At 45.2% G+C, this 72,089-nt stretch overlaps 2 protein-coding genes across 7 annotated transcripts in view; one reads left to right on the forward strand and one right to left on the reverse strand.

The window, feature by feature from the left end:
• The window catches only part of LOC118706440 (melanoma-associated antigen D2), an 8,521-nt gene extending 3,044 nt beyond the window's left edge, over positions 1-5,477 (reverse strand). The window contains exons 1-8 of one of the 6 annotated variants that reach the window (XM_045573500.1): positions 5,333-5,477; positions 3,781-3,855; positions 3,303-3,407; positions 2,619-3,158; positions 1,705-2,019; positions 1,521-1,584; positions 1,187-1,266; positions 559-653 (exon numbers count right to left, since the gene is read on the reverse strand). In XM_045573500.1, the coding sequence (XP_045429456.1) occupies positions 559-653; positions 1,187-1,266; positions 1,521-1,584; positions 1,705-2,019; positions 2,619-3,158; positions 3,303-3,407; positions 3,781-3,825 (1,244 nt within the window). In that variant the 5' untranslated portion in view covers positions 3,826-3,855; positions 5,333-5,477. Of the gene's footprint in view, positions 1-558; positions 654-1,186; positions 1,267-1,520; positions 1,585-1,704; positions 2,020-2,618; positions 3,159-3,284; positions 3,408-3,780; positions 3,931-4,708; positions 4,822-5,332 lie in introns of those variants that run through there. The other 5 variants (XM_045573501.1, XM_036415760.2, XM_036415757.2 and 2 more) reach the window with 5 other exon arrangements.
• A 10,138-nt stretch (positions 5,478-15,615) lies between these two features.
• ITIH6 (inter-alpha-trypsin inhibitor heavy chain family member 6) lies at positions 15,616-44,141 on the forward strand. Its single transcript, XM_036415816.1, has 13 exons — positions 15,616-15,717; positions 17,134-17,288; positions 22,689-22,799; positions 23,548-23,795; positions 25,882-26,051; positions 30,983-31,099; positions 35,221-35,392; positions 36,322-38,388; positions 40,319-40,411; positions 41,425-41,460; positions 41,642-41,755; positions 42,663-43,040; positions 43,884-44,141. Exons 1-13 carry the CDS (start codon positions 15,616-15,618, stop codon positions 44,093-44,095), a joined length of 3,975 nt encoding a protein of 1,324 aa, XP_036271709.1. The 3' UTR covers positions 44,096-44,141.
• Positions 44,142-72,089: the final 27,948 nt, after the last annotated feature.

Raw genomic sequence — 72,089 nt, forward strand, 5'->3', positions numbered from 1 at the left:
TGCTTCTGGGTCCACATGACCCCCAGGCAAGACACTTAGACCCCTGAGCCTCAGTCTCCTGTTCAGTGAAACGAGAAATCACATCCTCCCCTCCCCGGACTGCTGAGAGGACAGAAGAAATCCTCCCAACAGAGTTAGGCCCAGGCGCTCAGTCAATGGGAGACCCTTGTTGCTCTCACAGGACCCTCAGCCACCAGAGAATTCACAGCCACCGATGCATCTGCCCTTTGAGCATCGTGATCCACCCACACCAGGAAGGCCTCCCTGGAGAACCACTCCACAAGACCAGTAGGAAGAGACAAGCAATGATAGGGCTGCTTTCCTGGACAGACAGACAACCTGACAGTAGGCATGCCTCCCCCCCAGGCTTCGACACCCTTCAGTCCATCATAACCAGGCACAACTTCTGTGGGCAGGGACCCAGCTACATGTGGGAGCTGGAACGGGCTTCAGGCCTGTCTTTCCTGACTAAGCGCGTGCGGGACAGAAGACAGGGATGGGGTAGTACCATGGACAAAAGTAGAAGCGACCCTCCCATCCAGCCCTTTCCCAGCTTACGTTCCCAGTATGCCAGCATCAGTGGGTTCCAAGGTGCTGAGAAGAATGTACAAGTGGTCATTCTTATCAATTTCCTTCAGCTGGATCCCAAACACCTGTGGATAGGGAGGAAAACTTGTGAGATCATCAAATTCAGCTTCTTGGTCATCCCTCAACTCCCCATGTACCTAGGGTGCGTGGGTGTGTGCGCGCGCGCGTGAGTGTGTGTGTGTGTGTGTGTGTGTGTGTGTGTGTGTAAAACCGGTGAGTTAATGCATGTAAGCACTTAGCTCTGAGGCAATAAATGTGCTACTGTCATCTACATCATCCTTGTGATTCTTAGGGATCTGGGGAGACTGTGAATGTGAATGAAAAGGAAGAGGTGAGCATCTGGAATACATTCCAGGACATGCCCAGTAGCAGATAGAAGTCAGGACTAAGTTGATTGGCTTGAGTCCTAGCTGTGCTTTTACCGCTGACTTGGTGTGTGACCTCTGGCAAGTCTACAGCACCTTCCTAGGCCACTGTCTGCCCAGCGATGGGACTGGGCTTTGGTGAATCTCTGTGGTCCCTCCCCGAAGGGACGTGTACACCTTTGTTCAATTCAAGGCTTCCCCGCTGTGTCCATCCCCCAGGGCTGCCCCTTCACCTTCTCCAGGGAATAGCCTGCTCGTTCAATGATCTCAGGGTACACATCAGTGTATTCTTTGATGATGTCCTTCAGCATGTCTGCAAGGGGAGAGTGTTCGAGCACCTGAGCTGACGTGAAGCCAGGCAGCCCCCAGACCCACACTAGAGACCCTTTGCCTACTCTGCTGCCGGTGACATAAGCAGGTTTTGAGCTAATGCACAGAGATGCTAGCGCTGCCAAATTAGAACGCTGGGAGGACAGAAGTAGGAACGGAAGAGCAAGGGATGCCCCCAGCACAGCGGGAGTGGAGGGTAGAACTAGGGGGGTGGGGAGGGAGTTCGTAGGGCCCTACCTGCGCGCTTGATAGGAATCTTCGTCTGGTCTTTAGCCAACAGGTACTTCACCAAGTCGTTTGCCTAGGAGAGGAGAAGAAGGTGAAAAGGTCTAAGTACATTTGCAGAAGGCTTGAAAGGCTAGCAGAGAAGCAGGCAGGGGAGGCAGTGGCTAAGGCTGAGCGCAAAGGACAGAGCTCTTACCCTCCCCTGCAAAAGGGCCACATCCCGAGCTGGTGGCGCTTCGGGCTCTTCGGCTGCTGCTGCCAGGAGCTTGGCAGCTCTGCGGCGGGCCTTGCCCCTGCGGGCCTTGGGTGACCTCAGGGAGAGCAATGCTCTTCGGGCCCACGCAGCCAGGCGAGTCCTTGATGCCCGGCGGGCCCAAAAGGCTATGGGGCCCCTGGAAGCCCTGCGGGCCATGGAGGTCATGAGGGCCTTGGAGACCCTTCGGCCGCCTGTGGGTCCGGAGGCCTGACTCTGATCGCTGCTGACCTCCTCCTCCCCGTTCAGATGCTTCACCTGCAGCAACAGAGGGAAAGCACAACAGCGCCAGATGAAGCGGATGGTCCTTCCCCGCATCCTCTCTCCCAGAAACCCGTTCAATCCAAGCCCCGTAGGAACAGCCCACCTCACTAGAGACTGGCCATGTTGAGCCTCAGGTTTGTCTCTCACTGGCTTGCAAGCAAGAGTTTCATCACTGAATCAGACGAGGAACCACCCAAGGGTGGAATCTGAGGCTTCTCGTCTTGCTCCCTCTACCACTGGCTCTGCTTATACCAACCTGGGCAACTTCGTTCTGTCCGTCCGGGACTCCGCTTCCTTCTCTATAAAACTGGATTACTTTTGGGATTGAAGAGATAAGCTGTGTAAATGTGCCGGCGCAAAGCCTAACACGTGGGAGCGACTATGTCAATATAAACCGCGTTACTTTCAGATTACAGTTGTGTGTTCCTGTCTCGTCCTCCCCCAAATCTGGGAGCTCTCTAAAGACAGGCATTGCATCTATTCCCCCGCAGCCTCGGGGAGCACGGGAAACTTTCTACATGTCTGCAGAACAAATGGACCAACTCAGAGAAGAGCAACTGAAAGGCAAGGATCGTTTCTTGCAGAAGTCTTACCTTTCGGGTTTTCTTGGCCTTGACCTTGGGCCGAGTATCCTGATTCTCCTGAGCCTGGGCCGCTGTACCCTCAGGCTCAGGTTCAGGTTCATCTGCCTCTGGAGACTTAGAGGCAGCAGCCTCAATCTCCTGGGCTTTTGGATCGACCTTGGTATCGGCCTCACCGCTGACCTCCTTGGTCTCAGTGGCAGGCGCCGCCTCAGCCTGAGGATCAGACTCCTGCACCTTGGTGTCAGCTGCTGGACTCTTCTCTTCGGTTGCCGAACTCTGGGTAGCAGTCGGCTTAGTGGGAGATGACTCCTTAGCGGCAGCTGCCTCCGGAGTTTCTGGGGCCTCTGCTTCCTCTGTGGCCTTTGAGACCTCTGGTGCCTTCGAGACCTCTGGTGCCTTCGAGACCTCTGGTGCCTTCGAGACCTCTGCAGGCTTTGAGACCTCGGCAGGCTTTGAGACCTCGGCAGGTTTTGAGACCTCGGCAGGTTTTGAGACCTCAGCAGGCTTTGAGACCTCGGCAGGCTTTGAGACCTTCTTGGTCTCTGAGACCTTCTTGGTCTCTGAGACCTTCTTGGCCTCTGAGACCTTCTTGGCCTCTGAGACCTTCTTGGTTTCTGAGACCTTCTTGGCCTCTGAGACCTTCCTGGTCTCTGAGACCTTCTTGGCCTCTGAGACCTTCCTGGTCTCTGAGACCTCTGGCGCCTTGGAAGCCTTTGGTGTCTCGGAGACCTCTGAGTTCTGGGTCACTGTCAGTTCGGTCTGCACCTTCAGGTCGCTTTCTTTTTCTGAAGTTTCAGCCTGCAAGAGAGAGCAGGGAAGCTCACGGGCCTTCTCCCCTCCCACAAGCAGGGAAATCGCTGCATTTCTCTGACCTACACGAACCCCTACTTGCAGCATGCTCAGCCCAACAGGGGTCCCCGCGCCCTTCCTCTGAGCAGGAACTGATGGTGGCAAAGGGATGCACCTGCCTTCTCTTCTTCCCTCCTTCCTCCATCCATCCTTGCTTCTTCCTCCCCATCCTTCCAAGTTCCCTCCACTAGGGTCGGGGACACCCAGGCAGGGAAGTGGGTGGAGAAGGACAAGAATAGAAGAGGAGGTACCAAGGGATTTCGGGCAGCAACAGAGGCTGAAGAGGGAAAGCAGACAGGGGGAGGCCAGGACGAGGTCTCACCTGGGGGCGGGTTGCACCCGTACCAGTCTCCCTTGTGTCAGACATGTCTCAAAGTTGGCCTGGCAAGAGCTGAGCCTGAAAGAGAGAAGGCCTGGGTCAAGGGGGAGAATCCACTGAACGTCCTCTCTGCAGTTCTGCTGGGAGGCTAATCCTCACCTTCCCTGGGGCCCCTCGCCCCAACCCCGCCCCCTCCCCCAACGACTCTGTTTCCAGATTCTGCAATCCTGCAGCCGCACCCTCCCCTTTTCCAGGAAGACGTGCCAGCGCGGCAGCTCTGAGGACCCCGCCCCTTTTCCCAGTGCACCCACCCCCCAGCCGCAGGTCCCCAGTGCGCATGCGCGCCCGCTGCGAGCCCCAGCTCGGCCCCGCCCGCTTTCCCAGCACAAGCCCTCTTTGATGTCCAGCGTGCGCATGCGCACTGGGCAGCTGGCCGGGATCGGAGCGGCCCCGCTCCGCACGCCCCTTTCTAACGATCCGTAGCACGCATGCGCAGGAGCTGAGGACTCAGTCCGGTACCCTTTCCCAACACGCCTCCCTCCAGGTCCGCCGGAGCGCCAGGTCCCGCCCCCTCCCCAGCGAGCCTCCTTTTCAAATTGTCACGCCGTCCGGTGGTCCTGGCTCCGCCCCCACGCCCGCCCAGCCCGCGTCCACGGGCCCGCCTGGCCCCGCCCTTTCTCACAACACGCCCCCCTCCGACAGGCATGGCACATCTCGGTTCGGCCCCTTCCCCGGAGCACCCCCTCCTCAAATCAGGACCGAGCCAGCGATTCCGTCCAAGGCGCACACAAACCGGGTCCAATCCCCTCCCTTCTCAGCCGGATGGATCCAGAGCGATCCGGTCCTCGGGGCACGTTTTCTCCAGATTCCCAGAGGGAGGGGCTGACCCCTACCGGTCCGCTCTCCGGAGCAGGTCCCCGCCGCTACTCACCTCGTCCTCCTGCAAGTGCGGAGTGCGTCCACTCCCTCCGAGCCCCTCCGAAACTCGGAGACGGCCCTCCCCCCTCCAGGCCGGAAGTGGTCCCGCCCCTTTCCGCCTCCCTAGGGGGCCTCGGTCTCAACCAGTCTGCCCTTCCCCCATTCCCTGCTCCTCATTCCTTAAACCCCCCTCCGTAGTCCCTCTGCCTCGCTTCCTGCTCCCTGTTCCCCAATGCGCCCCCTATGTACCCTATGGAACTCTTTATTCCCCTTCCTACATCCCCCTCCGAGTTACCCCTGCACCCCTTTCCCCCCCGCAGTCCTTCACCCTTCTCTGCATCCCATATTTTCTTCTCTGGATTTGCACTCCCCCGAAGTATTCCCCTTCACAGTCCCTGTCCGCCATCCAGCGTGCCCCGTTCTCCGTTTTTCTCTCCCTTCTCCGCTAGTCTCTGCTCCCCGGTCCGCACAGCCCGCTCTTCTCTAAGTCCTCCTGGTTGCCTACATGCCCCGCCAGGTCACTCCTCGCACAGCTGCAGGGATGCAGGCATACCTGCCCACCTGCCCGGCTACAGGTTCGAGGGAGCTGGAACCACTGGCCGGCTGGCCAGGAAAGCCCAATCTCAGCGTCCCTCACCTTGTCCTCGAGTGAGTCCGGGATGCGTCTGCCCGCTCTCAGTCCCTCTCGAAGTCTCAGCCTCCTGGACTTACAGCAACAGCCAGCCCAGCCCAGCCCAGCCCCTTTCCACAGCCCCCTGCCACCCCCCTTCTCCTTCCCCGGGGGTGGGGCAATGAGGCCCCGCTCAGGGCTGTCTGACGCCAAAGCTTGTGTTTATGCCACTGTACCAGGCTCGGTCTGAAGCCCTTCCAACAAAAACCACTCCCTCAAAGCAATTCATTCATTGAATGTATTTATTTTTCTATCTTTCTTCTTTCTTCTTACAAAGGTAATGTGTTGTGAACATTCGAATAATGCAGAAATACTTAACATACCAATGAAAGGCTCCCCTTATCTCTCACCCAGAAATAACCACTGCTCACATTCTTATATACATTCTTCCAGATTTTTTTCTGTTCGCACATTAAGCTGGGCTTGCTGTCCACAAAGGGTACACTATACCTACTGTCCTGTGACCTGTTTTTCCACTTATATATTCTAATCGATTTTCCACCCTGCACATTTTTCTTGACAGTGGCATAATTTTATCTTGTATAAATGTCCCATAATTTATTTAACCAGTCCAGGATATGTGGACATTTAGATATTGTTCTTTTTCTTTCTTTCTTTAACTATTATAAGTTATAAGGAGCATCCTTGTATTTGAATTGAACTTTTGTTGTTGTTATTTATGATATTTTTTGGCTGACTCAAATGCTACAAAAAAGTCTTCTATTTTGATACAAAAATTTGTTGACTTCTTCTCAAAAGGTACACGGAATAGCATCCCCACCAAATGGCATCTCTCATATGTTTATGTATCACATATGTTACAGATATTTGTCATGATATTTATGATTGTCTTTGTTACACAGAAGGGTTTAATTATTATATAGGGAAATGTATTAGGTTTTTCTTTATCACAACTGGATTCTCCTTCATGCGTAGCGGTGCTTTCCTGCTGCCTATTCCCCCACTGTTTTATTCCAGGCACTTTTATGGCTTTATTATTTACACTTAAGTGTTTGATCATTCCAGATTTTGTTCTGTATAAGGATTCATAAGGATTCATCTCTTCCTTAAATGCCAAGATAAAGGCTTTGGTCTTGATCCTGAGAACACTGATTATTGAAGAATTCTAGGCTTAGCTAGGACATAGACTTAAGTTTTAGAGAGAACACCCTTGCTGCCTAAATATTAATACTAAGGAGTGTGGGTTAGGTGAGTTCCTGGAAAGAGGGACAGTAGTCATCCAGATAAACAATGATTGTGGTTTGACCTAGAGAGGCAGCAGCAGAGGTGGTGAGAAGTGATTGAATTCAGAAGATCTTAAAGAGATTAAACAACACAACAACAAGACTACCGGTATGAATAATTAGATGTGGAGAAAGGGTTAGGTAAGTGTCAAAGGGAACTCTTGGAGATCTGACTGGAGAGATCAAATGTGTGGATGGTAACCCCTTTCACTGATATAGGGAATATGAGTGCAGGGGGAACTGAGCATTGATTTTGAGGTATCTGTGGGACATCTGAGTGGAAATGTCCCACAAACGGTTGAATATACACGTCTGAAGTTCAGTAGAGTTTTGGCTGCGGCTATAGAACTAAGAGTCATCAATACATGGATGGTTCTTTAATCTATGGCAGTGGTCGGCAAACTCATTAGTCCACAGAGCCAAATCTCAACAGTACAACGATTGAAATTTCTTTTGAGAAATTTCCAATTTTTTTTTAAACTTAAACTTCTTCTAATGCCACATCTTCAAAATAGACTCACCCAGGCAGTGGTATTTTGTGGAAGAGCCACACTCAAGGGGCCAAAGAGCCGCATGTGGTTCAAGAGCTGCAGTTTGCCGACTATGGGGCTATGGGAAAGGGTAAGAGTATCTGGGAAAAATGTGTAGCCTTAGAGGGAGCCCAGAGAAGAGTGTTAGAGACCAGCAGCAGCTACACCATAGGTGGAGGAAAAGGAGCCTGTGAGAGAGAGGATAAGTAGCGACCAAGGAGAAAGGGAGAAAAGCAGGAGAAAGCCCTGTCATAAAACCAAAGAAAGAGAATGTTTCAAAAGGAGGGAGGGGTCAGTAGTGTTGAACGCTACCAAGAGGTCAAGAAAAGCCCTGGAAAAATGTCTAGGGTTTTGATAATCAGGTAGTGGTCCGGTCTCTGGTGACTTCAGCAGGGATTATTTCAGTAGAGATTAGTAGCATAGATTGTTAATTGATTACCCCCAAATCCATTCTACCCCCCCCCCCACCTTAGTAATAGAATATCTAATTTTTAACTGGACACATAGCCTCCTGGAATTAAACGAATGAGGGCAAGCCCAGCCAATGTGGCTCAGTGATTGAGTGTCAACCTATGAACCAGGAGGTCACAGTTTGATTTCCTGTCAGGGCACATGCCCGGGTTGCGGGCTCGATCCTCCAGTGTGGGGCGTGCAGAACTCACCAGATCAATGATTCTCTCTCATCATTAATGTTTCTCTCTCCCTCTCCCATCCTCTCTGAAATCAATAAAAATATGTATTTTTTAAAAATAGAGGAGGACGAGGGTCACACCCTAAGAATAGTGGAGCAGTAAACTAAAAAGGACCTGGATCTCAAACAACTTCTTGGTGCCACCCTACCAGCTTTAGACTACCTACCTCTGGATTTCTTTTAGGTGAGATAAATACATGTATCGATATGTCTTCTTTAAGCCATTGTTATTTGGGAGTTTGCCACTTCAAACAGTTTCCTGATGGATGTGGGTTGAGATGTGAATGGCAGGTGAGGTGTCCATGACAATGACTGTAGACTACTCTTTCAAAGACATGCCTCAGCCCCGAAAAAAAGAAAAAAGAAACAAGAAATGCCTCCGCCTAATGTCAAGGCTTTCCAAAAATCTAGCCCTAACTCGTTTTCCAGTCTTTTTCTTGCTGTTTTCCTGACCACTATCTATATTTTCCAACCAAGCAAAACAACCATTATCAGATTGCCCTGCCTTCTCTTGCTTTCGAACCTTTGCTCATATGATTTCTTCATCATGGAACAACACGCCCTGTGACATCTACCCTCTCTTTCCACCTCCACCATTTTAAATCCCGCACATTGCTGGTAGCCTTTGGGATCATGGAGTAACGTTCAAGGAATGCAGACTCGGAACCTTAGGAGATATTGGATTCAAGGGACTCAGGCAAAAGCTGAGTCCAAGTCCATTAGAGAGGCATTTCCAAAGATTTTCAAAGTCAAGCTTCCCCATTCCCTTCTCAGTACCACCAACTTCGGAGCACAATACTATAACCACCCTTACCTTATGTCCTGGGGATCAGAGAACAGAGAGAAAACTTAAGAGAGAAAAAAAGACAAGTCCAGCCGACTTGACTCAGTGGTTGAGAGTCGACCTATGAACCAGAAGGTCACCGTTCAATTGCTGGTCAGGGCACATGCCCGGGTTGCATGCTCAATCACTGATGTGGAGAGTGCAGAAGGCAGTCAATGATTATCTCTTATCATTGATGTTTCTATCTCTCTCTCCCTTTCCCTTCCTCTCTGAAATCAATAAAATATATTTTTTTAAAGAAAAATGTGCTCACAATCTTCACCATTTGACCAGGCCTTTGACCTCCTTCTCCTTATAAACTCTTGGAATCTTTTGACCTTCAATATCTACCCATGATCTCCGAAGAACCTAGGTAACTGAGTCCCAGACTGGTTTCCAGCAGCCATAGATCAGCAGGCAAATACCCGAGATCATGTAGATTCTTCATATCAACTAAGGGAAAAGAGGAAAAGCTGATTTATCACAGGCAGCTCTGTTCAGAAGATAAGGACAGACATAGAGTATCAGGGGATGAAAGTGCCTAATCCCGGGACATCCAAGATTTCAGAAGCCTGGAGCTTAAATAAGAAACCCAGAATATCCTCACCACCAATCCTCTTCTAACATATTTCCCTTCTCCCAAACTGGACAAAATCAGTAAAGCTGAGAGCTGGTGGTAATAGCTTCCTTCCAAGGTTTCCCACCACTTCTTTGGGCATTTAAGTCATGCAGGACAGTGTAGCAACTTAAAGTTGGGTATAAAACTTTTCTGTGCTTCAGCCAAAACCGGTTTGGCTCAGTGGTAGAGCGTCGGTCTGCGGACTGAAAGGTCCCAGGTTCGTTTCTGGTCAAGGGCATGTACATGGGTTGCGGGCACATCCCCGGTAGGGGGTGTGCAAGAGGCAGCTGGTTGATGTTTCTCTCTCATCGACATTTCTAGCTCTCTATCCTTCTCTGCTCCTCTCTGTAAAAAATCAATAAAATATATATTTTTTTAAATTTTCTGTGCTTCATATTTCCTCAGTCATTCCAATGATTGGGAAGGATCTAATTGCCCCTCTCCAAGGACCCACTCCCCATCACTATTGAGCCCTTTCTTCCCTCCAACATACAGTGGATACAGCCTCCCCCCCCCTCCTTTCCATTTCTAGGCTCCTATGTCCTCTCTTGAGCTTGGTAGAATCTCAGTTTTTCCTCCTTTTATGTGCAGGGCAATTTAATTAATTTTGTATCCTATGAACTCTGAAGGCTATTATTCCACAGCAAAAAATAAAATAAAAAATGACTACATGTTAAACTAAAAGCACATTTCCAATAGATAAAAAAACTGGCTACCCACTTTGGGGACAATACTCCCTCTCCCCTGCTCTTCGCACATTGAGTTCTTCCTCAGCACACGTTTGTGAGGTACATTCAAGCCATACAACAGACATGGAGCACCAACTATGTATTAGGGACCTCCTCAGACGTGGCCCTTGCTCTTGAGGGGCTTCCATGTCTCCTGTGTAAATATTAGCTTCACTTTACAGAACACAGAATTGGAGTTGAGGGAGGTAACTTGTTCATGGCAAAGCAACTGGTGCATGACAAAGAAATGACTTGAATCCCATCAGGATGATGTCAAATACTAGAGCCTTCACCACTACGCTCTACGACCTTTAATGTTTTAGGTCCCAGCATATCCTTTTCAACTCTCTTCATAAACCTATGTGAGGTGCATTACAGTATGAATTTCTTCTGTGGAGGCAAGTCTAACTGGATAGCCACATACACATTTTGATATTGTCATAAAGAGTCTAAGATATATAATCATTTTGTTGTTGTGAGGTAAACATCATTTTTCAAGATTTTATATTTGCCCTAGCTGGTTTGGCTCAGTGGACAGAGCATCAGTCTGCAGACTGAAGGGTCCCAGGTTCCATTCCAGTCAGGGCACATAACTGAGTTGTGGGCTCGATCCCCAGTGTGGGGTGTGCAGGAGGCAGCCGATCAGTGATTCCCTCTCATCATTGATGTTTCTCTCTCTCGCTGCCTTTCCCTTCCTCTCTGAAATCAATAAAGAATAAATAAAAGATTTTATATTTATTAAATGAATGTGTGTACATGACAGCAAATCAAACAGGGCAAAAGAGCCTTCCTTTCCCACCCCACTCCCTCAAAACAAACTTTTAACAGTTCTTGTTTGTATTCCGCTGATTGTTCCCTTCAAACTCGAGATAATATGTATATACTTTGTTTCTTGGCTTATAAAATTTAGACAATAGCCTATTAATTCCCCACTAATGCAATGAGAATTTTGTTGATGTACCCTGCCTTGCTTTTCCACCCACTCCATTGCTGTATTTAACACTGAAATTTCTTTTTTGTTGTTCTTGATTATTTTCATATTGGAAAAAAAAAAAGTGCCCTCAAACCTTCATTCTTTCTTGCACCCATTTTATTTTATTTTTTTTTTAAATCAATCTTTATTGTTCATATTGTTACAAAGGTTCCTCATTTCTTCCCCCCTCCACCAGGTTCCCACCCCACCCTCCGCCCCCTCCCCATCCCCCATTGTCCTCATCCATAGGTGCAGTTTATGTTCAGTCTCTTCCTCCCTCCCTTTCCCCAATAGTAAATCCCTTTTCAGATAGTAAATCAGTTACTTAGCATTTTCTCATATCAATAATACCACCACATGCCCAATAATACATTTCACACAAAAGACATTTCCAAATAGGTCAACCAGCCTCATCCAGGCCCCACCCAAGGCACTCACAGGTCAACACCCCAGCCCTATACTAACTCAACACATCCAGATCTAAGCCTTCATCACTTGATTCAGCAGACCCTCAAGTTCCCACAAAAGTTCCCAGCCATGTCTGAGAGGCAGCCGTGGGGCAGGGGCAGGCGAGGAGCGAGCTGTTCCGGGCCTGGCTGCTCCGGGCCTGGCCTTTGTTGCTCTGGTTCATTCCACAACCAGCTGCTCCAGGTCTGGTCACCGCCGCTCCCGACCTAGTGGCTCTGGACCTGGCTGCTGCTGCTCCGGGCCTGGCCGCACCTGACTCGGCTACTCTGGGCCTGGCCGCTCCCAGCCTGGCAGCTGCTCTTGCACCCATTTTAAACATGTAATGTGGACTACCCACTTTTTAAGACAAAGATATCAAGACCACTGCCCTCCCCGTGCCAATTCAATGAGCCACTTTGTCAGTTTAATCTTTCCTTTACATGGTCCAGGTTATTAACATTTACATCTTGTTCTGCAGCCACGGCCAGGTCTTTCCTGCTTTGCCCTGGGTTGACTCTAAAACACGAAAACCAATAAACAACACCTACATTATCATTACTATGTAAATATTTTTCAAAACCCAGCCAAGATGTTAGCCAGAAATACACTTCCTTCTCTTCAATTCCAACATCACAATTTTTTGATCCTTTCAAAGAAGACTGTTTCAACTATCAAGGTCAAATGAAATCTCAATTATATTCCATCGGCTTCTTATAATTTTGTATTTTATTTTGCTTTATATTTGGACCATTATTTTCTTTTTTAAATATATTTTTATTAATTTCAGAGATGAACAGGGAGGAAGGGAGGGAGGGAGAGAGAGAGAGAGAGAGAGAGAGAGAGAGAGAGAGAGAGAGAGAAACATCAATGATGAGAAAGAATCATTGATCAGCTGCCTGGGGTTCAAGCCCACAACCCAGGTATGTGCTCCGACCACGAATCAAACCAAGTCTTCCTGGTTCATATTTTGATGCTCAACCACTGAGCCATGCTGGTGGGGCTTATTATTTCTTAAACAGTTGCAGAGAGAGACAGGGACAGAGAGAGACAGAGAGAGTATGTGTGTTTCTAAAAGTTGTGTGTATGTTTTTTTTTTCTTTCTTTTCTTGAATCATTGGCCTGCATTTCATTCATTCGTTTAACAAATATTTTTTGAGTGTCTATTATGGGCCAAGGCACTGTTCTAGAAGCTGAGAATATAGCAGTGAGGTATACAGACATCCTTACTCCCATGGAACTAATATTCTAGTGAGGGGAGAGAGAAAAATAATCAGATAAATACATAAGTATATATAACACGTTGCAATGGGATAAATGCTATGGAGTCAAATAAATCAGTGTAAAGGGATGGAGAATGCCAGAAATGGTGGGAGTTACTGCCATTTTAAATAGGTTGGTCAGAGAAAAACTCGGAAAAGGTGAGAGAATCTGGGGAAAGAGCATTCCAAACACAAAGAACTGTCAGTGTGCAGGCCCTGGAATGGGAGTGAGCCTGGCATGTTTGTTTTTTCTTATGCCTGCCATTTTTGAAGAACATAAAGGTCAGGGTGGCTAGAGTAGTGGAGGAGGGCAGGGGAGGCAGGAATAGCAAGTGAGGACAGATAGGTAAAGGGACTTACAGGGTCTGTAAGCCACAGTGGATCCCACAGGAGGGATCTTTTTCAATGACAGTTTACGTTCAGTATGATTTTGTATTAGTTTCAGGTCTACAGCATAGTGTTCAGACGTTCATATACTTGAAAAAGTGTCATCTCCCTCTCCCCTATGATATCTTCAGTACCCACCTGGCACCATACATAGTTTATTATTTCACTTATATGTGGAATCTAAAGAAAAATATAAAAGAACAAACAAAACAGAAACAGACTCATGAGTACAGAGGACAGACTGATGGTTGACAGAGGCAAGGGGTGTTGGGGACCTGGACGAAAAGGGAGAAGTATAGATTGGTAGCTACTACAATACATCGTCATGGCGATGTCAAGTACAGCATAGGAAATAGGAGGGTTTGGAGCAGATGTGGGAGAGGATCTGACTTGAGTTTTAAAAGAATCCCTCTTGTTGTAAAAATATACTGGGGGGGGTGGGGCGCAGGCGGTGCGCAACAAAGAGGGAAGCAAGAGGACCAGTGAGGAAGCTGCTGCTATGGTAATTGCTTGAGTTGGAACCGCTGTTTCCTGAGTTTTGCTGTTCTGGGCACCTGCTCTGGAGATCCTTCTTCGGCTTTGGAAAACTAACTTCCAATGTGCTTTTGACAAATTATCCTTCATTTTTCTCTCTTCCCTCTGTCTAGAGTTCCTATTCTTCAGACGTTAACCTGCTGGATTAATCTCTCTCTCTTAAATTTTCTTTCATCCATTGTGTTGCTTTGGTTTTTGTCCTACATTCTGGGACATTTCCTTGATATTATTTCCCAGACCTTCTGTGAATGTGTTTTTAATTTCAGCAACTTCTTTTCCATTTCGAAGGAGTCTTTCTTTTCTCTGATTGCAGCTGTATTGTGACCTCTAGTTCTTGTTTCACTCGTGTTCTATCTTCTTGGTTTTGTTAAAAAATATCTTTTTTCCCAGAAAGTCTCTTTTATTTCCAAAATTCCAAGATCGCTCTATTTGTTTCTTTAAGTCACGTTGCAGGTCCCCTTAACTTTTCCGAGAAGGTTATCCCTTCCTAGTTAAGGGAAAAGGTAGTCAATATGGGTTTCTCTTCTATTGTATAAGCAAGGCTATTTTCTAGCTAGGGCTCTCCCCCGTGAGAAAATTCTGATAAGAAATTTAGTGTAGACGTGAGGGAGGTGGCAACAGACAGATAATGAGTCGACCAAATAAGAGAATGAGAAGGCTTTGTTCTATTGTATCAAATGCCTTAGAACAAGTCGGATTGTTCTCTACATGGTACAGCTGCATGTACCCTATGTGGGTGGAAAAGGTAGAGAAATAGAGGTTCTGACGGGTGCTGATGTCCTGCGTGCAGAACTTTGAGTAATTTCCACTTTCTCAGCTCTGTTCCCCACCGTCACCCTCCACAGTGCCCAACAGACACAGTCCAGGGTATGTCTTGGTTCCCAAAGACAGACGGGTGAATAGCAACCTGGCATCATCCAACCTCCCTCCTACCTAGGTCTCTGCAAGGACAGGGGGCATCCCATACTTTTTTAACAAATACGATTTTATTGATTTTTTAGATAGAGAGGGAGAGGAATAGATAGAAACAAACATCAATTGGCTGCCTCCTACATGCCCCCTACTGGGGATCGAGCTTGCAACCTGGGCATATACACTCTGACCGGGAATCAAACTGGGACCTCTTGGTCCATGAGACCACGCTCAACCACTGACCCACACCGGTCAGGCACATCATATACTTTTTATATCAATCAGGCCTTATCCCATGCTAGTCCTAGCAGCTGATATTTACTGAATACTTACCATGTACCAAGCATTCCAAAAAATAAACTTTATGAAGTAGGTGCTATTATTATCCTCATCTTATAGGTGAGGAAACTGAGGCTACAGAGCAGTGAATTAACTTCAATATTACAGTCAGGAAGTGGCAGACCTGAGATTCAAATCCAGATGGTCTGAGTCCAGTACTTCTATTTGGAACTGCTCTGTTATATTCCCAGCCTTGCCCTAGCTTGTCTTGGCCACTGACTATTCTGGAGACGGTAAGTCTCATGCCTGTGGGACCCCTAATTTTTATGGGACCCTAAAGAAGTCCCTCGTGTCTCAAGGTTAAAGTCAGAGCCAGCAAGGACCAGGATTGTGACCTAACCCCACCAGCCCCTCTCTTATATCTGCTACCTTTTTAAGGTGATCAGTGTGAAGTGACCTTTCTCTGGCCTCAGTCACTGGGCTCCTGTGGATGTTTATAGGAAAGAAAAACCCCACCCTGAGCCAACATAGCAAACAGACAGACCCAGCACTCTAGCATGTTTAGTTTCCATTCATCTTACAGCTGGATGAGGGGAAAAAGGGAGGCATGGACTGGCCCCTCTCCAGGCAAGATGCCAGCCCCAGCTCTTGGACAATCCTGACTTGTGTGGGCCTCAATGCTACATTCAGAGACTTCTCCACCCTTCAGGATAGTCCCTCCCTCTCAAGAGAAGGGATACCTGGAGGTTTAAAAGAGCAAGAGTTTGGACATTGGGCTCAGACCTTCTGGACGTGAACAACAGACCCAGGCCAGAGGTGGCATCATGTCTGGGTGGAGGTGCCTCATCTGTGTCAGCCTTTTTCTGACTTTTCTCCTTGAACTGACATACCAGGGACCTCCTGACCCCCCCTCATCAAGCACAAAGGTCAGTTTGGGGATAAGGGAACCAAGCTTTGGGATTTGTGAGAAAATTAGCTCCTTGGGGGGTGGGGATAGGAGAAGGTTATTCAATCTGTTTCCTTGAACCCACAATTGATCACCTAGGACCAGAGAAAATAGTATTTGTTGAACATATGTCAGATGTTGCATTAGGAACCTTAGAGTTATGATTTCATTTAGTCCTGACAGCTTCCCAGGGGCATAGGCTTGACTAATCCCATCACATAGACAAGAAAACACGGGCTCAGAGGTTAGGACACAGGAAGTGGCAGAACCAGAATTTGAACCGAGGTCCATGTGATCCCAAATGCCCTCATTTCCCACTGCTGCATACTGATAATAAAGTAGGTGTGCGTTATGTGTGGGCATATGGAGAGACCTTGGCTTCAGGAAAGATGAGGATGAAGATTAGTATCTTACTTGCTGTGTGACCTCAGTCTCTGGGTCCAGTTAACACATCCATAAAATGTGGACAATAATAGTAGCTAGCTCATAGAGCCAATGTGGGGATTAAATAAGACTATGGCTGCCAAATGCTCATTATGCTTCAGTTGTATGATTGCACTTAGTGTGATTCTTTACACCTGAGCTCTTAAAGAGGAAGATTAGATAGATAGATAGATAGATAGATAGATAGATAGATAGATAGATAGATGATAGATAGATAGATAGACAGATAGATAGATAGATAATATGTTGATAAATATATAATCACATTGCTTTGAACAGAGTATGGCTCAATGAATGACAGCTGCTCTGTGTGTATAAATACGTACATATGTATATTAAATCCTCACCTGAGGATGTGTTTTTATTGGTTTTTAGAGCAGCAGGGGGTGGAGGGTGGGGAGTGGGGGGGCGGGGAGAGGTGTCAATCGGTTGCCTCCCATATGCTCCTTGACCAGGGATCAAACTGGCAACCTAGGTATGTGCCCTGGCTGGGAATTGATCCCGCAACCTTTTGGTGTACAGAACGATGTTCCAACAACTGAGCCTCCCAGCCAGGGCTGCTCTGTTATATTATAAAGCTTTGCTACTCAAAGTAAAATCTGTGGACCAGCAACAACATTAGCATCACCCGGAAGCTTATTAGGAAGTTAGAATCCCACACCAAAAAATTGCTGAATGGGAATCTACATATTCCCAAAACCTCCATGAGATTTATGTGTGCATTAAAGTTGAAGACACATTATTCAAAGGCCCCTTGATTTGTGATCTTCTGTGAGTCTTTGGTTCTGAGACTTGGTAAAGCTCACTGATCCACAAAATGGAGGACAAAGGTTGTTTTTCCCCTCTAGAACTCAGTTTCTAGGGCCTATCCAGGAGTCCTGGGTTCCAAAATACTAGTCTATGAGCCCAAGGATAGAATCTATGTAACCCACCTTCCTGCCTTCTCTCCCAGCTGTTGATGACGAGTTATTCCATGCGATCTACTGTGGTTTCCCGCTATGCCCACACTTTGGTCACCTCTGTCCTGTTCAATCCACATGATGAGGCCCATGAAGCCATTTTTGACCTGGATCTGCCTCGCCTGGCCTTTATCTCCAATTTTACTATGTAAGTCTGCTTCCGGCTCACCGCTTCACTCGTTCGTGCGTACATTCATTCATTCTTTGTTTTTTAGCAGAGCACAGTGATGAAGAGCATGCACTCTGAGGTCAGACTTCTTGAGTTTGAATCCTGGCTCTGCCAGCTATGGGACTCAGGACAAGTCACTTCTCAATTTTACACATTGGTAAAATGGAGATAAAATTAGAACCTACCTACAAGGATGAAATGAGTTCATATATGTGAAAATACATGCCAAAAGCAATGCTCGGCACAGGATAAGTCCTTGATAATATCAGCTTACTTTAAAAAAAAATTATATATATATAATTGATTTTTACAGAGAGGAAGGGAGAGAGATAGAGAGCTAGAAATGTCGATGAGAGAGAAACACCGACCAGCTGCCTCTTGCACACCCCCTACCGGGGATGTGCCCGCAACCAATGTACATGCCCCTGACCGGAATCGAACCCGGGACCTTTCAGTCCGCAGACCGACGCTCTACCACTGAGCCAAACCGGTTTCGGCAGCTTACTTATTTTTTAACAAACACTGATATTGACTAATTCACACTGCACTGGGTACTACGGAAAGAGGAAATGAATTGCACGTGGTCCCTGCTCCCAAAGAGTCCATGGTCTAACGGGGGACATGAAAAAGGAAAGAGATCATGTTAATAAAGTTGTGGAAACAAAGAGAAGTGAATATAGGATGGTAGGAATGGTGAGGGCTATCAGGACACAGTGGCCAGTTCCCCATCCCTAGACACTCAGAGAAAGCCTCACAGAGATGACACCTAAACTGCAGCTCTGTAAGAGGCAGGAGCAGCAGTCTCTATTTTATAATTGGAGAAACTGAGGCACAGGTTTCGGGGTGGGGATGAAAGGGATAAAGTTAGAAGCTTGAAATATGAGATGTTCACCAGGCAAGCAGGGTTAGGGTAGTGCTGGGGAAGGTGGACGAAAGGGGAGCAAATAACTGTTCCCTCATTAGGGGGACTGCAGTGACCTCAGTGTCACTGGAGTGTAGGGCACAAGCTGGGGAAGAGAGAGGTCAGAAGTGAGACTGGAGAGGTAAGAAAGACTAGGTGGCGGAGGGCTTCCCATGCCAGACCAAGTATCTACCTACCATCACTCGATTGCCTCAGTCTTGTGTTTGGACACCCATTAGGAAAAACTGGACCATGTACTCCCCAAATATGTACCTAATAATTCACAGATTTCACACATAGACTACTGAGCAAATGTATTAGATACATTACAAAGCATATGTGAAAACGTAAAGGGTGAGAAAGAGAAATCCTATAAGCAGAGTGTTACTCCTTTCCCACACCCTCATCATTCCTCCCAGCACCCCATGGAGCGTGAGCTCCTCACTATAGACATAACCGTGGCCCATAATGAGGAGACCTGGTGAAGTTTTAAGCAAGGAGTGATGGTAATGAAGTGGGGGGTGGACTGGTGGGACCAGCCCGGCAGCAGGGAGCTCAGTTATGGACCTGGGACAGCATGAGGGATGCTGAGGGCTGGAGATGTGCCTCGGCTGTGGAACTGGAGAGACCGTAACAGGGAAGAAGCAGCATGATGTATATGGGTGATAAGTAAACTGGTTTCAGCTTGTCTGGCCCAGTGGATGACAGTGCCCTCCTTGAGATGGTGAGCATGGGAGGAGGAGCAGGTAAGGGGAGACTTGGGATGGGAGGGTCATTAACCCATATAGCACCTTAGTGTGAGTAAGAAAAGGGTGCTTGGCTTTGGGGAGAGGGACTCAGATTTGGCAGATGAGTGAGGCTGGCACAGGCAGAGTTTCAGCCCTTGCTCAGACTCCCTCCCAGCAGCGGGGGAAGGGCGATTGTGCAGTAAATAGCCTGTGAGCCTCAACAGCAGGCCTGGAGTCTTGGCTTTGTCATCAGGAACCTCCTGGTCTTAATGGGCCGATGGCACTACCCTGAAGAGAGGACAGGTTGGTTGGAGGAGGTAAGAGGTATGCTCCTGGCATAGACTTCAGGGGAGAGGTATGGAGTAGTCAAGGAGGGCTTCCTGGAAGCAGGATTTTCCTATGGGTAAGAGAAGGGACCAGAATCAATCACTGCATGTGAAGGACCCGGGGGGGAAGGGGGGTACCAAAGGCAAACAAGCATGAAGTATGGGGGCTAACCAGAAAGCTTGTTGGCCAAATGATGCAAAGGGCCAAGCACTCAGACAGAATTTGGACTTTTGCTTCAATAGAAAAAGAAGGAAAAAAAAACACCAGGAGAAAAAAAAAATTTAAACTAAGCAAAGCAGGCTGGAGGAAATGTTCTTGGGCAGACTTTGTGGAAAGTATGCTGGCTGGAGGCAACAGACACACACAGAGACCCCAGTGTGTTGCTGCCAGACCAGCTCCACCCTACACCCCCACACCCCCCAGGAGACTTTGGGGCAGAGCCAGTTTGACCCACCCCCACACTAGCCCAACCACTAGTCTGTTTCAGCTGCCTAGAAACACTTCCTGCCTGAGTGGTCTCTTCTGCAGTCTGCCTGTCCTCCTCAAGTATCCCCAGAAGCTGCTGCTTTGGTCATATAACTTTATCCCTTTCATCCCCACCCCGAAACCTGTGCCTCAGTTTCTCCAATTATAAAATAGAGACTGCTGCTCCTGCCTCTTACAGAGTTGCAGTCATGTTCTCTAGGACACTGAGCTATCTATCACTCCTCAAAGGCTAGCTCTGACCCAACCCTTCACTTAAAAAAAAAAAAAAAACTTATACTGCATACCCACTATGGCTGGTTTTTTTGTTTGTTTGTTTGTTTTGTTTTGTTTTGTTTTAATATATTTTATTGATATTTTACAGAGAGGAAGAGAGAAAGATAGAGAGTAGAAACATCGATGAGAGAGAATCATCGATCAGCTGCCTCTTGCACACCCCCTTACTGGGGATGTGCCCGCAACCAAGGTACATGCCCTTGACTGGAATCGAACCCGGGGCCTTTCAGTCCGCAGGCCGACCCTCTACCGCTGAGCCAAACGGGTTTCGGCAATATGAGTTTCTTGAGTCTGGTGTTCAAAGCCCTTTATTCTCTAGGCCCACCCAACCACTCCAAACTTCTCTCCGCACCTCCTTTCCTTGCCCCTCTGCTCCAGCCAAATCTGACTAACTACTTGCTATTCCCTGAAACCCCCTCTGTGTTTTCCTGCTGTTTGTCTGGAATTCCCATCCCACAAATAATTGTTGAGTATCTGTTGTGTGCCAGGCCATATTCTAGAGTCTAGACACTGGGATACGGCAGCCAATAAGAAAGATGAAAACCCTGCCCTCAGGAAGCCCACAGCCCAGTGGAGAAAAGACAGAAGGAAAACATAAACAAGGGACCCTAAATCACTTTGTGGATGAGAAGTGCTGTGAAGAAGTAGAAAGTAGATCAAGGGAACTAGAATGTGAGAGGGAAGATGTTACTTTAGAGCAGCCGAAGCTGTCTCTCTGAGAAAATGGCATTTGAGCAAAGAACTGAAAGAAGTGAGGGTATGTATAAGACTTGCAAAGATCTGGAGGAAGAGTGTTGCAAACAAAGGGAACGGCCATTGCAAAGACTCTGAGACACGAGTGTGCTGAACAAATTCAAGAAACAGCCAAGAGGCCAGTGTGGCTGGTGTCCAATGAATGAGGGAAGTGGAGGAGGAGACGGGGTTAAAGAAGTGGCAGTGAGCCAGACTGTATAGGGCACTGGGAGCCCTGGTGAGTAGTTTGGCTTTTACTCTGAGTTGAGATGGGGCCTCAGAGTTCTGGGGGGGGGGGGAATGGTGGTGGGGGGTGTGGAGACACTGACTTGGGATTTAACAAGATATATCTTACTGGTGTGAAAAGAACAGATAATAAGGAGGCAATGCTTTAAAGAGGGGGCCCAGTTAGGAAGCTATCACACTTATCTGAGCAAAAGATGTTGGTAGTTTGGACAAGGGTAGCAATTGTAGGAGTGCTGGGAAGTAGATTGTGAATGTATCTAAAGATAGAGCCCAAATTCCCTGATGGATTAGATGTGGAGTGTGAGAGGAAGAAGGGAGGCGAGCATAACTCTAAGATTTTCGGCTGAACAACTACTTCCTGAGATAAGGAAAACCAGGGCAGGAGCAGACTGGGGAGGTGGAGGAGATACCAGCAACTCAGTTTTGAGTGTTAAGCTTTAGGTGCCTATTGGACATTCTAGTGGAGATACCAAGTAAGCAATTAGATATAGAGGTCTGAAGTTCAGGGGATAGGTACACACTTGAGATGCATAGATTTAGGAGTAACCTCTCTATAAATGATATTTAAAGCCACGGGACTAGGTGAACTCACCTAGAAAGTGACTGTAGAAAGAAGAGTAGAAGGAAAGGGAAGGGGAGAGGAGGGGAGGGGAAGGAGAAGAAGGGAAAAGAGGAAGAGAAGGAGCCAGCAATGGAGACTCAGAAGGCAAGGCCAATGAGGATTATTTATCCAAATCCGCCCCGTCTTTCAGGCCCAACACCAAGGCCACATCCTCAGGACACTTTCTTGAAGACTTGAGCAAAAATGCTCTCTCCCTTCTTTGAAGTCCTTTACACTTTATTACCTTCTCAGAGCGATGGGAAAAACAGGGGTAAACAATTCCATTAGTATCCCATCAGTCTCTGAGCCAGATGCCTTTGCAGGAATTTGCATTCTGCTTTCACAATTTTTACCACGTGTACCACCTATCATATTATGTGCTTAATATATTTTCTTTAGATATAATTTTTATTCTAAGCAACAATATTTATGAACTCATGGGTTCAACATGCTACTTATATGTTCAATACACATTACAGTAAGAACATAGCAACTGTAATGAAAATGTTCGGTTATGTCCCACCTAAAATTATTTTACGTGCCAAAACATGGAACTCATTCAACACTTTGGGAAACATAAAGTCCTAGCATCAGGCCCATCATATGCCAACTGTTTCTATTTCCCCATATGACAAATAGAGATAATGATAACTGCCTAACCTGCTTTTATCTCCCTCTCTTCTCTTTTCTCTTGTTCCTGCTCTCACCCTGGCTTTATGGTACTCTTCTGCCCCTTTTCTCTTGCCCCATCCTCCATCCTTCTCCTTCTCCTTCTCCTTCTCCTTCTCCTTCTCCTTCCCCTTTCCCTCTTCTTCTTCTTCTCCTTCCCCTTTCCCTTATCCTCCTCCTCCTCCTCCTTCCCTTCCTCCTCCTCCTCCTCTTTCTTCTCCTCCTCCTTCTCCTCCTCCTCCTCCTCCTCCTCCTCCTCCTCCTCCTCCTCCTCCTCCTCCTCCTCCTTCTTCTTCTTCTTCTTCTTCTTCTTCTTCTTCTTCTTCTTCTTCTTCTGTCTCTTTCTCTCTCTGTCTCTGACCATTTATTTTTATTTCTCTGTCTCTTTCTGGCCTTCCTCTTTCCTGCTCCATCAGGACCATCAACAATAAAGTCTACATTGCAGAAATCAAAGAAAAGCACCAGGCAAAGAAAATCTATGAGGAAGCCCATCAGCAGGGAAAGACAGCTGCTCATGTAGGCATCAGGTAAGGCTCCATCCAATCTGAAGCATGGCAAGTACATCTTAGCTGCATGACCCGGGGCTTACACATGTTCTCTCTGGGTCTCAGTCTCTACTTTGGTAAAGTGGGGCCAATGATCTCTACGCATGAAGATAGCGTGAGTTCCTTTGGCCTGTAAAAGAGTAGGTGCTCAATAAATGGGAGTTTACTTCTCCATTTCCACTTTCCTCCTGCCAGCAGGATGTGGCTTGTTTAAGAATTGGCACCTTCCGGTAAGGTTGTGTTCAAGTGAGATTTTGTGTTCCTTCAATGTTTCCTCCCAGCTTCCAAAAGAATTTCACCAAGCACGTAAATGTTACGTTTGACCACTGCAAATTGACACAAGCTGAGTCTAAAGCACAGGAGATGGGTGGGTGTGAGGGGCTGTGGGAAGGGGAAGAGGCATCCTGTGTAAATTGAAAACTCTTTTGGCAAAACAAATCATTAGCCCCTTATTGTTCTAGCCTAGATTCAGAATTTCACTGCCAGAGTTTCCTTATAATAGGATTCCTCTGATAGATTTTCTAAGGAAGAATATTGAGTAGGGTGAATGAAGGAGAGAGACAGATTAATGAGTGGATGACTAACTGTGGGCAAGAGACTTAGTAAAACTAGAAGCCTTGTCAGGTCTGCTGGGGCCGGGGCGGGGATGGGCAGAACTAGGTCATCTAATAGCTCCCCTCCCCCTCGTGACATCCCATCCCCTTCCCACCCTCCTCCCTTTCATGCCCAGGGACCGGGAATCAGAAAAGTTCCGAATCTCCACCAGCCTGGCAGCAGGCACAGAGGTGACTTTTTCCCTGGCCTATGAGGAACTGCTGCAGCGGCACCAGGGCCAATACCAGCTGGTGGTGAGCCTGAGGCCTGGCCAATTGGTGACAAAGCTAAGTATAGAGGTCACAGTGTCAGAAAGGACGGGCATTGGCTATGTTCACGTACCACCTCTGAGGACCAGCCGCCTGCGCACCAACACCCACACAAGTATGTGGGCAGAACTACGGGTCAGCCATGAGACTGGCCTTCCCTGAATGGGAATATTCCCCTTCTCCGTGGGCTTCCTTCTAGTGCCTCTTCTGCTCTGCACTCACACTGGAAAAAAAAAAAGTGAAGAAAACATGTCAGTAGTGAAAGATTTGAGGGTTAAAAACTTGGCCTGAACCTTGTGAGCTATGTGAAAGAGCAAGTCCAACCACTTCCCAGAGTTCTGATTTTCCTCATGAAAAAATACAGATTAGGGGAGGGTTAGCTGGGTGGGCTCAATGAAATCATGTGTTAACAATGCTGAGGGTTGTGGAAGCCAAATCTTGCTTTGCTGTGGGATTAGGGCTGAGAAGGGAAGGGCAGTGGGAGGAGAGCACACACTGCAGGCTGTCCTTGAGGATGTGGTCTCAGGCGATGCGGGCCTTAGATGTCCTGGCTGCCAGCCTGGCTGTAAGTTGCAGCTAGGGGTGTGTGAAGGCCAGACTGGCGACATCAGAACCCCCATGTTAGGGGTACAGATTCTGGGACCCCACCTCTGGAGTCTGATTCAGTAGGTTGGGGAGGGGCCCAAGAACCTGTTTCTGCCCAGTTGGCAGGTGAACTTGCAGTCTGCCCAGGTGGGAGAACCACTGGCCTGGCCCACCCACCTCCTCTGAGAGATGAGTGGACAGGCACAGAGAAATCACCGGGGTTGTGGCCACCCTCACCAAGCTCCTCAGCTGGGAGCTCCTACCTACTGTGCCCCTGAGAACCCAGAGCGACAGTGTGGTACACAGGAGGAGAGACAGACACACAGACATGAGCTCCAATCCCAGCTCTGACCTTCCCCTAAGGTGGGGCGCAGGCAAATCCCTCGAGTGCTCTGCTTCCCTTTTCCATCTGCACCATGAAGAGATGCCACCTGTGGCCCAGGACCAGGGGAGAGGTGATAAGCTCCTCCCTGCAAAGCCCTGCAGCCAGGAAGGAAGGCTTGATGAAAATGGCAATCCTTAGAATGATTGAGCAATTACTAAGATGCAAAGATGGCTCCCAATGCTTGACATAAGTCTCTTTTCATCCCCACAAGCACCGTCTATGAAATGGGAGCTACGATCCTGGGGAGACTGAGGCTGAGAGAGTGGGAATGAGTTTCCAGGGCCCAAGGCAGCCTCTGAGCCTTGGAGCCTGCCCTCTTACCCCCCAGGCTAAAAATGGCAGCTCCCTCCCCCTGCTCCACAAAGGTTAAAACAGAGGGTAGAGCCAGTCCTGTGGGGATAAAGGCAGAACAAAGACCTCTGGAAAGAAGGAAGTCGGGAATGTATGTGAGCAGGGGCCTCAGAGAGTATGGGGCCTCAGTTTGCCCCTCAACTTCCGGACAGCTGGAGCAGAAAAGGGGGAGCAGGTGGCAGAATTCCCAAGTTTTCATTTTCTGGAAAGAAGAGGCACAGACACAGTCTAAGAGGACAGTTGTCTTGGGCTGAAATTCCAGAGGAGTTGATCTTATGGCCAGCTCAGCAAACATCCGGGCCGGCCCAGAGAGTCCTCTGTTTCCATGAGGCGCGAACAGCCTATTCACACACACATGTGATTCTGAGAGGCAGAGGGCAGAGGGGGCAGAAAACACATGAAATGCTATCCCAGAGGAGAACCCTGATGGACTGCAGTTTCCCACAGCCGTGAGGGGCACAGGAGAAACCCAGGCCCTGTCTGTGCGTCTGTCTCTCCACAACACACGGCACAGGCCTCTCTGGCAGGAGGGCCAGGCTGCTGGTCTACCTGGGACAGGACACGAGGCCTCAGGATGGATGGCGGTGAGCCAGGGCAAAGGTGTGCATGAGGGCCCGCCTCCCGGAGCCTGGGAGTGAGGGAGGGCTGGGTCAGCCAGCCGGGGCAGGCTTGCTGGCAGAGGAGAGCAGGCAGAGCTGGCTCTGGGATGTGCAGAGGAAGGAGTGTGGCACTGGGGCAGGTGGAATGGCATTGCAGGCAGGAGGGCAGCAGGTGGTGCAGGGCTTCCCTCTCACCCTCCCCAGCTATTGTTCCTTTGGCTGTGCCCTGGCTTGGCTTCCTGCTGGTGAGCCCTCCACGCCATCCCTCCCCACCCATACAGGTGAGGCTGGCCCGCCCCCAGCCACGAGCATTGAGAAGGGAGAGACCTGTGTGCGAGTCACCTTCTGCCCCACCCTGAAGGACCAGGCTGCCTTCTCCAGCTTGGGCATCATGGCCGACTTTGTGGTCCAGTATGATGTGGTCATGGAGGACATCATTGGCGACGTGCAGGTGAGGGCCGGGGGGATGGGGAGAGCGTGAGCTCTGGAGTCACAGCCCCGGAGACAACCCGGTTTCCACAAGTGACTCATGTCCTTCTCCCAGGGGAATAGTGAGGACCAGCAGGCCAGATCAGGAAGGTGTGTGACACGTGACGTCACGTGTGAGGAGGCACACGTGCTCCCCCTGAGCACTGGGGACCTGGAACTCTAAAAATTGAATCAAGCTCCAAATGCATCCCTTCTAATTAAATCAATCCATAGCCCACTCTAACCAGTCCATTTATTTAATTTAATTCATTTATTTTTAAATTATTTATTGTTGGAAGTATTACATATGTCCCCCTCCCCCCCATTACCCCCCTCCAGCCCATCCCTACCCCATAAGCAGTCCTTTTAGAAAGTGAGCTATTGGCCAGTCATAGGTCTCTCACACTCAATGGCTCTCACACCTTCTGCAGCTCTGATATTCCCATGTTCTCTTGGACTTTCTGGCTATCTCCAGGTTTTAAAAACTCCTTTTGCCTCCTCAGAGCCATCTCCGCAAGCAGGGATCTCTTAAATCCTGAGCTCTCACAATCCTCCAAATAACCAGAGGTCCCCGGCACTACTGGACGGGCAGAGCACTGATCCCAGACCTGGCTTTGTGAGAACAATGACACAGCGGCCTCAGATGGCTGGTGCCCCTGCCTTTCCCACCACACAGCTCACTGCCTCCAGTGCTCACCGACCCTCCGCTGCCTCCCCACCACACCACACACCTCTCAATAAGCACCTGGACTGCCTTCATCTGTGTCTGAGCATTTCTCCTCTCTGCTGCCCTGGAGATGTCGTCTCCCTCCTTTCCCGACAGGCCAGTGTCCCCCTTGTCTCTAAAGACCTTTCTGAAACACCACCTCCCTGATGACCACACCCCACTCACAATTCCTCTTCCTCGGGCTAATATGGTCTTTGGTCACACCTCCCCTCATGTGCCCATGTATTCAGTAACTCATAGGTGGGCGCAACTCCACCGAGCAGAGCTACTCTAGCTCAGTGCTGTCCCCACTGACTCTGAGAACTCAGAGAAGCCTTGGACACACACGCTACTCTCCCTCCGGAAGGTCCTAGTCTTCAAAGGGACAGATAAATGGAGCCTTCACATTCATAACACGTCCTAGTGTGGGCGATGTGTGCACGCCACTGAGAAGGGTTTGAAGAAAGCCTTCCCAAAGGGGTTGGCCCTCAATTAGCAAGGCAAAAAGGAACAGAGCCCGCCTCCACATGGGCAGGTAGGCTGATGGGAAGTGCATGCAGAGACAGGAGAGAGTGTGTGTACAGGGGCTCAGGGGTGTGGCACAGCCAGCCTGCTGCGTAGGGGGAATGACAGTCAATTGCCCTCTTAGAATTGGAGCAGAGGGTACCCTGCCAGTAGGTGGCAGCAGGGGCCTTGACCTGCTGTTCCATGGTGTGTGAGTAAAGGTATTTATCTGCTTCTTCATTCTCTACTTTTCCCCCCATTGCCTGGAGTAGAAATGGAGGTACCATAGGTGGAATTGGGCATTCCATGAGATGACCCATACTCTCATCCACTGTGTGCATCCCCTCACCAAGAACCCTCAATTCACCTCCCTTCCCACTCAACTATGCCCAATTTCAAAGGCCAGCAACTCACTCTTTAGTCATTCAGTCAGGACTCCCTGGGAAGGTGATATGTGTCATGCCCACTGTTGGCCGATGTTGGAAACCCGAGGTGAACCACATACAGATCCTATTCACTGTCTTTGAGTGAAGCACAGAGAATCAATACTGACACAAGTTGAGAAAAGCTCTCTCAATGACAACACCAGTTCTGATGGAAGCCATCGAGAAGAGAGAAGATGGCTCTCTGGAGGAAGTACAGACTAACTTGGGACTTTTTAAAAATTTTATTGATTAAGGTATCACATATTTATCCTTAACCCCCCATTCCAATCCCACACCCCCTACCCCACTCATGCTGCCACCCCCCTATTGTCCTTGACCACTGGTTAAGCTCATATGTATGCACACAAGTCCTTTGGCTGATCTCTCCCTTTTATCCCCACCCTCCCTTTGAGGTCCAACAGTCTGACCCATGGCTCCTTATCTCTGGGCCTGTTCTTGTTCATCAGTCTATGTTGTTCACCATTTCCCCCAGATGAGTGAGATCATGTCCTACTGGAACTTGGGACTTGTTGTAACTTTGTCTTTAAGAATGTCAAGAAGTGCACCAAGTAGGGAGGGGGGCTTTGCATGACACAAAGAAGGGGGCTGGAACTCTCCATGGGTGCATAAGGAACTCCAAGTGGATTGGAGTCCCAGAGCATAGGTTTCAGGCACAAGAAATGGCAAAAGCTGAGACAGAAAGTTCAAAGGCTGCAGGGGCAGAAAAGGAGCTTGCCATTTGCCTTGAGGGGACCAGGCAGCCAAGAGAGGGAATGACATTATGAGATTTTGGTTGGAAAGGCCAGATCCAGCAGGAGCTGCCAAGACATATGGTTGGAAGGGGCCACAATAGAAGCAGGGAAACTTGACAGAAACCCCTGAGTAGGGCTGTGTGAGTTTGGGATTGAGAGTGGGGTGGACCTGAGATATCCAGCACAAGAAACGAGGAGCAGCTTGTAGCTGGTTGAGTTTGGGAAGGAGGGCACAGCCGGACTGAGGAGTGACCCTCGGGGTTGCATCTGGAGTGGCCATGTGGATGACACTGCCTTCAATGACAAAGGTGCTCAGGGGAAGGATGGAGGCAGAGGATGAATTTATTGTTGGTCCAGAATCCATTGGAGGCCTCTTCAGACATCGAAGGGAACAGGTCCAATAGCGAGTGGGTGTGCAGCTGCAGAGGGGGAGGCGTGGAAAGCTGTGGGCAGGAGCAGGACTTGTGAAGTCATCAGTGGAGCCTGGGCAGTGGAAACCCAAGGGCTAGCCAGGTGACCCAGGGAGAATGTGCAGAGCCACAAGGGAGATCCAGGATGACAGTTGCTAAGGCCGAGATTCCATCCAAGGAGCTATTGGTCCCAACCCACCAGCTGCCAACAATCTGCTCAGAGCTGTAAATTCCCACCACTTCCCTCCATTGTGCTGCACAGACATAATCATTTTCTGGCATGCCATGGTTCAAACATATTGGGAGGCACTTCTGGAGAGACAGGGGGGAGAAATGCAGCCTAAGAAAGACACTGACACACATACCAGAGATGGTAGGGAAATAAGGAGAGTTCACCATCTCAGATCCCTGGGTAAAAGTTTTGTGAAGAAATCAGAGAAAATAATCCATTGTGAATTCATCAGGGAGGTGCAGTTGGATGAAATGGAAATATACTCCCTGAGTTTGGATACCAGCTGGTCATTGTTGCCTTTGGTGAGAAAAAGCCATTGTGTGGTGGAGGTGAGACCCAGTCTGTGGTCAGTGGGGGAGTGAGAAGGAGATGAGAAGACCCTTATGAGTGTCCAAATCATTCCTGTGGCATGCTACAGGGGGAGACGCTGGCTTGCAGATGTGTGGGATTGGGATCAATGGAGTTTGTCTTAGTGGATAGAAAACACATAAATATGTTTATTCTAAATTTGGAGTGTAGGGGCCTGGCCGGTGGAGCAGGTGCAAGATAGCCTGGGAGTCCATGGGTCCAGGCCTGGATTCTTTGGACTTTCAGCAGAGAGAAGGGGCATATGGGGATGTGAACCCTGAGCAAGGGTAGGGGGCAGTGCAAGGAACATGGCCTGGTGTCCTCAATTTCCTCCATGAGGAAGGGAGGGAGACATGTCCTGAGAGAGGAAGGGCACGCCAGCTGAGGTGAGCGTGAGAGGCTGGTGACCTGCGCAGTGCCTCTGGCTTATAGGATGTGAGGTGCGGGGCCACCTGTGAGCCTGGAACCACGGAGGGGTGTGTGCTCTCTCCAGAAGCTCTCGCTTACCAGGCAGGGGAGGAACAGAGGAGGACGGCTGGCCTCTGCCCTTGGCTCGGCCAGGTGCAGGTGGTGGACCAGGCTTTGGGAAGCGCCGTAGGGTGCCGGGGGAAAGTGGACACAGGGCCTGCACATGTACTTGGGGATTAACTCAAAGGCTGGGGTGGGGGGAAGGCCCAGATGTCCTCCCCTGTCTTCTGAGGTCCCCTGAGAGAAGAGGACATGGTGTCCCCAGCCTCGTGATCAGAGGGTGCCTGCATGGCAGTGAGGAGAGGAAGCTGTTTACCCCAGGGCACAGCCACTTCAGGCTGCTGGGCAGCTCAGACCCTCAGCAAGCCCATTCTCCTCCAGGCTGAGCTGACACTGGTCCTGGGGGCCCTCCCAGCTCCCCCTCCCCTTCCCTCAGCTGTCCCAGCCCCCAGGCCCTGCAGAGGGAGATTGGGAGTAGGGGGAGGGGGCGGCAGCCAATCACAGCCCCCACAGCCTGAGGCATCTGCACCTGGTCTAACCAATCCCCTCTGCACAAGCAGCTCCCTCAGCCTCTGCTCCCTCCTCCCCTCCTGCTCTGCCCAGCAACAGCAGAAAGGAGCTGAAGGAGGAGAGGGAGGCCCTGCATACTCCCAGCCCCTGGCAGCCATGGAGCTGGGGAGCTGGGCCCCAGGCTCACTCTATAGAGGGAGGTTAAAACAATAGTTCCAGTTCCTGGAGCCCAGGCAGAAGGTCCCTAGGGGCCCTGGAGACTGTGCAAGCCCAGCTCTCATGGACAGGAACTCACATTTTACAGAGATCCTGCTCCTTGGAGCCCTGGGCCCCAAGCCAGTCTGCACAGCTCTGGGGCAGCTCCCAGGCTGACAGCCCGAAAGGCAGAGACACAGTTCTGCTGGGAGAGATGGGCATGGGAGAGACAATGGCACCCACGCCCCTTTAACCAGACACAGTGAGAAGGCCTAGGCAGCAGAGAGGCCGCTATGGAGGAGACTTAGAGGGGCCTGATTTAAACCAGCTTTCACAGTTCTTGTGCTTTCCTTCCTTTGTCCAGATTTACGATGGCTATTTCATTCACTACTTTGCCCCCAGAGGCCTCCCACCTGTTGAGAAAAACGTGGTGTTCGTTATTGACGTGAGCGGCTCCATGTTTGGTACCAAGATGAAGCAGGTAATGAGCAGCCTGGTGACCTCTCCGACCTCTTCTTGTTAAGTCTAAGCAGCAGAGAGTGCTGCCACATGGGGTCCCTGGGGCCAGGGGCTCCATCATCCCATCACCCTTTGCTCTTATAGGCCTGGCCCCACTTTAGGCTCCTGGTACCTTACCTGTCAGGAGCCACCTGTCAGGAGCCAGGTGGACCTGGAGCCGCAGAATATGAGGGCCGTTGAAACACTGGACTGTGGGGCCTGAGCCACTGAGACCCTCCACCACAAAACTGGGCTCAGAAAGGCCCAGCATTGCTGAGTCTCTGAGCTAGAGTGTGCTGCTATCAGACTCCTGAGCCAAACAATAAATAAAACCTAAGTCATTTTAGACTCTGAACATTTCCAAGGCCACAGGCTTTTAAATTAAGTTAATTTTTACTTCAACGCCAGAAAAATACAGTATGCTAGCATTGTAGTGCATAGAAACCATAAAGTCTGTTCCTTCTAGACTTAAATCTTGTAGCCCTTCTCCCAAAGCACCCTTGAAACAGAGCCGTTGGCCAAAAAGATTTTGGATTTAGAGCCTGAATCCTTAATATTCTGGAAGCAGTATTTATAACCATGGTACTCGGGGTGTCTAGTTATAAGGTTCAAGTGTTCTGGGACAGGATAGCCTTTATACCTTGAAGTTCTGAACCACAAAGCCCATGGGACCTAAGGCAAACTGACTTGTTTTAGCAAAGTGTAGCCAAACTTGGGGTAGGTAGATAATGAAAATTGTCTCCCTTTCGCCTTCATTATAGAGGAAAGGATATAGCGAATTCCAAACCTTTCTAGCCTTCCTATTTCTCCTAAGCTAAGGAGAACATGTGACAGTCATATTCCAGGGGCACAGTTGCCCTAAAAGAATGAGTCATAATGATAGAACTATGCAATGCTTCCCCTCCCCCAATACATTCCCACTATATCAACATGTATTTTGCAGAGCAACAGGAGGTTTCAGCTTAAAGAACTGGAAGCCTACACATAATTTATGCAAAGATCTCTAGAGATACACAAGACAGAGGAGATAAAAACAGGGACCCTAAAAGAAATGTTATCCTCTGACACCTGCAATTGCAGCAATCGGCAAACGCCATTGCACTTCTAGACAATAAACATAAAACCTGACATTGAAGTCCTATTTACCTCAGTACCTTTTACTTGATACATAATCTCTGGCTTTCAACAAAAACTTAGAAGGCATGCTAAAAGACAAAACACAGTCTGAAGAGATAAATCAACATCAGAACCAGACTGGTATGTTGGAATGATCAGAGTGAGAATTTTAAATAACTAATCAATATGCTAAGGGCTCTAATGGATAAAGTGGACAGCATGCAAGAACAAATGAGCAGTGTAAACAAATATAGATGTCCTAAGAAAATTAAAAGGAAATGTTAGAAATATAAAATACAGTAACAGGAATGAAGAATGTCTTTGGTGGGCTTATTAGGAGCCTGAACATGGAATCTATGAGCTTGAAGATATGACAATAGAAACTTCCCAACCTGAAAAGCAAAGGAAAAAATGAGGGAAAAAACCTACAGAATATTCAATAACTGCATACAATTACAAAAGTGTAACATATATTGAAATGAGAGTAACAGAAGGAGAATAAAGAGAGAAGTAACAGAAGAAACAGTTGAATGAATGAATAGATATAAATTTTCCAAAATAAATGCCAACCATCAAATCATAGGTCCAGGAAGGTCAAAGAACACTAAACAGGAAATACCAAATAATCCACAGATAGGCACATCCTATTCAAACTTCAGAAAATCAAAGACAAAAAGAAAATCCTTTAAAAAGCTCATAGGAAATAACACTTTACTTATGGAGGAACAGGGATAAGAATTACATCAGATTTCTCTTGAGAAACTACGCAAGCCAAAAAAAAAAAAGTGGAGTAAAAGGTTTAAAGTCTTAAAAGGGGGAGGGGGGACAAGCTAGCCTAGAATTCTGTGTACAGCCTCATTGTCCATCCAAAGTGAAAGAAATACTTTATCAACCAGGCCAAAGTTGAGGGAATTGTTGCTAACAGACCTGCCTCAAACAGGTAAATGTTTAAAGAAATTCTTCAGAGAGAAGAAAAATAGTATATCTCAGACACTTGGATCAACATTAAAAAAAAAAAAAAAGAAAGATTTAGAGAAGGAATAAATGAAGGTAACATCAAATATTTTATTTTTAATTTATCTAACAGAAAACAGGTAGTTCAAAAGAATAGTAGCAATCATGTATTCAGGGAATATAGCTTACTGATAAGTGAAATTAATGACAGCAATGTTATAAGGGACAGGAGGGAATAATTGGGACTACTCTGCTACAAGGTACATGATGGGGTTATGTATCCAATAAACCCATCATAAATTGAAAATATCATGTCAACATGCTTAATACAACTAACCTACCAAACATCATAGCCTGCATTAAATGTGCTCAAAGGGCTTACATGAGCCTACACTTGAGCAATTATCTTGAGTTTCATCTCAAGAGTAATTGCCTTCCTCATCTTCTTCTCACCAGAAACAGATGACATAGACTGACCTTTTGTGACACGATGGGCTGTGAAAGCACAACACACAATATCAACAACAACAAAAATACTGTAGAGTAGCTGTTGCTTACCCTCATGATTGTGTCGCTGATTGGGAACTGTGGCTCACCAACCCTTTCCAGCAATATAGGTCCCCACATCCCCTATTTACTGAACTGCCTATAGACTTGAACCTGTTTACTCTGTTCACTGAGCCTCATTGTCATCACCTGTAAAATGAGGATAATATTAGTATCTTCTTCATTGTGTTGCTGTGAGGATGAAATGAGCTAATGCACCTAAAGCATTTTTCATAGTTCCTTGAACATAGAAGTGTCCTATAAATGGTACCTAATACTAGAACCCACATGTCCTATTTAATAATTTTTAATATATTTTTAATATATTTTATTGATTTTTCACAGAGAGGAAGAGAGAGGGATAGAGAGCTAGAAACGTCGATGAGAGAAAAACATCGACCAGCTGCCTCTTGCACACCCCCTATTGGGGATGTGCCCGCAGCCAAGGTACATGCCCTTGACAGGAATCGAACCTGGGACCTTTCAGTCCGCAGACCGACGCTCTACCACTGAGCCAAACCGGTTTCGGCCACGTGTCCTATTTACTGAACCCACCATAGACTTCAGAGCCAGTTACAATAGAAACACAGTTCCCAGTTCCTATGTGCCTAGCCCTCTGCTATGTAGTGCCATGAGAAGGGAACCAGAAGGAAGATGTATTCTAAGCCTTGTCCTCAGAGGGCTCAATATCTGGATGGAAAATGAAAATGTTCCACATAAGACAGTCAGTAAACAGTCTGGGAAGAATAATGTCTGGGTGGGAATGGCATGGGTCAGAGTAAGCATTCAAAGAAGGGCTGCCCAGAAAAGGAGCAACTGAAGGAACAGTAAAAATATGGGTAAGTAAAGGGAAAGTGGAAAGGTCTGCTATCTAAAGGACACAACAACAGCAACAGTTGTGAGAGACAAAATAGAATTTGGGGCTGGTAAAGACCAGACTGGAAGAAACAGAGGGTGAGGTAGAAGAACAGATTAGATGAAACAGAATCAAGCATTGCAAGGTCATTGAAAGACAGCTATAAAGACCTAGCATTATAAAGCTTAAACTTCAGGGCCCTGGAATCATTGAATTCTGGGTCACGGGGTCCCATAACTATAGAACACATGAATCCTAAGTCTCTGGAAGCATAGACCACCACTGTCCAATAGAACCTTTTCGATTATAGAAATGTTTTAAAGTTCTGAAGTTTCCAGTACAGTAACCACAGGCCACTTCAAGTGAAAAAACAGAATTATAAATTTTTTCTTTGGTTTTAACAAACTTACATTTACATTGTAAGACTCCGTGTGGCTAGAAGCTTCTACTGGACAGTGTCATTCTGGGCTTTGGGCCATAGAGCCTACAGAGCATTTTGACCTGAGAATCCTATACCCACAGGGTGTTGGGATCAGAGAGTCCTAAATCTTAGTACCCTATACACAAAGAGCTTTTCAAATGTAAGACTTCAAGTATTGGTCCATTTCCTTCACTTTGTCCATGTCCCACAGACTAAAAAGGCCATGAATGTGATTCTTGGTGATCTGCGGGCCAACGACTACTTCAACATCATCTCCTTTTCTGACACGGTTAGTGTCTGGAAAACTGGAGGCTCCATCCAGGCCACCATCCAGAATGTACACAGTGCCAAGGAGTACCTGGGCCACATGGAAGCTGATGGTTGTAAGTATTAGACCTACCCACCCCAATGGGCAGGCTGTGGTGATGTGGGAAATTCTTAAAATGCTCCCTTCATTCCCCCATCCACCTCACCTCTCACAGTGCCATGAATATCATGATTACATTTTACACAAATATGTGCCTATGACCTAGTGGAAATAGCACAGTTGATTCTCCATGTGTTTTAGGGCATATTCCCCCTTTGGATTTAAGTTTCCTGTTCTTTAAAGCACATAGAAGAATTTGCTAAGACTTTTTTAAAAATATATTTTATTGATTTTTTACAGAGGAAGGGAGAGGGATAGAGAGTTAGAAACATCGATGAGAGAGAAACATCATTCAGCTGCCTCCTGCACACTCCCTACTGGGGATGTGTCTGCAACCAAGGTACAGGCCTTTGACCGGAATTGAACCTGGGACCCCTGAGTCCGCAGACTGATGCTCTCTCCACTGAGCCAAACAGGTTAGGGCTAAGACTTTAAAAAAAAAAATCAATAATCTAGATATTTATTTCCAAGCCTTCGAGTAAGTTGCTGCCCTGATTCTGGCTTTTGATCAATTGTTTCTCAAACAATTACTGAAGTTTCCCCACCCACCATCAATTCCTATCAATTTGGCCCTTTCTTGCCCTGGAATTGTGAGGTACTGTCCTTGAGAAGCTGCCAATCTGACTAGAGAATGAAACATTCCCTCCTAGAAACAGGCAAAGCACAGTCTCAGATAGGGAGTGAGAAAAGCCAAGGACAGGCAAGCTCCACTGTCAACTCTCAGGAAGCCTGTGCAGAGGTAAGGAGTTGGGAAGGATAAACAGTAGAAAGAGTTTGAGCAAAGATCAGGTGATATGACTGGGAGATTGGTGAGGTGTCTAGTGTGTCTACAATAGGGGTAGAAGTAACTAGAAAAGATGGTCTCACGGTCTGCTCCCCAATTAGGGACGGACATCAACACTGCTCTGCTGGCAGCTGCTTCAGTGCTGAACCATAGCAACCAGGAGCCTGGGAGGGGCTCCAGTGTGGGGAGGATCCCTCTCATCATCTTCCTGACAGACGGGGAGCCCACTGCTGGCGTGACAACTTCCAGTGTGATCCTCTCCAATGTCCGCCAAGCACTGGACAACAGGGTGGCCCTTTTCAGCTTGGCCTTTGGGGATGATGCTGACTTCCCACTGCTACGTCGCCTGTCCTTGGAGAATCGAGGAGCAGCCCGGCGCATATACGAAGACACCGATGCAGCCCTACAACTGCAGGGCCTCTATGAGGAGATCTCCATGCCTCTGCTGGCAGATGTGCGTCTGGACTACCTGGGCGGCTTGGTTGGGGCCTCCCCTTGGGCTCTTTTCCCCAACTACTTTGGTGGCTCAGAGCTGGTGGTGGCAGGCCTGGTGCAGCCAGGTGAGCAGGAACTGGGCATCCACCTGGCAGCCCGTGGCCCCAAAGGTCAGCTTCTTGTGGCCCGCCACAGTGAAGTGGCCACCAACAGCAGCCAGAAGGCCTTTGGTTGCCCAGATGAACCAGCCCGAAATGTAGCCCACTTCATCCGCCGCCTCTGGGCCTATGTCACCATTGGAGAACTGCTGGAGGCACGCTTCCGAGCTCGAGACACAGGCACTCGCCACCTGTTGGCTGCCAAAGTCCTCAACCTGTCCCTTGAATACAACTTCGTCACACCTCTGACTTCATTGGTGATGGTGCAGCCCAACGAGGCCAGTGAGAAGGCCAGGAGACAGACTTCCACCACAGCTGGGCCAGGAACTATCATGCCCTCTTCCGCCAGCAGGCATGGCCTAGGGGCAGGCACAGCCCGGCCAACCTTGGTGCCCAAGATCTCTCCCAAATCAAGGCTTGTAAACTCAAAGTTTTACCTATCCTCAACTACTGCCTCTACCAAGAAGACAGACAGTTCCAGAGATTTGGAGCCCCGGAGTCAGAGCCCTAGCACTGTACCCACCCCAGCACACCCAAGGCCCAAAATTCCAGCACAACACGATTCTGGCACTTTGACTCAGCCAACTCTCAGGACAAAACCTGCTGCCCTTGTGCCCTCAAATTCTGGTGCCTTTGTGCTTATGAAGCCCAGCACTCCACCTCACCAGAATCCTGGGACCCTATTACCCATAATTTCTGAGACACAAGTCCCACCTATGAATCCTGGCACCCCATTCCAGTCCAAAGTTGTCACTATGAAACATTTCACTTCATTGCATTCCAAACCTAGTGCTCCATCACAACCTAAACTGGATGCCACCTCACATCCCCAGCCTAGGGTACACACATCACAGTCTCCCAAAAATCTGCCACGGCCCAGGCCTGGAGTCTCCACACTTCAGATCCCCAAAAGCCCACCACACACCAGACCAAGGGTTTCTGTTCCAAAGACCCTAAGCAACCTGTCACACCCTAGACCTGGGATCCTCTTACCCAAGACATCTAAAGTCCCATCACCTCTTAAACCTAGTGTCCCACCTCATCAAACTTCCCCAAGCTTATCAGTTTCTAAACCTAAGACACCAATCCCCAATAAGCCCAAAACCCCATTACCCTCCAGGCCTGTCAGACCCAGGCCCCCACCTCCTCGGAGCCTAAGCACAGTCCCAAGCACAATCTCAAATCCTACAAGTCCCAGCACTAACACAACCACTCCTGTCCTTGGAGAACCCATCCCTACTCCCTTTCATCCTACACTGCCCTCTCTGCTGACCCCTGGAAGGCTCTGGCATCAGCATGACCTGCTGTCAGGGCCCCAAAGCACAGGAGAAATTCTGGGACCATCTGTGTCAGGAGTCACAACAATGAGTCTACCCAACAGCTCCAGGCCTATGCCAGAAGGCAGCTCCCCAAACCTGCCAGTCCTGCTGCCTTCTAGCACCCTCCCTGAGGCAGTCAGCCTGCTCATTGTGCCTGAAGAATTAGAGCTACTATCTGAGTCAATGGTGGAGTCCAAGTTTGTGGAGTCCTTGAACCCACCGGCTTTCTATACCTTCCTCACTCCTGACAAAAATGGTGAGTATCATGGGCAAGAGGGCAAGACATGAGAGGGAGGTCTGAATGGAGAGCACCAGGAATTAGGAGTGTGCAAGACTTGTGCAGATTTCAGTGATACTGCAGCTGCTTGCTTGTTTTGAAACTTTGAACCAGCTACTTAGCTTCTCTGGGCCTCAGTACAATAAGCACAGAATGAGGCCCTGGGAGAGAAGGGATGTTAAAACTGGGGAGGATAAGCAGAAACAACCTGGCCAAGCTGGAGCTTTGACATTTGCTTTGTTGGAAAAAACAACTGCTCTTGCTTTCCAAGTAGGGGAGGGGTGTGGGATTATAAATGGGAGCATCACTGGGAAAGGAGGGAGGTCTGATTGGTTCTTTTGTGTTCTGTGAACAGCACTGTTTAATGAAAGGGGTATAAAAATTAGGGAAGATGATGACAATTATCTTTAAATTTCCTCAAAACTGTGAAATAATAACACTTAATTAACATTTTGAGCTCTTTCTAGGTGCAGCTACTGCTCTACTTTAATCCCTCATTTAATCCTCACAATAAATTCTTAGTATCTGCATTTTATAACTGTGGAAACTGAAGCACAGAGGGGTGAAGTAACTTGCTCCATGTCACACTGATAGTAAGAGATTTGAATTTACATAATCTGGTCCCAGACTAAATGTGCTTCACTATTCTTTCTTGAGAGGAGTGACATTTCCTAGGTGACCTTATAGGGCAGGATTAGAATCACTTGGGGGTGGCAGTAAGTCACAGGGACACAAATTTGGGCATGACATCTTTGACATGCTCCTCTCCCTCACCACCACCCCCTCCCAACATCTCGTCCATCTTCAATTACTGACAATGTTACCTCTAATATATTTGCCAATGCACCCACTTTTCACTACCCCAACTATCACCTACTGTAGGACAGAATACCATTGTGTCTCACCTAAACAACTGTTCCAGCCTCCTCACTGACCTCCCTGCTCTCTTTAGAGAAACATTTAGACATTCTCCCACAGCAGCCAAACAGATCTTTTAACACATTACTTCATTTCCCTTCCCCTAGTTAACCCCCTAAGATTTTCTCTTCACACCTAGAATGAAGCCCAAAGTCCTATTTATGACCTTCTCTTTACCCCATAGCTCTCTGACCTCACCTTCTCTCAGTCACTCTCTGAACTCTAGCCCCACTGGCCTCCTCTCAGGTCCTCCAATGGCCCCTGCTCCCACTTCCACCTCCACTTAGGGACCTCTTTCAAGCTGTTCCCTCTGCTTGGTAATCTCTCTGACCTGTCTTGCCCTGTCCCCTTCCTACCACCCTCATCTTTTCTGGTGCTACTCACACTCCAGTTCATGACTTTGATCTCAACTCAGATGTCCTTTCCACCCATCTCACCATCCCAGACTATGTCAAGTATCTTTTAACTCCCCCAATCATTCTATGATTTTTTATAGTATACTAGAGGCCCGATGCACAAAATTTGTGCAAGAGGCTTGGTCCTCACAGCCTTGGCCGGCACTCACAGCCCCAGCTTTGTCTGGAACCTTCTGTACAGTCATTCAGCTGTTTGGTCTAATTAGCATATTAGCTCTTTTTTATATAGGATATCACCATTGATAATTATGATTTCATTCATGTCTGCCTCCCTGATTAAAATATGAACATCAGGTCAAAAATCATGACTACTTCATTCACCACTATACCCCTGATGCCTAAACAGTGCCTGAATGAATGAAGAGTGATATGAGGGAGAATTTTGAGCGTAAATGGGCTTGAAAGACTGCGTTGTTGTGGAGAGCATAAGGTCCTAGTCTTGGCAATATGCCAGTCAAATTGGAAAGCCAATGAGGACACTCCTAGTCAGAAAGCAAGTGTGCCCTTTGGTAGGTTCAGAGTATCTTTGCCTTGAGAGTGTGAAAGATTTCTTCCATTTCTTTTGCACTTGGCAGGAAATCCACATTGGGAAGGCAATTCTGAAGAGATCCTGGGAGGAGCTGGAGACATCATGGAATCTCAGGGGAGCTCTGCAGGGCTAGCCAAAGGTGAACAAGGAACTCCACCGACAAAGATCCTAAGCTTTCATTTCCATTCAGTTAGCATTCTCATAGGAATTGTGTGAGTCCAGAGGAAAGGCAATGCTGCTTAACAAATGACCACAAAGTTAATAACTTCAGGCAACACCCTTTAATTATCTCACAGTTTTGTATGTCAGAAGCCTCGGCACAGGTTAATTGGATTCTCTGCTTAGGGTCTCAAAAATTGAAATAAAGGTGTCTATCAGATTAAGTTCTCATCTTCCAAGTGCATTCAGGTTGTTGGCAAAATGTTTGTAGGACTGGGATCCCTGTTTGCTTGATGGCTGTTGATTGGAAGTCACTCTTAGCTTCTAGAGGCCACCTGGAAGGCCACCACTTCCATGTCCTGGAGCTCTTCTGCATTCCTAGCCACATGGCCCCCTCCATCTTTAAAGACAGCCATGAAGGATCTCACGTCAAAAATCTTCTCATACTTCAAATCTCTCTGACTTCTCTGACCCATATTTAAAGGGCTCGTCTGATTAGGTTAGGCCCATCTGGATAATCTTTCTATTTTAAGGTCAACTGAACCACATAACATAACCTATTTATGGGAGTGATATCTCAGTCCTGGAGATTTCACAGGATGTGTAAACTGGGGAATCTTGGGTGCCGTGTTAGGATTCTACCTAGCAAGCAGAGCATAAGAGAAAAATAGCATTTGAGTTGGCTAGGAAAGATAACTAGAAATCAGTCCTTGGTAGCTAAGGAAAAGAAAACATTCCAGGGGGAGAAAAACAAAAGCAATGGGTCGCTAGCAAGAGAAGGCAGGGCATGCATAACAATAGTTCAGTTGGGCTGGAGCAAAAAGAGAAGAGTGGAGAGCTAGACAGGAGCTAGATTCCAGAAAAGACTTAAATGTGAACTCAGGAATTTGACCCATATCTGGGAAGAGATGACTGAGAGGCTAGAGTGTTCCAGAGTTCCTAGAAATGTGATAGATCAGTCTATTACCAACACAGTCCTTCTTTCCTTTGCAGGCATGTTACCAAGCATCTTCACCTTCTCATCCTCAGGTAAGCCAGCCACTGTCACTGTACTGTGTGAGTATAGGACAGCTTGTGCACTGAAAATGGGGCTGGGCTTTCTCTTGGGAAATAGACATGGCCTCCTACATTCCCCTCCTCTCCCTTTTCCTCTCCCCCCACCCATTACTTCTAAGGCCATAACCTCAGAATGTTGTCTCCTGCCTTGCAGTGGATGGTGACCCCCACTTTGTGGTCCACATCCCACGCTCTGAAGAGAGAATATGCTTCACACTGGATGGGCACCCAGGGGACCTCCTACAGCTCATAGATGACCCAAAGGCCGGTGAGAGCCCCAAGGACTCCACTCTGTATAATACCGTAGTAGTCAGATATACTCATGTCAACACCCACAGACATCTGTGGACTAATCCTCACAAACACACAGCACAAGTAAACACCCAGACACATGAAAACACACATAAATATATTCTAATATCAACACACTCACATATGTGTATATACACACACTAGGGCACACAGTAAAGTCACACAAATATAAAGCCAGACACATATTTCGACAACCTCCATACCCACACACAATAACATATAACTATGTACCCAGATCCACATTGTCATAAAATATATGCTCAGATATACACATTGACACAAACGTCAGCACACTCAGACATACATGTATTGATACCCGAGGAATTCAACACTCACAGACACACATACTCTGCTACTCTAGACAGACAAAACACACCAATGCACACAAATACTCACCATGACACACCCAGATACACATCAGTCTCTACCAACACACAACCAGAAACACACAATATAAACTATTCACCAAGACATAGCACTAACATATCCAGAAACACACATAAACATACAACAACAACAACAAATAGACACTCTAACATAGCACCTTCCCCAAATATGTACAGATGTACTGGTAGGCCCAGAGATAACCATGTAAACATAATCAGACATATAAATTTACACACTCAGAAACAAACACATGCTTGCAAACAGCCAGCCCCACTGGGGTGAACATGTGCAAGCTACAATTATGTCCATACATTGCACAAGAAAGAGCAGCAGGATGGGCTGTGGTAGAAGCACTTTCCCCAGGAGCTAGCTCTCTAACCACAAATCAGCACCCTGGGCCTTGTCTGTGCTGTGGGTGACCAAATAAATGACTATGTGAAAGACCATGATCCAGGCACGGCCTCTTCTCTCTCCAGGGCTGCATGTGCATGGACAGCTGCTTGGGGCACCACCAAGGCCAGGCCACAGGGACCAGATCCGCACCTACTTTCAGACCATCACAGTCACCACAGACAAACCCCGGGCCTACACTATCAACATCACTCGCAATTCCATATCTGTGCAAGGCGAGGGTACCTTGCTTCTGTCCTGGGACCAGCCTGCCCTGCTGAGGAGGTCCCACCTAGAGCTCCATGTGGCTGCTGCAGCCCGCTTCACCCTCCGCATTGGGCGCCACCTCGAGTTCCTAATCCTCCGGCACCGCTACAGGCACCCCAGCAGCCTGCAACTACCCCATCTGGGGTTCTATGTGGTCAATGGCTCAGGCCTCAGCACCTTGGCGCGTGGCCTGCTGGGTAAGTGTTTGCTGAGGCTGAGAAGGGCCAGGGAGCACCAGTCCCAAGAGAGATTCTGCCCTCCCTGCCCCTCAACTACAAAGAAAAATAGAGCCAACGTCTACCCTTGGGAGAATACAGACCCAGACCTGGATTGTGATCTCAGGATCTATCAGTACTAGATATAAAGCAGCCAAGGCACCGGAGGAACCCAAGGTTGGGCACCTTGACCAGCCTTAGAGCCAAAGAAAAATCCCCTGGAGGAGAGAGACCCACAGTCCAAAAGGCTGACCAAAAGTGGTAGAGGAAAGCAATGGAGGCTAGAAGAAATGGAGCGTGAGTGGTCAGAGTAGAATGCCCGAATGAGGAGTTTGAATTTATCCTGAAGACAGTGGGGAACTATACAAAGTTATAAGCAGGAGAAAGATACAGTCAGAAATGGGTGTAACAAAGTTCCTTCTGGGATTTCTGTGAAGGGGGCTGCAGGAAGTCAGACTGTAGGTCAGAAAACATTCCAGAACCTGAGCAGAGGCCCACACCGAAGAGTTTGGGCAGTGATGCTGGGTTGGACATATATTCTTACTTCCTCCCACTCCTCTCCTGTCCTTCCCTCCAATCTGCCCTGTCTGCCTCAATGCCTGACTGTTCCCCTTCTGCTGCCTTGATACACTTCTTCCATAATACACTCCTGTCCCATTTGGCTGCTCATTTCCCACAACACCCAGCCTCTTCCCTCCTCCAGGCCTTTGCTTCCCCTCATCCCTCTCTCTTTTCCTTCTAGATTTCCTGCTTTAGGGTCTTTTCAGAGTTCTCAGTGGGGACTCAGGCCAGTGCCCTGACTGGTTCTGCATCTTTCTCCCTCAGGGCAGTTCCAGCACGCAGACATCCAACTGGTGGCAGGTTCTACAGGGCCATTCCTGCGGAGGCGCCAAGGCCCAGATGTGCCTGTGGTTCTAGGCAAGAAGCTGCTAAAGGATTCTCCAAGGTTGCTGCCCCGCTGGTCTTCCTGCTGGCTAGTGAACCGCTCTCACGTACAACAGCTGCTGGGCCGCCCCTACCTTGCCTATGTCCTGTGATGGCCCCTGAACCCCAGAACCAGGAGACCTGAGTTTGGGATACCCAGAGGCCAGGGCAAGGGGTGATCCAGAAACAAAGACCTAGGAGCATGAAGACACACATAGGCAAACATATGTACACATGCACTAAGTGACACATATATGAAGACATACAAACACACAGACATGCTTATCTAGAGACCTAGAGACTTAGGGACTCTTGCCTCCTCATAGTTCTTCCTGTCTCCAGTGTTCACTCTTCAATTCATACTCCACACCAACTTTAGAGATGATTTTCTTAAAACAAAAAACTGACAGAGCAGCTGGCCCTACTCACAACTTTCTCTGGCTCCTGTGGTATATTTAGGCTCTTGGGGTTCCCTTAACAAACCATATTCTCCCACCACTGGGCCTTTGCATGTGTTTTTCCTTCTGCATGAGACCCTATTCCTTGTCTTCATGTAGGTGAATTTTACACATCATTCAAGTCTTAGTTGTCATCTTCTCTAGAAGGCCTTCCCTAGCCCCTCTCCTGGATTGAATTCAGTCCCTGTCTTTGTTCCTATAGCTCACTCCAACGCATCCACACTCAGAGCATTTATCATACTATGTAGTAATTATCAGTTTACTTGTCTGGATCCCTGACTTAGACTGTGAGCTCTTTGAGGGCAAGGATCTTTTCTGAATCATCTATGTATCCTCAGTGCCTGGCACATGATAGGTGCTTAATAAATATTTGCTGAATGAATGAATAAAAATGAACTAATCACAGCAGTAGACACACGCACACATACATACAACCACAGACACAGGATCCCACACAAGGACACAGACACGGGTGGAGAAACAGTGTGGTAGAGACATTCAAAAACACAAGGCATAAGGATCTCAAAAGTAAGAGAATAGACATAGGGAAACATAGGCATACAAAGCGGGGAACAGGGTTCCAGAGTGACATCATCGGGGACATAAACCCAGAGTTCTCTTGCTAGGCCTATATATCCCCATTTTGAAGTACTATCCCTGTCACAAAGAGTCAGGGAGACAAAAATAAGATCACCAGGGATAGGCACTCATGACTATTATGAAGACACTGAAACATAACAACATACAAACTAAGAGATACATATGCACAGAGATTCAGACACAGGAGTAGAAGTGTCAAGACACACAGCAACACATAAAAGACAAAGGTAAACAGGAGGCATCAGTCAAGACCATAGTCCAAGACACCAAGGACAAAGAAGTAGAAACACATAGACACACTGACATGCTGACTTGTGTATATGGGGTCAGGGATGAGAAGAGAACACAGGGCCAGAGACCTACAAGTGTATGGAAGCAGACATTACACCGACTCATACTTGATGACAAAGACCCAAGGACAGAGTCACATGCAGAATAACACTCTAAGAATGAGACAGAAGCTCAGATTTACATATTCAGAGATCCAGTGACAAACATGGGGATGTAGACACATGAACAGTGACAAAAACCAGTAAAGAGATGGGGGTCAGGCAAGATAACAGAGATATACTAGTAAGGACAGGCAAGTGGACTCCAGATATAATGGGGACACTATGACAAGGACATAGGAATTCAGAGACAGAGCCCCTAGAAGTAGAAATGGGCATGTGCACCCACAAATACAGTCACATGGACACAAGTTAGACATAAGAACAGAAACACAGGGACATATCTGGTAGGATCAAGATAGCTACATAGAAACAGACACACAGAACATAAGCAAATGGTCAGAGACACAGTGACAAGGAAATCCAGAAAAGCAAGGATGCAAAGACTCAGAATCAAGATATACCTGGGCACACCCAGAAATAGAGACATTCAAACAGGCAACCAAAGTCACAAATGAAAATGATGGGATGGGAACTGTGAATCAAACACAGGAACACGGAGATAGTGGCTTGAAAATAAAAAGATGTGGATCCCAGCATCAGGCACAGAGAGATGGGGACACGGAGGTGGTGAGTCAGTTCAAAACAAAACCAGGGACAGAGCCAGACAGAAAAAGAAACAGATGCAGAGAGACACTCTGACAAACAGACTCTTAGGAACAAGAACACAGTAATGGGGACTCAAAGAAAAATATCAAGGGATCAAAAGGAGAAAGAGTTCTTGAGTAACAGAACAACTTGAGACACAGCCACAGCAACTAAAGAAACAATAATGCAAAGACATGGTCAAAAGCTAGGGAAACTAAATGGAGAAGTGGGATAAATATCAAATCACAAACATGGAGAGCAAAGTCCCAGAGACAAACAGACTCACGGGCTTGCCAACAAAGGGCACATGGAGAAAGGCATATGCAGGTTCATGAGCACAGACACGTATATAGATGCTCAGAGAAAGATACCCAAACACAGGAATACAGAGACTCGGGGATACACTTAAACTGGATCACCAAGGTTCAGGGGAAAACTTTGGGAAGTATAGAGATAGGAATACCCAGACACAGAAACGCACAGACATTAGATCACATGCAAAGATTCAAGGACATGTAAAGTATCAGGAACACACAAAAACTCAGTGATGCACAAACACTTGAACACAGATACTCAATGCATGCCCAGACAATGAGACACAAAGAACCATGGGCACACTGAGACAGGGAGACATAGACAGTAGATTGCAGAGGCTCAGGATGTGCAAACACTCAAGTACATTAAAGAACAAGATGCATAAGGCACTAAAACACAGAGATAAGGAACACACAGAGACAAAGACATAGAAGCAGGGTAACACAAACAGAGAGACTCAGGGACACCCAGAGATGGGGATATACAGACACTGAAACACATAGACTAATAGGATGTACAACAACACAGGAATGCATAAAGAATGGGACACAAACTCACAGACTTATGCGGGATCAAGGACATGCAGATATTGGACCACAACAAACAATGGAAACCACAGACATCAGAACACAGACATTGGGACACAAAAACCTTGGGAGACTGAAATATGCAGACATTGGAACACAACCAAAAACTTTCTGATGCAGATATTAAGATATACACAGCCATTCGGAAACAGGCAGACACTAACATCCACAGATACACTGACACATACCGACATTTAACATACATGAACACTAGAATAGATATCAGAACATACAGGGATGCTGGTGGACAGAGACAATGGGATCAGATATTGCTACACAGGTACACACAAACACTGGGATACACAGACAGAAGGTCACATAGAACCTGGGACAGACACACACACACACACACACACACACACACACACACACTGGAATACACACCACTGGGACAGAAAGCTGGGGTACAGAGGCTGAAGCACACCAAAACAAAGCTTAGAAACATATAGCAATATGCTGACACTGGGAAACAGACAATAGATACAGACCGTGAGGCAGACAAACACTGGGCTACAGATACTGAGGTACACAGAAACACTGAAACTAAGAAACACATGCAACATGCAAATGGCTACTGCGGTACACAAATGCTAAAACATATAGAAACTGAGGAACACAAATATTGGGATGTATACAGACACCAAGACACACAGATACAAGAACATATAGTCAATAGGACTTAAACAGATAATATTATAAGACACCTAGGCATTAAAGCACAGAGAGGCTAGGATCTACATCTGTGATCGCCAACCTTTTGGAGCAGCTGATCTACATTACAAATACTGAGAAATATACAGACACTGTGACTCACAGTCTTTTCAACACAGAGATACTTGTGCAGTTGAGGTAAACACAGAAATTGGGACTTACAGTGACTTATCTAAGTGTATCAAATACACAGCATTGAGACACACAGACACTTGGGTGTATAGACACTGGGAGACACAGTCACTGAAACACCAAGGCGGAGTAAAACAGGGTGCACAGACACTGATACAAACAACCACTGGGACATGCAGACACTGAGACACATAGATACTAACACATGCAAATGTTGTACACAGATAATGGAACACACAAACACTTGGGTCCTCAGAAATTGGGACATACTGGTACAGGCTGAAAAACACAAACACTGAAAAACACAGGCACTTGTAGCCAACACTTAAACCTACAGACACTGGGACACGCAAACTCTGAGAAATAGTTTCTAAGGCACACGGAAACACTAAAGTTGGGCGGTGATAATGGGTTAAAGAGGGCAGATTGGCCTGGCCATCATGGCACAATGATTGAGCATCCACCTATGAACCAGGACGTCTTCAGTTCCAGTCAAGGACACATGCTCGAGTTGTAGGCTCGATCCCCAGTGAGGAGCGAGCAGGAGGCAGCCGATCAATGATTCTCTCTCATCATTGATGTTTATATCTCTCTTTCCCTTTCCATTCCTCCCTGAAATCAATAAAACATTTTTTAAAGAGGGCAGATTGCAGAGATAATAAAGATGTAGAAGGGAGAAATCATGACAACTGATTTAATTGCCGGTGAGAGAGAAAGGAGTCTAGCATGACTTCCATGTTTATTTGTACCTTGGCAACTAGGTGAATGATGCAGCTATTTCTTAAGATGAAGAAACATAGGAAAAGAGGTAGGCTTTGGTGGGGAGCCTACATTAGTTTAAGGTGTCTATAGGCTTCCCAAAGATCAATTAATTAATCTCACCTCTTTCTCCAAACGTCTTGAAATTTCATAGATTTCTTTGTTAGGATGTATTTGGTTACAAGCAGTAGGAAATCCAACTCAACTTTCCTTAATAAAGGGAAGTTGTTGGCTCAACAACTGAAAAAAAAATCAGTAGGGTAGGTTTCAGCCCTGCTGGTGTGGCTCAGTGGTTGAGTGTCAAACTAGGAATCAGGAGGTCAAGATTGATTCCCAGTCAATCTCCAGTATGCGGTGTGCAGCCGATCAATGATTCTCATTGTGATTTTTTTTTTAAATACATTTTTATTTACTTCGGAGAGGAAGGGAGAGAAAGAGATGGAAACATCAATGATGAGAGGGGATCATTGATTGGCTGCCTCTTGCATGTACATTGGACCAAGCCCACAACCCAAGCCGAGAATGGAACCTAGGACCTTTGGGTCCACAGGCCAGTGCTCTCTCCACAGTGCCAAACCAGCTAGGGCAATGATTCTCATTGTTGATGTTTCTATCTCTCTACCCCTTTCCCTTCCTTTCTGAAATCAATTATATATATATATATATATATATATATATATATATATATATATATATTTTTTTTTTTTTTTTAAGAAGTAGGGTATTTTTCAGATGAATGCTGAACCAGTTCACCAAGGCAACATCCAGCTTCTTTCTATTCCTCCACTCTGCCTTCCACAGACTCACTCTACCCTAAGCTTGGCTCCCCTAATCACAGGGTGACTGCAGAAGCAACAATCACTAAACAAAAGTCCGGAGCTTCGCTCTAACTTGGGTCCATACCCACTTTAGAACCAATCATTGTATCCTGGGATATAGGGTGTGTGTTACCTGGCTTAAGCCAATTCTGAGCCCATTCTTGGATGTAACGGTTGGGTCAGCTCCACAAGACTACGTGGCAGCTCCATATTGGTTGAGGGGTGAATTGGTTGCAGGAAAGATTACCAATCACATCACTACATTAGAATAAATGGTATGGCTACAATAAACACTATAAACCAGGTCAAAGGAATAAGGACCCAGTAGTAATCGTCCCAGAAGACCTATGCAGGATAAAGCTACTGCAATGCAAGCAAAAAGCTAGAGCTTCCTAGAAGCCATGACACAAAATGACAAGACAATGGTGAGCTCTGAAGGGGATCATCATGTAGCTGTTTCTTCATAGTAGTTAACAACTGCTGTCATAACAATCCACTCTATCCTTTATGGAAGTTAGGTAGAATCAACAATTTGGCAATGCTTCTATTAACAGGATAAAAGTGAAACCAAGAGAGTGTGCATGATTTACTTTGAAGGACAAACCAAGTCAGTGGCAGAGCCAGGACTAAAACCCCCAGTGTGTCTTAGCTGTAAGGACTAGAAATAAACTCTGGCTGATCTGAGTAGAAAGGAATTTGTTAAACAGGTATTAAATAACTTACAGAGTCTGAGAGAGCTGGAAACCCAGATACAGAGACAACATAGCCAGGAATTTTCGCTGAGGAGACTCTGCTCATGACACCACTAGAAACTGGATACCACCATTTGCACTTCCCACCCAACTGACATATCCGTCCACTGCCTCTGGAAACAAGATGTAGCTACTGAGACTGCACTAACCCAGTGGTTGGCAAACTCATTAGTCAACAGAGCGGCAAACCGAGGCTCAACCACTGCACTAACCCATCACCAGAATAGATTCCGTGCAGCTACAGCTTCCTTAAGCTTAACTCCTGATTACAAGTCTAGAATAAGCCAATCCAATTGGTGGAGTCTGGTCATATGTCCAAGCTGTAGTTGCAAAGGAGGCTAGGCAAGTGAGTAGGTGGCTTTTTCAGCTTCCATGATGGCAGGTGGGGAAAAGGAAAGAAAGTGGCAACCAAAAATAGTGGTAAATACCCACTATGCCTGGCTTACTGCCACCCTACCCAGGGCTTCTACAGTGGAGCCCCTTATTCTGCAACCAATTGCTCAATAAGTATTTCCCAAGAATGGTAAGCTTGTAGCACTAGAAGGAAAACGTAGTGGGTAGGAGAGAGATTTCTTCCCTGTCCTCCTTCCAGGCTGGTTGTAGTGCATCACAAACACAAGAGCCCTTTGGAAAATAGAACCCAAAATCCTAGAACAAGGTTTAAGGATGAGAGGGCTTCCAGAGGAAGTGAAGCTTGGTCTGTACCTTCAAAGATGAGTAAACTTCAGAGAGGAAAAGACGAGGAAGAGAACATTGCAGTTAGTCTCTACCCTTAACTCAGCTTTCTTATCTGGTTCCTACCTGGTCACTGGCTGTCTGAGTACCTATTCCCATTGGAGCGAAAAAAAAACCTTGGGATGTCTAGAGGGTAATTGAACATCACCAATATCTCTGGGGCCCCAGACTAGAATTCAAGAGCCACTCTGAGGTCAGCAACAGACAGATACCTAGTACAAATGGCTAGACAGTGCAGACTGATTGAGGTCTTTAATGGTCTCCTCCTCAGTTACCCACTTAAGGGGTGATCACACACACCATTTCCTTCTCCCATGTTATATGACCTCAAGTTGGTCACTTCCTCCCTCTAAGTTTCAGTCTCTGCTCTGTACATTGGAGGGAATTAATCCTATTTTGCAGGGCTATGTGATTGAAATATAAAATACATGGTACCTGATGTTATTATTATTCCCCACAGAAAGCCAAAGGTAGAAATAACTTTTAAGATTACCCTCTCCACACTTCAAAGGAATAAAATTATAGAGCAATATCACCAATGGACATAGAGATGCAAAAATTATCAACAAAATATTAGCAAACTGAATTCAGCAATACATTAAAAATATCACGCACCATGATTGAGTAGGATTTATTCCTAGGGTGTAATATTTACAAATCAATGAGCATGATAGACCTCATAAACAAAATAAAATATAAAAATAATATGATCATATCAATAGATACAGAAAAACATTTAACAAAATCCACCTATTTATGATAAAAACTCTGAGCAAAGTAGAAATAGAGGGAACGTACCTCAACATAATAAAGGTCATATATGACAACTCAAGACATCATACTTAAACAACATGTTTCCCTTAAGATCAGAAACAAGCTGAGATCGGTTTGGCTTAGTGGATAGAGCGTAGGCCCGTGGACTGAAAGGTCCCAGGTTGGATTCCGGTCAAGGGCATGTACCTTGGCTGTGGGTTGTGGGGCCACCTGTGAGGGATGTGCAAGAGGCAGCTGATAGATGATTCTCTCTCATCAATGTTTCTAACTCTCTATCCCTTTCTCTTCCTCTCTGTAAAAAATTAATAAAATAAATATTTTAAAAAGATCAGAAACAAGACAGGATGTCCACTTTCACCACTCTTTTTCCATATAGCACTGGAAGTCCTAGTCATAGCGATTAGACAAGAAAAGGAAATAAAAAGGCATTCAAATTGGAAAAGAAGAAGTAAAACAGTCACTATTTGCACATGACATGATACTGTATACAGAGAACCCTAAAGATTCCACCAAATAACAACTGGAACAGATAATAATTTAAGTAAAGTAGCAGAATACAAAATAAATATTCAGTTGTATTTTTATATACCAATAATGGACTATCAGGAAGGGGAACTAAAAAATATAATCCCATTCACAATTGCATAAAAAATCAAATACCTAGGAATAAATTTAACCAAGAACATAAAATACTTGTACAAAAAAAAAATTATAAGACAATGAAGAAATAACTTGAAGATGTAAATACCATACTCATGAATAGAAAGAATTAGCATCATTGAAATGCCCATACTATCCAGAGCAATCTATAGGTTCAATGCAATTCCTATTCAAATTACCAGTGGCATTTTCACAGAACTAGAACAAATAATCCAAAAAGTTATATGGGACCACAAAAGACTCCGAATAGCCATAGAAATCTTGAGAAAGACCAAAGTTGGAAATATCACACTACCTAATATTAAACTATACTGACAAGGCTACCATAGTCAAAACAGCATGGCATGGCTGGTGTTGCTCATTGGTTGAGTGTAGATCTATGAACCAGGAAGTCATGGTTTGATTCCAGGTCAGGATCCCCTAGTGAGAGGTGTACAGGAGGCAGCCAATCAATGATTCTCTCTCCTCATTGATGTCTCTATTCTCTCTCTCCCTTCTTCTTCTCTGAAATAAAAATATATTTAAAAAAAACACATGGTATGGGCATAAAAACAGACACATAGATAGAACACTAGAACAGAATGCAGCCCAGAAATAAACCCATGCCTAGGTGGTCAATTAATCTATAACAAAAGAGGCTAGAACACACAGTGGGGTAAAGGCAGTTTATTTATTAAATGCTGTTAGGAAAATTGGACAGATATAGGCAAAATAATGACACTAGGCCTTCTTACACCATGCACAAGAATAAACTCTAAATGGATTAAAGACTTAAATGTAAGGCTCAAAGCCATAAAAATCCTAGGGGGGAAGAAAAAAAACCACCATAGGCAGTAAAATATCTAACATTTCTCCTAGCAATATTTTTCCTGTTATATCTTCTTAGGCAAGGGAAACAAAAAACAATATAAATAAATGGGACTACATCAAACTAAAAAGTTTTTGCACAGCAAAGGAAGCCATCAAAAAACGAAAAGATGCCGAAACCGGTTTGGCTCAGTGGTAGAGCGTCGGTCTGCAGACTGAAGGGTCCCAGGTACAATTCCGGTCAAGGGCATGTACATTGGTTGCGGGCACATCCCCAATAGGGGGTGTGCAGGAGGCAGCAGGTCGATGTTTCTCTCTCATCGATGTTTCTGGCTCTCTATCCCTCTCTCCTCCTCTCTGTAAAAAATCAATAAAATATATATTTTTTTAAAAATGAAAAGATGACCTACTAATTGGGAGAATACTCACCAATGATATATCTGATAAGGGGTTAATACCCAAAATTTATAAAGAACTCAGACAACTCAACACCAGAAAAATAAACAACCCAATTAGAAAATGGGGAAAAGACCTGAATAAACCCTTCTCCCAAGCGAACATACAAATGGCCAATAGACATATGAAAGATGCTCAGCATCACTAATCATAAGAGAAATAAAAATTAAAACCACAATGAGATATCACCTCACTGCTGTCAGAATGGTTATCATCAGTAAATCCTCAAACAACAATTGTTGGCGAGGATATGGAGAAAAGCGAACCCTCATGTATTGTTGGTGGTAATGCAGATTTGGTGCAGCCACTATGGAAAACAATGTGGAACATCCTCAAAAAATTAAAAATTAAATTGCTTTATGTCCCAGCAATTCCACTTCTAGATATAGATGAGTGGATAAAGAAGAGATTGTACCTATATACAATGAAATATTACTGGGTTATAAAAAATGATTGAAAACTTACCATTTCTAACAGCATGGATGACCTAGACTCTAGGTCCTAGAGGGTATTGTGCTAAATGAAAAAAGTCAGTCAGGGAAACACAAGTACCATATTCTTGCACTTATATGTGGAATCTAAAGAACAAAACAAAATTAAATGAGCAAACAAAACAGAAACAGACTCATAGATACAGAGAACAGGCTGATTGATGGTAGCCAGAGGGGAAGATGTTTGGGGGGCCAGGTGAAAAAAATGAAGGGATCAAGAGGTATGCATTGGTAATTATAAAATAGTCATGGGATGTAAGTGTAGCATAGGCCCTATGCCATAGGGAATACCGTCAATAATATTGTAATAACTAAGTATGGTGCTAGTTGGGTACTGGAAACATCAGGGGGTGTCACTTTGGAAAGTATATAATTATTTAAGCAGTATACTGTACACTTGAAACTAATACAAGTTAAAAATGAATGTAACCTGTAATTAAAAATAATATTTCTTAAAAGAACTACCCAGTCAATGTGGCTCGGTAGTTGAGCATCAACCCATGAATCAAAAAGTCTCTGGTTCGATTCCAGGTCAGGGCATATGCCCAGGTTACAGACTGGATCCCCAGTAGGGGGCGTGCAGGAGGCAGCCAATTAAGGTTTCTCTGTCAACGATGTTTCTTTCTTTGTTTTTTGTCTTTATTGTTGAAAATATTACATATGTACCCTTTCTCTCATTGATGTGTCTATCTCGCTATCCTACTCCCTTCCTCTCTCTCTCTAAAATGAATAAAAACAGCCGAAACCGGTTTGGCTCAATGGATAGAGCGTCGGCTTGGGGACTGAAGGGTCCCGGGTTCGATTCCGGTCAAGGGCATGTGCCTTGGTTGCGGGCATGTCCCCAGTAGGGGGTGTGCAGGAGGCGGCTGATCGATGACTCTCTCTCATCGATGTTTCTAACTCTCTATCTCTCTCCTTTCCTCTCTGTGCAAAATCAATAAAATATATTTTTAAAAAAATAAAATAAAATGAATAAAAACATAGTTTAAAAAGAAAAAAAAAAGAACTGATTTCTCATTTTGAGTCTTTACTTGTATATCTCTATTGTTCTCAATTTGTGGCATTTAGCTCCTATACCTATGTTCACTTGTCCATTCTAGTTGATTGAGAAATCCAGTATAGAAAGTTCTTTTGAATGTAATCAATGTCAATATGGATAATCAAGAAAGGATCATCTAGAGCTGTTAAATCAAGACTGAAATTGTGCCTCTTGGACTGGATCTTTTTGCTGGTTTCCACCCTTCTTACATCTGCTCACTAGCTAATGAAGAAAGGTTCGAGGTTTGAAATGCTAAAAAAAAAAAAAAAAAATGCTGAATATATCCCATTTCTACAGGAGAGTAGAGCTATGGGCCAAGTAGACTAGCTTGAGAAATTAAAACTATCCTCGATTGCATCAAGTTGTTTAACATTAACACGTCTCAATATAATATGATTCTCCTGGTTAATCAAATATTGATGATACACTCACTCTCTTTTTCCAGATAAACAAAATGCTCACATGTATCTCATGTTCAGGACTTCTCACTTACTATTCCACAGACAGTTGCTTGCAACAGTAAGCAACATTCGCATAGCAAGAGTGCCCCGTGACAACCTCCCAGGGGATGAAGTTGAATTCAATTGAATCTGAAGAACAACAAAACTTTCTGTAAGTTTTCACTTACAGTAGTTTGATTTACAAGCTGACTTTTTTTTTATCATTCTCACACCAACCGTATGTGGGAATGCAAATTGAGGTAGAACTTATGAAATAGAGAATCTAATAAATTCAGAGAAACACTAAATTCCTAATTCAGCATTTTTCTCACTATAACTATTATTCTATTTTCCCATTTTTTGTGCTCTCTTTGAGAATCAGTATCATTCCTTGACTCAACTTTAGTAACCGATCCTTGTCAGGCACTCTGCTAAGCACTATAGTTGCGTATGTTGACTGGGCCCACTACCTACCCAAAACAACTGAGCATGACAAATATCATTCTCAGGACCAGTGAGCTCTTCAAAGGGCCCTGAGAGCATTTGAGACTTGAAAATAAGTGTATTGGTTCCAATATATAAAAAAGAAAATGCAGCCCTAGACTGTTTGGCTCAGTGGATAGAACGTTGAACATTGGCCTGCAGACTAAAAGGTCCTGGGTTCGATTCCAGTCAAAGGCACAGGCTTAGGTTATGGACTCAATCCCCAGTAGGGGATGGGCAGGAGGCAGTTGATCAAAGATTCTCTCATCGTTGACTTTTCTATCTCTCTTTCTCCCTCTCCCTTCCTCTCTGAAATCAATAAAAATATATTTTTTTAAAAAGAAAAGTGTAAAATTGAAAATAGTCCATGTGAACTAGAATGTCTACAAAATATAGTATTTGGTCAATTTAATTAACTGTTTAATTCAGAATTCATAAAATTTGGAGTATCCATTACATTTGAAAACAATTTTTATATTAGACTTTCTCATATCACAAAAGTTCCCAAGTCAGCAGAATTTATTGCTGGGAAATTTAACCCAATTACAAATTGAATGAGTTACTTATAGGCAAATGTTTTCAAAAAGCAAAACTATATCAATCCTTTCCAAATGTGTTACAGAAGGAACATATATTTAATGAGAGATGTGGTGGCATTTTAGTTTGAAAAGTTATGCAGTGAAGTCTCCAAAAGTAAGAGAGCCCAAACTCCTCTGAAGAGATCTTAGTGAGGGCCTGGCATTAACCTTCAAAAGAATCATGGACCTCAGCCAAGCTTGATAGCCTTTTATCTTTTTTGCTTACATATCATTTAAAAGGGTCTTGGAAAACTGTACCGCCTTGTATATTTTTCAGTTGACATCTGAAATGTTTTCATCATATGTAACAACTTTCAAAGGCTGTCATTTTTATCTCACTGTACACATCTCAATTCAACTGTCACATCTTTCTTTCAAATCTATCCAATGGGCTCTAAACACCATAGCCATGTGACTATCAGAAATTTTATAGCATTCCTCCTTCAACTGATTTGCATTCCACTTCCCCCACAGAATTTTATCTTCCTGGAATATTTTTATGTTTGACATTATTTATTGATCACCCTGTTACCATATATATCAGCAGCAACAATGACAACAACTACTATAACATTTTGGGACTATAAGTCTCAAAGTATTAAATTTTTCCTTCAAGACTGAGTTGTTATTCCCCTGAACACAGACAATGGGGTAGCGAGGACCTGGGACATGGGAGGACAGGCGTGGGCTGGAAGAGGTTAATGGGGGGAAAAGAAGAACCTATGAAATACTTTCAACAATAAAGGGTTTTTTTTAAAGACTGAGTTGTTATGGTGATGATAATTGTTAGTATATAATTGATAAAAATAACATAAATTACAACTTAAAAGTAGCATAAAAGGTCAAAATAATTTGGAAATGGATCCCTTAATTAGATAAATGGAGCTTTTTAAAAATTAGTTCATGTATCCACAGATCAATATAATTTACTGCTAGAATGAAACAGCATTAAACAACACTTCCATTCCTGTTTTTCATTTGTACAGATTTAAGCCCTGATAAGTAAGTAAGGAGACGTAAATGGAAGAGGCTGTGTTATAACAATGTCACTCAATTCTTTGAACTCCTTATAATTATATGCTAAAAATTACGGACTGCTCCACCATCAAAATCATTTAGAATGATTTACCAACTGCCAAAGCCATTAGGTCCTTCCTTTCCATTTTGTTGAAAGCAACGAATTGGAAAACATCTGGTTCACAAAAAGATGTATTTCCTAGTAGTACAGTAACTCAGTTTCTCAACATTAAAACAACTATTTGGAATATCCCCTTTATTACATATCCAGAAGCTTTTTGACAACCTAGGGATATGGCACTCGGGTAAGAGTTTGGATTGGTGTGAGACCTGCCTTTCTTTGTAGAGAGAGAGAGAAAGAGGATTGTTAAAGGAGAGGGAATGAAGAACTGGTACTCAGGCAGATCAATGTTAGAAAAGAGGAAATATTGAACTTGAGAATCTGAAATTTAATTCTTTTAAAACTATATGCTTCTATGAGCCCCTTATAAGGCCTTTGTGTGCCACCAGGAGTAACTTTACCCATTTAATGGCTGTTGGCCTAATAGCCTCATTGTAATTCCCAGATGATCAATAAATACACTGTGAAAGAAAATGCATTTGACTTTCCAAAGCATTCTCTCGAATAATTGCTTCACCACTGCTCAAGGAGCTGCAGCTGGCCGGAAGGACTGTGATTGCCTGTGGTAGATAAAGAACCTGTGGCCTAGCCCAGCCAGTGTGGCTCAGTGGTTGAGTGTTGACCCATGAACCAGGAGGTCATGGTTCAATTCCCAGTCAGAGCACATGCCTGGGTTGCAGGCTCGATCCCTAATAGGGAATGTGCAGGAGGCAGCTGATTAATGGTTCTCTCTCGTCATTGATGTTTCCATCTCTCTCTCCCTCTCCCTTCCTCTCTGAAATCAATAAAAATATATATTTTTAAAAAGAACCTGTGGTCCAGAGAGAAGGGAGCCTTACTTGTACAAGAGGCACAGCCAATAATTCTAGTTCCCTGTCTCCAGCATCAAAGCTTCTAGGGCCACTCCATATTGCCTCTCAAACTCATGTCCTAATCAGTTGGGCATCAGTAACTACTTATTAAAGGCTTATTGGGTGCCCAACATTATGCCCAGCAGCCCCATCTCTGTCTTTTTATTCCCCGCTAAACCTTTTACTCTGGGTGACTAACTCATCCTAAGTTAATTTGCTGACATTTATTGAACATTCATTGCCAGTCAATAGTGCTTTACATAGCAAATCTCATTTAATCCTCATAAAATCACAATGGAGTAGGCTACTTTGACAGTGTTTTAAAGGTCAGTCCTTATCAATGGGGCTGCCTTGGGTGAGATAAGATTTTATTTTTTTTCACCACGGAAAAATAGAAAGGACAAGATATCAGGAGACCAAGGCTGGGTAGTGGTTTTCAATCCACTTCTGTTCTCTATTTTGACAATTCCAGGTATTACCTTTATTCAAGCCCTTGCCTTGAGATATTCAGTCTCAGGTCTCAGACATGGATTAGATATAGAGAACACAGTTTCATATTCAACCTGTGTCTGTACCCCAGCTGACCTAAAGGGGAAATGTTCAGGGCAGCCACATAGGGCTGTGAAATTGGTGGGCAGGATGGGATGGACGGGACAGGAGGGAAGATAAGAGATCATCCAAGGATGTGTATGCATGCATATAAGCATAATGGACACAGACAGTAAAGGGGTGAGGACCTGTGCAGAAAGGTAGGAGCAAGCTGGGAGAGGTCAATGGGGGGGGGGAGATATATGTAGCACTTTCAACAATAAAGACTTTAAATTAAAAAAGGAAGAGCCCTCACTGGTGTGGCTCAGTGGGTAGAGCATCAGCCTGCGGACTGAAAGGTCCCAGGTTCGATTCCGGTCAAGGGCATGCACCTTGGTTGCGGGCACATCCCCAGTAGCGGGTGTGTGCAAGAGGCAGCTGATCGATGTTTCTCTCTCATCATGTTTCTAACTCTCTATCCCTCTCCCTTCCTTTCTGTAAAAAAAAAATCAATAAAATATATTTTTAAAAATTAAATTAAATTTAAAAAGGAAGAAATTGGTGCACAGCACAAAGTTGCCGAGTCAAAAGGGCAAGTGGGAGCTAAAATCAGGATATGTTCTACTTGTCACGTCCCAACTGCAGGACTGCAGTCACCAGTAAGGAGGCCCTTTCCTTACTCAACTGCTTAAATGGATCCCCTCTCTCTCATGTACACAGGACATCCTATAGGCTGCCATATGTCCTGGAAATGTTCTCTCTGCTGATTCACTTAGTCACAATAATGTGAACAGTGTGTACTGGTTTTCAGTTTTAGAATCAACCCATGTGCAAAGCCTGGTAGACTTAGTTATGCTTTTGGAACAGAAGAGACATGTTATCAACATTTAAAATGTAACAACAGCCGAAACCGGTTTGGCTCAGTGGATAGAGCGTTGGTCTGCGGACTGAAGGGTCTCAGGTTCGATTCCGGTCAAGGGGCACGTACATTGGCTGAGGGCACATCCCCAATGGGGGGTGTGCAGGAGGCAGCTGGTTGATTGTCTCTCTCTCATCGACGTTTCAGCTCTCTATCCCTCTCCCTTCCTCTCTGTAAAAAATCAAAATATTTTTTTAAAAATGTAACAACAGCCTGGCCAGCATAGTTCAGGGGTTGAGCATTGACCTATGAACCCTGAGGTCATGCTCAGGGCACATGCCTGGGTTGTGGGCTTGATTCCCCCCGTGGGAGTCGTGCAGGAGGCATCCAATCCATGATTCCCTCTCATTGAGTTTCTAGCTCGCTCTCTCCCTCTCCCTCTCCCTTCCTCTTTCTCTAGAAATCCATTTTTTAAAATGTAACAAGAAAAGAACGACTGCCAGTAGGTGGGAGGTAGAAGAAAAAAATAAATGGCATAATGAGGTGGAGGTATTAAGTACAGGTAATAGAACAAACAATCAAATTAGGCTTTAGCTCAAGAAGTTAGAAAACAGAGCCAAAAAGTAAAGGAGGAAGCAGAACAGACTGGTGAAAACCGCAGCATAAATTACTTATTTGAAAAATTAAGAGCTAGAGCTATAGAATCCGTTGTTACAAAGGTAACCAGAAGAAAAACGAACAATAATAGTAGAACCAAGCTTCCGCCCCTCCTCTGTGCAGCCTGGCCCCAGCTCTACTCTCCAGCCTCCTGGGGGGTGGAGGGCCCCTCTCCCTGTTTTTCTCTAATTCTCTATCTTCCATCTTAGTTTCTGACTCGGAATCTGTTTATCACTGTGTCTCTGTCACTCTTTCCATTTCTCTCTGTCCTTCTGCTCTCCTGGCTCCTTCCCCGCAGGTTTCAAACCTGCACAAGTCTATCATGTTGTTAAAAAGAAAATACTTTGCACTTTGCAAGATTGTTTTCAGATTTCTGGATCCCTTCCCTTTCCACATAAATTTTAAGATCAGATTGCCAATTTCTGGAAAAAGCCAGTTGGAATTCTCATAGGGATTGCATTGCTGTATGTAGATCAACTTGACAATGCCGTTTTAACAATATTAACTCTTCTAATCCATGAATAGAGATGACTTTCCATTTATTAGTCTTTATTGCTTTTCGGTGATATTTTGTAGTTTTTAGGGTACAAGTCTTATGCAATTTATCCCTAAATATTTTATTCTTTTTGTGCAATTTATCCCTCTTATGAAATTTATCCCTAAATATGTTATTCTTTTTTATGCTATTGTAAATTTAATTGTTTTCTGAACATAAATGTTGGCATGTTTATTACAAATATATAGAAATGTGTGTGGACATGTAAAAAAAATACTTCTCCCTGAACTATGCATACCACACCAACATTTTCCCCTCCTCCAACCTCAACCCACAGCACAGCCAAGCTTCTCACAAGCGGAATGTGCACTCTGGGATTGGTCTGCTCATCTCATCTCCCCTCACTACAAGCATGCTCACTCTGGTCCCTTGCTCAGTCTACTCTAGGACAGGTAAGAAGGGCTCCCTGCTCTCATCTCCAGAATCCTGTCTTCCTGAACGACCTTCTCCTCCTACCTCTGTTCCCTAACTCTCCCTCTCCCCTCCCTTCCTTCTTCCCCCTCTTGTTTTGTTTTGTTAATCCTCACCCAAGGATTTTTTCCATTGATTTTTAGAGAGAAGGGGTGGGGGGAGACACAGAGAGAGAAGCATTGATGTGAGAGACACATCGATTGGTTGCCTCCTGCACACGCCCTGGTGCCTCCTACACACTACCCAACCTGGACGGGGGATCAAGCCTGCAACCAAGGTACATGCCCTTGATTGGAATTGTACATGGAACCTTTCAATCCTCAGGCCAACACTCTGATCACTGAGCCAAACCAGCCATCCCTTCTTCCCCTTCTACCCACTCCTCCTCTCTCTGTCTCCCCAGCCCCTCTCATCTGCACAGCCCTGTTGCTAAAGTTCCTCAGGGCCAGGCCGGAGCCCCCTTTTCTTCTTTGTTTTCCTTACTCAGCACAATTCCCCGGAGCAATCTCATTTGCCCTTGTGGTCTCAACAACCAGTCCCAGCCAGATTCTTACTCTTCCTGAATCTGAGGAAGCTAAACCCCAGTTTTCCCCTGAAATGTACACAATAGAACATTCTCCTCACAATTTGGGGGAATCAAGACCTCCTGGACGTCTGTCTGTCTATGGCCACAGAACCACTTTGCCAGCTACTTCCTCAAATCCCTGTGTCCCTCCGGTTGCTGAAACACCACTCATTTCTTCCCTTCTACTTCTCTGGCTGCTCCTTCTCAGACTCATAGAGGGAACGCTCCTCTGCCTGTTTCACCCTTGCCCACCTGAATTTTCAGGGCCCTGAACTCTCCCTCTCCAAACACCCTCTGAGAGAAGTATTGCCATCTATGCTCCTGTCTTGGTAGAGGAGGAGTCCTTGGGGTAGGTCTTGGGAGATGAGCAGGAAATTCCTGTGGCGGCTGTAAGACTCCAGGGTATAGGCATATGACCTCGCTGGGAAGAAGGCCTAGTTGCTGCCTCCTGGGCTTCAGACACTAGACATTAACTACATGTTCTGAACGTAACGATTTTATAGTCTTCATCCAGTACTGACTTTAACAGGATGCCCCAAATGTGCCATTTTCAGCTTCTTTTCTTTTTATATAGGATATGTGTGACTTTATCTATTTATTGTCTAAAGTTTTACATAGGTCTCCTTTTTCCCCAATTGACCTTCCCCTGACCCCACCATTCCCCCCCTGGGCAAGCTCCCACTGCCCCAGTGTCTGTGTCCCTTGGTTAGCTAACATGCATGCGTACAAGTCCTTTGATTGCTCTCTAAACGCCCCCTCCCCTGCCATTTGTCTCTGGATCTATTCTTGTTCATCAAATTATGTTGATCATTATAACCCACGTACGAGTGAGATCATGTGATATTTATCTTTCTCGGACTGGCTTTCAGCAGTCACAGCTATTTTTCCACAGCAGTCATTGGCTCATAAATCATTTGAATGGTGTTGGGAGAAAGCCTCAGAAGGTTAAATTCAGGACTAACTCTAAAGAACTGACACGTAGCCTTATTCAAACTCATAAGAGCTTTAATAGGAGAAACTTACATACACAAGCAGGGTCCCTTTTTTATAGGGGTAATAGTAAAACCATATGGTGGGAAGTCACGTAGACCACCAGAAAGAACAATGCATTCCTAAGTTAACAGATTCAGGCAGTTCTCCTACTCTATACATTCATTAACGTTCTTCCTAGGGGTATGACGTTTATCTTGAGGCGGCATTCCGGCTGTTTGGGTAGTCAGCCAAGCCTGAGGCTACAGAGAGTCAATCAGTCACAGGAAGGTTAAACAGAGAGTCCAACATTTCCCAGACGCCTTTCCTGATGATGCCATGTTGCATTTCTAAGTGAGTTCCCCTACAAGTGGTAATACTTAGTAAAAATCCTACCTCCACAGATACAGACAAATCCACAAATTGTCCAGAAAATTTCTTGTGCAGGTTTGGCTGAGGGAAGACCAAAAAGGGTGATACCATGAACAGGAATGTTTCCACAGCACATGATCATGTACTGTGCAAGAATTAAACAGAATGAGATAGATCTACACATACTGACAAGATTAGAACTCAAGTCTATTGTTGACTGAAGCTGAAGATAGATGTGTAAAGTGGGATTCTTCTAATGAGAAGGGACTGAGGATGGAGCACATAGAAAAGGGAAGAATTTCATTTTGGAAGGGAGTGAGCAGAGGAAAGCCTATAGAGAACACTAAGACTGGGCAGGACAGAGAGACCCAAGTGTGGATAGGACTTCTTAGATCAGCCTATTGGGAAAAGAAGGTCTGCGATGTGGGTGGGACTCAGCAGGTCACAGGTCTATAGAGGAGAATGTTCCTACTGGAGGTGGAACTGAGTAGAGGCCTATGGATAAAGGTATGGACCCCTCTGCCTGACTTGAGGCTTGCTTACAGAGAAGATAAGAGCCCTATGCTAGGAAAAACTAGTGAGAGAAGTATCATTGAGAAGATCATTAGTATAGACTATATATATATATAGTGCCTAAGAGGCCGTCACAACCAAAACAACCAAACAGAAGACTGGGCTGCATGGGATGACCAGGCCAGGCCAGCAGGGGGGGGCAGTGAAGTGTGACCAGGCTGGCAGAAGGGGGCAATTAGGGGTGACCAGGCCAACGGAGGAGAGGGGGAAGTTAGGGGTGACCAAGCCAGCAGGACAGGGGGCAGTTAGAGGCAACCAGGCCAGCGAAGGAGGGCAGTTACTGGTGATCATGCTGGCAAGCAGGTGAGCAGTTAGGAGCCAGTGGTCCAGGATTGTGAGAGGGATGTCTGACTGCCAGTTTAGGCCTGATCCCTGAAATCGGGCCTAAACCGGCAGTCAGACATCCCCTGAGGGGTCCCGGATTAGAGAGGGTGCAGGCTGGGCTGAGGAGAACCTCCCTCTCTCGTGCACAAATTTCGTACACCGAGCCTCTAATACTGAATATAAAACTTTCTGTATAGACTAGAAGGACTCCCACCTGTATTTTGGGAAGGACCTTGACCTGGACATAGAGCATTCTGGGATGACTTCCTAGAATGGAAAGGATCCTAGTGCAGGTCAAGGTATCAATAACTATAGTTATTCCTATTCTGCCTGTGGGGAAGAAACAGATCTGGACCAGGACATGGCTGACCAGAAGCTTGAAAGTAATGAGGAAGACCCTGGGTTCTGAGTAAGGGTTTCTGCTTAAATAAGTGGGGGAAATGGCAGGTGGTGTGACCCAGGACATGCCAAGCAACATCAGGTTGGAGGTCGTCCTCAAGTGTACTGAGTAGAGTAAGGGTCTTGGTGTTTGAAAGGCATGAATGAGTCTCTGAGTGTGGCTTGAATAGGTATAGAAATGGTCAGAGCAGAAGCCAGGGGCTCCTGAGATGAGAAAGGGCTGTCCCGATGTGTGTGAAGACAACTTCAGGGTCAGATTTGTATTGATGAGACCCAGCTCAGGGATTGAGTGATGGGAAAGAGGGTCCTATCCTGGGCAAGGTATTACCAAAAATGTCTACTGTCTGGAATGGAGATTCTTTTCAAAGATCTCTGTAGGTCGATGCTATGGTGTAAGTCCCAATAGTAACCAAAGCCAAGAAAATAATCTCAATCAGTTTTCACCCACACTAACTATAAATGTGTGGATTTCTCTCCACAGAGTTTACTAAAGTTGCCTCACACAGACCTTTATTACTACCTGTAGAGCTGAACCCTTGTAAGCCAATGCTTCTCAAACTCCAAGGTAAAGAACTCTTTGTGACAGGATTTAGTAAATATTACATAATATTCTCCAAGATTATAAGCATTTTATGCTAGCTGTGTTTTCAGAAATGATTGAATGCCATTTATGTGGGTAATCACATTACTGTGGTACAAAATCTCTTGTGTGCGAAACAATTCTGTGCCTGTGGCATCCAACCTGGTGGAACGTGAGGAACCACATCTGGCCCAGCCCTATTCACGTGCAGCTCAAAGACATTTAAAACAGCATAGCAATGATCACAAGGCAGCAAATTTAACTTTCTGCGTAAAGGAGGTTGCTATCAACATAGCCACGTGATCGGTTTCCATAGAAATACAGGATGTCAGTGTTGCAAAGAACCACCAGTTTGAATTCCCTCCGTTTTCAGATGAAGAGATGCACCTGGTTCAGCTTTGTTTGCTAGCATTTACTGACATCTCCTGTGTTCTGGGTGGTGGTCAAGATATATAGGGGGGCGAAGCCGGTTTGGCTCAGTGGTAGAGCATTGGCCTGTGGACTGAAGGGTCCCAGGTTCGATTCCAGTCAAAGGCATGTACATTGGTTGCGGGCACATCCCCAGTAGGGGGTGTGCAAGAGGCAGCTGGTCGATGTTTCTCTCTCATCGACATTTCAGCTCTCTATCTCTCTCCCTTCCTCTCTGTAAAACATCAATAAAATATATATTTTTAAAAAGATATATAAGGGAACACAGATGATGCAGGCAGGGTTCCTGCCCTTGAGCAGTTCACAATGTTGAGGGGGAGACACATGCACAGACAATCTGAATCATCACCTTGATTGAACTTCTATGTGTCACCCCACAAAGACCTCAAGACATAGGTCAAATCCCTTTATATCAATGCAGACACGGCTGATGGTGGTTTGATAACTCATCTAGTAAATGGTAGAGCTTGGAATAGACACTCAAGTTTGCAGTCCTCTTCCCATTCATCATGGCAACACTTCACTTGTTTGGTAGATGATGGGAGACAGGCGTCGTTCCTAATGACACAGCCACTCCTTTCCAACATGGTTCACAGCAGGACAATCCATGCACCCATCAATGCAGGGATCCCTGTAAAGCGCTAGGTCTGGGCACTGGGTCAGATCTAAGAAGATCTGTGTGAAACCAATGGGAATGGAGCACTGTTTTCTGACCATTTATTAATCTGTAGGGCAGGCAGCTTAGAAAGTGGCAGATTCAGGAAAGCTGGACTCTTTAACAGCATGAAGGGTTACCTTACTGTCTCTGCCCTTTAAGTGGGACCTATTCCCAAGATAGGTAACATCAGCTTCCCAGAAACTGCTGTTACCCTAGAAAGAGGAAGTGAAAGGCCTGCCTCAGATGCCTGTAACTTTCTCAGCTGGGCAATTTTATCTTCCAGGGTCCCTTGTGGGGAGGAAAATACAAAAAGACGTCTGGTAATCTAGTAATCTTTCCCTAGAAGTTGACTCCTGGTAACAGTCTGGACAGTATTTCACAGATTTTAAGAATACAGGGGCAGCCCGACCAGCATGCTCAGTGATGGAGCATCAACCTATGAACCAGGTCACAGTTCAATTCCTGGTCAGGCACATGCCCAGGTTGCAGGCTCAATCCCTAGTGCTGGGGGGGGGGGGGGGGTCAGGAGGCAGCCAATTGATGATTCTCTCTCACCATTAATGTTTCCATCTCTCTCTCCCTCTCCTTTACTCTCTAAAATCAATCAAAATATATTTTAACAAAAAAGAATATTAGGGCAAATAGAGCCACAAGAAAAAAAGATGGAGTCTGTGAAATAAAACACACAACATCATTATGAGAGAACCTGGTTTAATGAAAAGAGCATGGGACTGAGGAATTAGACATATCTAGGATCCTGTAACCTTGAACAAGTAACTTAACCTCTCTGACTCTCAGTTTGCTCATTTGTAAAATGGAGCTAAGGAGTCTAAATTTGTAAGTGGGACCAAATATTAATCAAAGGCTGCATAAATGTTGCCAACATTTGCTAGACTTATGCAGAGTTAATAAGATTTGTTGACTGACTTTAAAAGCTTAAGGGAGAACTAGGACTTGGCACTTTAATAATTGAAGTATTAATCTTTAAAAATAATCTCTGAATAAGCTTTTCTAAGCCCCCAACCCACCCTGAAGGCACCAAAATAATTAGTGAACATTCATTTCTCACTCATACTGCTACGCAATCCAAACAAACCCTTTTCGGTCTTCATCTTACTTGACATTTCAGCATCATTTAACATTATTAGCCACTCCTCTTACTTACAACTTCTATTCCTTTGTTTGAAGAACAACAAAAATATTCAGTTTTTTCTCTGACCCTGCTACTTCATACGTTTGTGGGGTAATCTTTCTTAACTTGACCATTAAATGTGGTTCCTCAAGACTCAGTTCTAGTCTTCCTCCTAGCCTCTTTCTTTTCTTAGGAATTTTATTACTACTGATGACTTCAATCACTACCTATTTCTGTATGTGTCACTGTGTCAAGAATCCTTAAGATAATCTCCAAATTCAGTAACATTAGGAGGACTGATATAGTCATACTTTTGGCTAAAATTTGTTACAGTAAAGGGATACAAACAAAATAAGGAAATAGAAAGGAGGACGGGACAAAGTCTGGAGGGAACATCCAAGATTCCTCTTCTACTGGTGTCACACAGGACATGCTTAATTCCTCTAGCAACTGGTGTGACAAGCCATGTGAAATCTTGTGTACCAGAGAGGTTCATCAGCGACTCAGCACCCAGTATTTTTTTTTAACTGGGACTAGTCATGTAGATACCCTCTGCCTAGCATGTATCAAAATTCCGGACTCCAGGTGTTCAGAATAAATCACATTGTTTATTATGGACATTTTAAGCACAGTGAGCCACTCATGTCAGTTCTGGGAATGGTAAAAACCCTCCTGAGATCCAAGTTACAGCAAACAGCCAACCTTGCAATCAGACTCTTCAAAGGACAGCTGCCAAGTCTGCTATGTTAAATCTTTTCTGCACACTTAAGAGCTGTATCTAGCTCTGATGCCTCCTCTGAACTCCAGACCTATATTTATAACTCCACTAAGCTTCCAGTTATTGAACATTTATTCTGCCCCTGGCACTATTCTAAGCACTTTAAATATACTGAGATACTTAATCTTCATAGCAACCACATAAAGTAGCATAATTATATGCATTTTATAAATAAGAAAATTGAGGCACAGAGTGGGCTAAGAACTGACTTCTAGATATGGAGTTAGCAATTCAATCCCACTCTATATGACTTTAGCACCCATATTCTTAATAACTACTCAGTATTGCCTCAACATACCCAAACGAAACTCAACTTCATTTCTCTTCCAAGCTTCCCTATCTCTATGACAGTCATCATCATCATCTATCCCACCAGGTAGGACACATACTTGGTAACTTTCCCTCTCTCACATCACCATTCCCTATAACCAACTTATCACTAATTTATGTCTTTCTTTTACACCTTTCCTGGATCTACCTAGGTTTTTCAATCTTTGCCTTCACTAAGCTAATCTGAGCTACCATCAGGTGAATCATTGCAATAGCTTCTGCATTGATCGCTAATCTTATGGATCATATGTATGTAATCAACCACTTAGTGATTGTGGAGTAACAAGATGGAAGAAGCCTAGCCTGTGGACAGAATTCACAAAGCTAAGCTGACATATCAGCTTGGAACTTTTACATAAAAATAAGTCCATTTCTGTCTTTTTTATTTTATTTTTTAACTATATTTTATTGGCTGAGACTGGTTTGGCTCAATGGATAGAGCATCAGCTTGGGGACTGAAGGGTCCCAGGTTTGATTCCGGTCAAGGGCATGTACATTGGTTGCGGGCACATCCCCGGTAGGAGGTGTGCAAGAGGCAGCTGACCGATGACTCTCTCTCATCGATGTTTCTAACTATCTCTCTCCCTTCCTCTCTGTACAAAATCAAAAATATATATATATATATATATATATATATATATATATATATATATATATATATATATAAAATAGACAACTGATTTTAAAAAAAAGAAAGAAAGAAAGAAAGAAAGAAAGAAAGAAAGAGGATATAATAATGGCAAACATCTATACAGTATACCCAAATGGAAACACTTAAATATATAAAACAAAAATTAACAGCCATACAGGGAGAAGTTGACAAGCTACAATAATAGCAAGGGACTTGAACCCACTTAAATCAATGGACAAACCATCTGGACAGAAAATCAAGGAAACAATGCCCTTTACCCTCACATTAGACCAAATTGCCTGAATAGATATTTATAGAGCATGTCTTCCAAAAACTACGGAATACACATTCTTTTCAAATCTCAATAAAACTTTTAAAAAACTGAAATCACGTCATGCATCTTTTACAACCACAATGCTATAAAACGAGAAATCAATTACAAGAAGAAAACTGGGAAAAAACAAATTCACTTGAAGACTAAACAACATGCCACTAAAGAACCAAAGGATCAAAGAGTAAATCAAACAGGAAATCCCAAAATACCTTGAGACAAATGAAAATGAAAACACAACTCCCCAAAATTTATGGGATTCAGAGAAAGCATTTCTAAGAGGAAGTTCGTAACTATACAAGCCTACCTCAACAAACAAGAAAATCCAAAATAAACAACCTAACATTACGACTAAAAGAACTAGGGGAAAAAAGGCAAAGTAAGTAGAAGGAAGGAAATAGTAAAGATCAGAGCAGAAATAAACAAAATAGAAATTAAAACAAAAGAAAAAAATCAATGAAACAAAAAGCTGGTTCTTAAAAAATAAGAAGAAGAAGAAGAAAATTTGACAAAGCTTTAGCCAGAATCAAGAAAAAAAGAGAAAGTGCCCAAAATATATAAAATCAGAAATGAAAGAGAAGTTACAACTGATACCACAGCAATATAAAGGATTATTAAAGAATACTATGAATGCCCTGGCAGGTGGTTAGAGCAGTGGTTAGAGTATCAGCCAGCGCACTGAGGGGATGGGTGTAGGAGGCAACCAATCAATGTGTCTCTGTCACATTGATGTTCTCTCTCTCTCTCTCTCTCTCTCTCTCTCTCTCTCTCTCTCTCTCTCACACACACACACACACACACACACACACACACACACACACAAAATCAATAAATATATCCTCAAGTGAGGGTATTTAAAAATACACACACACACACACACACACACACACACACACTGGCCTCATACCTATACAAAAATGAACTCAAATGGATCACAGACCTAAATGTACGAGATAAAACTAAAATTTTAGAAGAAAACATAGGGAAAAACCTTTATGGACTTGAGTTAAGCAAAATGCTCTTAAATATGACAACAAAGCATGAATAAACTGGATTTCTTTCAAATTTAAAATGATTGCACTTCAGAAGATACAATTAAGGAAATAAAAAGACAATCCATTGACTATGAGAAAATACTCGCAAATCATATTTCATATAAAGGACTTATATCTGCAATATATAAATAATGCTTACAATTCAACAATATGCAGACAGACAACCCCACTATGTAAGTGAATAAACTATTTGTATAGACATTACATCAAAGACAAGCCAAGAATGGCTAATAAAAACATGTGAAAATTCTCAACATCATTAGTCATAAGGGTAATGCAAATTAAACTACAATGAGCTGCTAGAATTGCTATAATAAAGAAAATAGAGACTGGCTGTGGTGGCTCAGTGGTTGAGCATTGACCTATTCTGGTTCAAATCCAGTCAGGGCACATGCCCAGTTGCGGGCTCGATTCCCAATAGTCGGTGAGCAGGAGGCAGCTGATCAATGATTCTCTCTCCATCATTGATGTTTCTGTCTTTCCTTCCTCTCTGAAATCAATTTAAAAAAAAAAGAATATATATATATATATATAGATATTTATTTAAAAACAGACAATACCCCTAGCTGGTTTGGCTCAGCGGATAGAGTGTTGGCCTGCGGACTAGAGAATCCCGGGTTCGATTCCAGCCAAGGGCACATAGCCGAGTTGTGGGCTTGATCCCCAGTGGGGGGTGGCGTGCAGGAGGCAGCTGACCAATAAAACATATATATATATACAATCACAAAAGTTTAATAGAATTTGAAGAAACTTTGCAGCAACTCCACTCTTGGTAGCAAAGCATGGAAAATAGAAACATATGTTCACTCAAATTTTGGGCATAAATGTTTAGAGCAACATCACAATAGACACACTATGGAAAAAATTCAAGTATACATCATGCAGTGACTAAATAAATAAAATGTCATAGGGCCCTAAAATGAAGCATTATTCCACATTAAAAGAAAAGGACTACTGAAATATGCAACTTTTATGGAGGAACCTCAAAAATATTATGTTGAGAGAGCCCAAAGGCAAAAGACTGCATATAATATGATTTTATGTATATGAAATCTTTAGAAAAGGCAAATCTATTAGTACAGGATGGGAATTGGGATTAAGGGTTCATGGGCATAAGGGATTTGAGGGAGAATAATATAACTGTTCTATAAATGGACTGAGGTAATGAAACCACAATTCTGTAAACTTACTAAAAATCATGGTATTAGACATTTTTTATTTAAGTTGATATAAAATATCACATTTTCAGGTATACAATATAGTGATTTAACATTTTATATTCCTTATATATGAGTTATGATCATCATACTAAGTCTAGTAATCACCTGACACTTTGAAAAGTTATCACA

Source organism: Pipistrellus kuhlii, unplaced genomic scaffold (genome assembly GCF_014108245.1).
Source record: "Pipistrellus kuhlii isolate mPipKuh1 unplaced genomic scaffold, mPipKuh1.p scaffold_m20_p_51, whole genome shotgun sequence".
Taxonomy (NCBI): domain Eukaryota; kingdom Metazoa; phylum Chordata; class Mammalia; order Chiroptera; family Vespertilionidae; genus Pipistrellus; species Pipistrellus kuhlii.

Excerpts from the sequence above, each read along its gene's own strand:
- ITIH6 (XM_036415816.1), top strand. The coding sequence starts at position 15,616 with ATGTCTGGGTGGAGGTGCCTCATCTGTGTCAGCCTTTTTCTGACTTTT. Across the intron at positions 26,052-30,982 it reads ACATCATTGGCGACGTGCAG|ATTTACGATGGCTATTTCAT; the intron begins GTGAGGGCCGGG and ends TCCTTTGTCCAG. Across the intron at positions 40,412-41,424 it reads CTCTGCAGGGCTAGCCAAAG|GCATGTTACCAAGCATCTTC; the intron begins GTGAACAAGGAA and ends TTTCCTTTGCAG.